Source organism: Argentina anserina, chromosome 6 (assembly GCF_933775445.1).
Source record: "Argentina anserina chromosome 6, drPotAnse1.1, whole genome shotgun sequence".
In the NCBI taxonomy this organism is placed as follows: domain Eukaryota; kingdom Viridiplantae; phylum Streptophyta; class Magnoliopsida; order Rosales; family Rosaceae; genus Argentina; species Argentina anserina.
Genome location: NC_065877.1, coordinates 22,049,560 through 22,112,054, shown reverse-complemented (window position 1 = coordinate 22,112,054; position 62,495 = coordinate 22,049,560). Strand labels below are relative to the sequence as shown.

At 36.6% G+C, this 62,495-nt stretch overlaps 6 protein-coding genes across 8 annotated transcripts; 2 read left to right on the top strand and 4 right to left on the bottom strand.

Moving 5' to 3' along the window:
- Positions 1–3,314: 3,314 nt before the first annotated feature.
- LOC126799200 (ATPase 9, plasma membrane-type) lies at positions 3,315–7,575 on the bottom strand. Of its 2 annotated transcripts, XM_050526350.1 has the most exons (15): positions 7,519–7,575; positions 7,273–7,392; positions 7,026–7,124; positions 6,804–6,941; positions 6,400–6,714; positions 5,973–6,299; positions 5,770–5,889; positions 5,569–5,691; positions 5,372–5,476; positions 4,966–5,275; positions 4,370–4,884; positions 4,070–4,243; positions 3,793–3,975; positions 3,519–3,700; positions 3,315–3,411 (listed from the first exon to the last, which is right to left on the bottom strand). In XM_050526350.1, exons 1-15 carry the CDS (start codon positions 7,573–7,575, stop codon positions 3,315–3,317), a joined length of 2,865 nt encoding a protein of 954 aa, XP_050382307.1. The 2 variants fall into 2 exon arrangements, with proteins under 2 accessions (XP_050382307.1, XP_050382308.1); XM_050526351.1 differs by lacking the exon at positions 7,519–7,575 and having other exon boundaries at positions 6,418–6,714; positions 7,273–7,380.
- A 7,162-nt stretch (positions 7,576–14,737) lies between these two features.
- On the bottom strand, positions 14,738–15,818 carry LOC126799572 (ethylene-responsive transcription factor ERF003-like). The gene is made up of 2 exons (XM_050526800.1): positions 15,671–15,818; positions 14,738–15,517 (listed from the first exon to the last, which is right to left on the bottom strand). The coding sequence occupies exons 1-2, from the start codon at positions 15,751–15,753 to the stop codon at positions 14,998–15,000; spliced, it is 603 nt and encodes a 200-aa protein (XP_050382757.1). The 5' UTR covers positions 15,754–15,818; the 3' UTR covers positions 14,738–14,997.
- A 6,462-nt stretch (positions 15,819–22,280) lies between these two features.
- Positions 22,281–27,556, top strand: LOC126797819 (uncharacterized). Of its 2 annotated transcripts, none has more exons than XM_050524549.1 (10): positions 22,281–22,448; positions 24,009–24,090; positions 24,737–24,811; positions 24,889–24,925; positions 25,846–25,929; positions 26,051–26,111; positions 26,215–26,321; positions 26,514–26,579; positions 27,027–27,176; positions 27,271–27,556. In XM_050524549.1, exons 1-9 carry the CDS (start codon positions 22,406–22,408, stop codon positions 27,120–27,122), a joined length of 651 nt encoding a protein of 216 aa, XP_050380506.1. In that variant the 5' UTR covers positions 22,281–22,405; the 3' UTR covers positions 27,123–27,176; positions 27,271–27,556. The 2 variants fall into 2 exon arrangements, with proteins under 2 accessions (XP_050380506.1, XP_050380505.1); XM_050524548.1 differs by having other exon boundaries at positions 27,252–27,556.
- A 989-nt stretch (positions 27,557–28,545) lies between these two features.
- LOC126798809 (deSI-like protein At4g17486) lies at positions 28,546–30,319 on the bottom strand. Its single transcript, XM_050525871.1, has 3 exons — positions 29,916–30,319; positions 29,198–29,485; positions 28,546–28,882 (listed from the first exon to the last, which is right to left on the bottom strand). The coding sequence occupies exons 1-3, from the start codon at positions 30,046–30,048 to the stop codon at positions 28,635–28,637; spliced, it is 669 nt and encodes a 222-aa protein (XP_050381828.1). The 5' UTR covers positions 30,049–30,319; the 3' UTR covers positions 28,546–28,634.
- Positions 30,320–51,475: 21,156 nt separating this feature from the next.
- LOC126799877 (uncharacterized protein At2g39795, mitochondrial-like) lies at positions 51,476–53,628 on the top strand. The gene is made up of 3 exons (XM_050527141.1): positions 51,476–51,724; positions 52,717–53,066; positions 53,216–53,628. The coding sequence occupies exons 1-3, from the start codon at positions 51,485–51,487 to the stop codon at positions 53,385–53,387; spliced, it is 762 nt and encodes a 253-aa protein (XP_050383098.1). The 5' UTR covers positions 51,476–51,484; the 3' UTR covers positions 53,388–53,628.
- Positions 53,629–58,201: 4,573 nt separating this feature from the next.
- On the bottom strand, positions 58,202–59,403 carry LOC126799303 (zinc finger protein 1-like). The gene has a single exon (XM_050526476.1). The coding sequence runs from the start codon at positions 59,206–59,208 to the stop codon at positions 58,444–58,446; it is 765 nt and encodes a 254-aa protein (XP_050382433.1). The 5' UTR covers positions 59,209–59,403; the 3' UTR covers positions 58,202–58,443.
- Between the last annotated feature and the right edge of the window lie 3,092 nt (positions 59,404–62,495).

The following is a 62,495-nucleotide window of genomic DNA, read 5'->3' as shown; positions in this document are numbered from 1 at the left end:
TTTTTCATTAATAAAAATTCTCCCAAGCTACCATATGCTTGTTTGGGACATTCCAACGGTGACGAAAATAATGTTCACAAAAATGAGGAGGGGTGTTTTCAGAACAATTGTTGCTTTGTTTGCTTGCTTATGGGGTCCAAGAATGATGGTGAAGATTTAAAAGAGGAAGCAAAATCATCACCGAACACTAGTTCATCAGAAACAAAGGGACTGAGAAGGAAAAGCGTCGGCAGAGATTTTACAAGAATTGGGGTAAAAGGAACTCCTAAGAGACTTGCAACTCTTAATGATTGGCACCCAGATCTGGAGAGCATCACTGAAGAATGAAGTACAAGTTACTACTACAGAAATAATTTGCTGTTTTTAAGATTCATGTTACTTATAATCAGTTATAAGCTAGATTTATTGTGATTCATTCCTTCTAAGTTTTAATTAACGGTTGTAATTATGGTTCTACAAAAGTACTGTGATCTTAGTTCATGTTACATATTTCCTTTCACATGTTGAACTGCTCAATTTTGTACTATAGTGAAAATCTGATTCACTATTGCAGTTGCATGTTTTAAACACAAGTTCTGTACAACTGACTTCAAGGAGATTTACACTAATGCATGAAGTTACATTATGATCTTCTCTATCATTTGCCATAGTATATCCAACATCATATAAGGTGTACTTCAAAATACAGAACATATTGAACACTCCCAGACAGTCATAAACCGTTCAAGATAGTTTTGTACGTACGAATATATATGTAGCCTTCTGAAACGCATTGCAATCTTGCTGAGGAGTCATCTGGGAGAGAACCATGAAAAGTGAAAACTAATGCAAGAAAGGTCGCTTAGGTAGGCAATGCAAAAGTCTGTGTCTCCAACAACAGTGACAATTCAGAATGAATGCAATAGTTCTACGGAAAACCAGAATCCTGTCCAGGTGCGGATCTGGGGGTTTGTGGGGGGACTCAAGTGAGTCAAGTCCCTCCAAGAATTTAGGAAGTAATTAACTAAGTATATGTCCTAAGTTTATATGGTGTAGTTTTGTATGTTTGGTTTTGAAGTTTTGTTATCAAGCCCACCAAGATCATTTCCCAACAAATGTAAAATTTTGTGTCTATTTTTTCATTTACTTCCAATCTTTCTTGATTTCTTCAACATGTAATTAATCTATTTTGTTTTCATTGGGCATTAATTTTGATTAAGCTCTTTGATAAATTCCAAAAATTCCTTTTTGCAATCGACTAAACTTATGGTAATTTTAAATGGATTGCTTTTCACATCAAGGTATACATCTAATATATTATAATTAAATATTTTTTGAGCTATAAATTTATATCACTTTGGTACTTAAGGAAAAAAATTCAAGTCCCCCTTAATTGTAAATCCTGGATCTGCCACTGATCCTGTCTATGGTGAAATGAAAATAAGAAGGAACCAAAGTTTATGGAAATATAAAGTGCTGAAACCTTAAATTGAATCTTCTTTGATTAAGAAATTGATTTATTTCTTATTATACCTAATCACTCACTCTGAAGAACATAGGAAAAAATAATACAAAATCAAAGCCTCTAAAGTTTTGTAACTGAAAGGATAACTTACATTCTTACAACTTAGACATGTAGGTCTTTCATATGCTCAATTTACTGTATACACTGTTAGAACCAAGGACTAAAATTTTAGCAAGAATGAAAATATCGAGGATCCAAAAATTAGAAATTTCGATGGAAATTTTGAGGAAATTTTGATTTAAAAATAATAATAAAGTAAATTGATGGATATTTATATAAAACATAGAAATTTTGAATGAAACTTGGGGAAATGTTTATTTGATCAATCATCTACTAAATGTCATAAGAAATTATTATATAACTATTAGTTTATAGTGAGTTATAGTAATTTGAGGTGAAATAATCGTCAAACATTATTAAAAATCTACTTAAAATATATATATTTACCCAAATGGAGGCTAACTCATCATGCCTTATTTACATATGATACATTAAACATGAAATTACATAAGTGATTTAGAACCACATAAAAGATCTATGAGCTACAAAATTTTCACTATCTTCATCATGTCTTTGATTAAAATCCTGAGTATATTGCGAAAAATAGTCATTAAATGATACCTCCCATATATGGGTCGTGGGTGATTGACTGTGGGTTGTAGTACTGGTAATTCATGTTTGGATTAAGCATTTCTCAACGTTGACCATAACCATAGTTTTGTGAAGATTGTGCATCAGAGTGTGTTCATATGTTTTTTCACTTGATTGTATCTCATTAGAGAATAAATATGGTGGATAAGGCATGTTGAATTTTTCCCATAAGGGTAAGGTTCATCATTGCTTCCTCCTAGACCAAAAGGGTCGATTCCCCTCAACAACTAGTTTGGTTTTTTTTTTCAATTTTAGGTGAAGTTGAAACATGAAATGCAATATATAATAAAAAGAGCCATATATAACAATAAGTTGGTGTAGTATAGTTGACTATTACTTTGTGCTTGTAAAAGGATGGATCAGAGATTTGATTCTCCTAACTAGTATTTTTTATTTTATTTGAAATTGGTTTGACACGTGGCGATATTATGAAAATATCTAAAATTTTCAAAAATTTACATCGAAAAATGTTTGATATGTAACAGATATATCCATATGCCGAAAAATGGAAACTTTCGCAAAAATATCAAGGAAATTATGGATATTCCAGTCCTCGGTTAGAACAAGTGATCTCGATTAAAGGAGTACAAGATCATATACTATTTAGCATTACTGTCTGATTTCTGTGCAGGACCGTAAATCATGAAAAACTGCATAAATTTTTGAAAACTTGTACCAAGGATTACAAATCTAGAGATGGAATTTGGCAACGAGAGAATTTGGTTAAAGGATTTTGCCATATGTAGAATCAGCAGTTCAGCACCTTTGGCTTTGAGAATTGCATCAGTTTTCATTTTTCAACATACTGAATAAAATAGTCAAGTACATTTGAAAGGGAAAGACTCTTGTCTCTCGGCCAAGGAATTTGAGTTAAACAGCACAAGCCACAAGCCCACAAGGTAATACGACAGAAGCCAGAAATAAGGAATTATCATTTCAAAATAATAGTTCATACAACAGAATAGGATTTCTATGTCCAACCTTGGATTGTCTATGACAAATCACCCGTTGGATTATTTAACCCTTACATGCTCCTATAAATCAAACAAAGAGACATTTTTCTAAGGGAAATGAAGAAAAAGTGATGAACAACTATATTCTCATGTCATGCGCTAGGTTTATCCCTCTCTAGCCTCACTTTGCCAAAACTTCCTATCACTCAGACAGTGTAGTGTTGCTGAATGGTGTCAATGTCAAGTCCTTTGAGTTTGACAACCGATTCAACGTGCCCCTTGAGTGTGTGAAGCTCCCTCAACCTGGAATCTCCCAACAAGCATAACAAAAATTAGGATCCATGGAAATGTACTGCAGGTTTCTATTACAGAAATACTATACTAGCTTCTAGTAGTCTAGTATCACTTACCTAGCAACTTCAGCTCGCCTCTTGGCCTGTTCGGCAATCTCAGACAACTCCCGGTAGTTGTTCTTGTCATTGAAGAGTTCAGATGTTTCAGGAGGCTGCAGACCATGCAAGGTACGCTGAGCAGTCGCCCATTGTGCCTCCCTCTCTCCCTTTCCATAATCCTTCTTTGTTGTGAAGGCGGTCTGCATTTGAAAATTAGCAATCAAACCTCGAAGAAGATACCTATGGAAATTGAATGTCATCACATATTAAGCAGAAGGTTTCGATCTTTTACCTTATTCTCAAGTACAGTATCCCATGCCTTGCCACTCAATGCATATCGAATCATGAACTTGAGTATATCCAAAGGAATGTAGGTGACGAGGGTGTAGAGCCAGATAACACCTGCCCATCCCCATCCCATACCTTTGATTCTTGCAAAGCCCCAGTTTGCATAAACAGCGAGAATTGTAGCAAGCTTAAAACACAAACATGAAAACCAAAATTAGCTTATGGTTCTAGCAAAATAAAATACATCCATGCATTATCAGATATTTTGTCTTGCAACTCACTAGCTGTGCTATAAGAAAGGCAATCATCAGCATGACACCCGGGCGTTCCACAAATGACCAGCTTCGGGATCGAGTGACAAAGATAAGTGCCTGACTGATAACACTAACTTGAAGGTAAACAGCTGCCGTAAGCTCCCTATCACTGCCTCTGATAGATCTTACGCCAAACTTCTCCTGCATGCATTCAACAAAACTATATTATTTAGAATAAGATTGAAAGACAAGACTGTTATAGCATCAAGATTAGTTAGTAGGGGTTGTTACTCATGCTAAATGTTTGGACTATAAATATTTTCTTACCGTGAAAAAGTCGGAATCATTAGCAAGCCAGAAGAAAACAACAGTCATGACAGCCATGTACGTGCCAAGGACAACGCCGGTGGCGAAGATCTCTTTTAACTTCCATGAGTCTGGAAGAGGAGATGGCTTCACCCTATCCTTTGAAATTGTCATGATTGTTCCATCATTGAGTATGGCAATAATGAGAACCATGAAAGGTGAGAAGTCAAACTTCCAGATAAGAGCAAGGAGCAAAAACCCAAGCACAACACGAATTGTGATGGAAACTGCATAGATGGTATAGTTCTTCATCCTCTGGAAAATGGCTCTGCTTGTCAAGACAGCACTGATGATCACAGACAATCCTGGCTCGGTTAGGACAATGTCAGAGGCGCTCCGGGCAGCATCTGTTGCGTCATCGACTGCAATACCAATGTCTGCTCTCTTTAGGGCTGGGGCATCATTCACACCATCTCCAGTCATCCCACAAATATGCTTCCTCTCTTGCAGCCTCTTCACAATCTCATATTTGTGCTCTGCATGTTTCCTAGTTAATTAGTTTTTATTTTCCAAACATATTAAGAGATTTAAATTCGGATATGGTTAATTAGAAGTACCTGGGAAGACACCAGCAAATCCATCAGCCTTTTCAATAAGTTCATCAATAGGGAGGGAAGCAACTGACTCATCCTTGTGTTCACCAAGGAGGGAAGAAGAAGGATACATGTTGGTTCCCATGCCGAGTCTGCGGCCAGTTTCCTTACCAATGGCAAGTTGGTCACCAGTGATCATCTTAACATTGACACCAAGATGAAGAGCACGTCGAATAGTCTCTGCACTGTCGTGCCTCGGAGGATCAAAGAGAGGCAAGAGTCCCACAAACTGCCACGGTGTTCCGGCACTCTCTTTGTCTTTCTCTGGCACAGTCTGGAAGCAAACAATTCATGAATACAGCAAGTTCAATTACAGAAAAGAAAAAGAGTTTCATTATGCTCTAGAATGAAGGAATGAAAATAAAGAAACCTGTCTAGCAACAGCAAGGGAACGAAGACCGCGATCTGCAAACTTGTCAATAATGGCATGTGCTTTCTTCCTTGCATCGTCCTTAAGCTCACAGAGGTCAATGATCTGGTGAAAAGAGTACGTACCATGTCACAAAATTAGAAGGTCTCAAATTAGAGAAATGAGCATTAGTAATAGCTGCAAGGGTGACATATAACCTGCTCCGGTGCACCTTTGCTAACTCGGTGCCAATTGCCATCATTATCGATATATGTTATGGCTGTACGCTTTTCCACTGGATTAAAAGGCAGAAAATGGATCTCCTTGATACCTTCCCTGGCCTGCAGCCATTGTTACATAGTTACATTAGGCTTCCATATCGTGAAAGGCTTGCATAGTTATATAAACAAGACAAATACCTCCTTTGGGTCACCCAACATTCCAACAATACATGTATCAATAGCATCCTGATTCTCAACCCTTGAAGCCCTTGCGCCGAGCAAAATGAGACCATCCTTGTCGACATCTTTAACAAAAACCTGTAAATCAAAAGAGCAACTATCAATGTCGTTTCCTCGACAATGAAAATAGTTTATCCAAAGAATTACTTTGTTTCATGTACCTCGACCATGGTCTTGTCTACTGTAAGTTTATTGAGAGTCAGGGTCCCAGTCTTATCACTGCATAGGACATCCATTCCGGCCATCTCCTCAATGGCTGTCATTCTCTTTGTGATAGCGCCTTGCGTGGATAGGCGGTGAGAGCCAATAGCCATGGTAACTGACAATACTGTTGGCATAGCAATCGGAATCCCTCCGATGAGAAGGACCAAGAGATTGTCAATCCCATCCCTGTACCTCCTACGCTGTATTGGATACATAACCACTATTTCTATTATCATACCAATGGCAATAGAGCATATGCAAAAGTTTCCAATGGCAGTCAAAACCTGAATACCGCAGCAAGATTCAGTGATTCACATTAGTAACAAATACATAGAAATGCAACATATACAATGAAAAACTCTAATGCTCATACATTTTAATTACCTTTTGGAAGTGGCCTACTTGGTTGGTACTGTCAACCAAGTGAGCAGCCTTACCAAAGAAGGTGTGAACCCCTGTGGCAATGACTACTGCCTCTATTTCTCCTTGTTTAACAGTGGATCCCGAAAACACTTCTTGGCCGGGGTGCCTTGTCACTGGCAAAGACTCACCGGTGAGGGCAGACTGATCAATTTTGAGGGGATCTCCGTCCAAGAGACGCGCATCGGCTGGGACAATGTCCCCCAACTTGATGCTGACTACATCTCCTGGTACTAAGATTGCAGCCTCTAACTCAGACCACCTTCCATCTCTTAGAACCTAAAACATTACATTCAAACGACCATTAAGCAACCTAGCTCATTTCATTTATAACGTGGTACACAAGTTTTTAAAACTAATCATATAACCTTCGTTTTTGGGGCAAGGCCAGCCATAAGAGCTGCTGCAGCATTGCCTGCATTGTTTTCTTCGATAAAGCTGATGGTAGAGTTGATAAATAACAGTGCAGTAATTCCCACAAAGTCTTGCCAGTCCGGTGGTCTTCCCTGCATGCATTGCAAAATTCATCAGAATCCTCATAAAACTATCCCTGAGAGAAAGATATGAAGATAGAAAGGTGGTTTGGTTACCCCTCCATTTGCCAAGGCAATTGCCATGATAGCTGCAATTTCCATAACCCATGATAGGGGATTCCACATAAAACCCAAGAACTTCAGAAACTTGTTTTCCTGTTCCAAAAATTATATCTACACATCAATTTTTTTTCATTTCAAAAAAGAAAAAGAAAAAAAGATGACAGTCTATACTAAATAATCACATGCCAAAATGCATCAGAAGTCGAGTATTAGGAAGAATGTGTCTTAAAGATTAAAATACCTTTTTCTCCTCAAGCTTGTTAGGGCCAAAGACTTGAAGCCTCTTCTGCCCTTCATCACTTGACAGCCCCTCTTTTGTGCATTGCAATTGCTCAAACACTTCCTGAACTGGAATTCGCTCCTATGATCCCACATAGCAACACATTGTTAATGCATAGAAGCAGTTCAGATCACTGAATTGCATCGAGAATTTATCCCGGAAATAAGATTGAAACTTGTTGTAGATACAATACAAACAAAAGCTTACAAGATCAACATTCTCTTTCTTGATTTCTTCCAAGCTAATCGCTTTCCCTTCTGCCATTAGATCTCTAGCTCTTTCTTTTTTGTTTTCACAAAGCACACCAGATCAGAAACCCAGATTGTTTACATAAATTACACGCCTAGGTATATATGAACACAACTCACAGACTTTTTATAGCAAGTGAGCGCTAGTATACAAGAATATAACTCCCAAGGAGAACCTCTTGTTACAGTAAATTGTTCTTCAGAAGCTCGTTTATTCCTCTTGAGAATCAATAATCACATAGTGTGCATGCAAGAATAATATTATTTGGGCACTGAGAGACTAAAGCATGCATGAGCTTCTCTTATAACAATGGAATCGGTCTTTTTATGGTAAACACAGATTGAGCGAACGAGCGGGAGTTTTGCTGCGCTCATTCGACATTTGCCCCGGTCATTCGGCCACTTAGAAGAAGCATCTAATTGTTGTGTAACGTTCTTTACGTTCACTGCGCTTTGTCATTCTTACATGTTTCAACTATATGGACCAAATCAACTTTTTGTTGTGTTTTTTTAGTTTTTCTTCATTTGTTTTCATTTTGTTGAGAGAAGGACGTCTAGCCAGATGTTAATCAAATTGAGGTAATTTTTTTTGTGAGAATCGACGCTAGCTCATCAATATATTAATAGGAGAAAATGTACGAAACAACTTATTCACAATGCTATTAGGTGTTTCTTTTGTTAAAAATATCAAAAATAAATTATCGATTTTCAATGATTTGTAAGCGAATTGCAAAGTTTTTTTTTGTTAACACTGTATAAACAACTCAAATGTCTGCAACTAGTATTTTGTGAGCCAAACTCTATTACGAAGAGAGACTATATCACTAAAACAAATGGTACTAGGCATTTTCTCTTTGATCAAAAGTAAAATTGTAAAGTTGAATGGTGTTACTCTTAAATTTACGATAGAACTACATATATTTGTGTATAATCATCCAACTTATACAGCGGTCTAGAGCTAATCATCCTTTAAACTAAGTTTTCATCACACACACATATATATAATCGTTCAGTTGTAGTAGATTTCTGTTCTTAGCCAAATTGACTATTATTTGGGTACAAAACAACATGTGGCGAGTAGTCCCAAAGTTTTGGGACGATCCCTACATTTTCTTGGATTTAGGGTTTCACTTGATGTGTTTTGACTAAAAGGTACACTGCTAGGTTTAAGGCCTGATAATTTCGCATGAAGTCATTTTCCTTGATTTGTAGGTTAATGTTTTTTATTTTTGTTTTACTAGGACTCAAATTTTACTTGTTTTATTTTGGTTTTTTCCTTTGTAGCTCTGATTAATAATGAGCTTATTCTTTGAAGTGGAGCTTGCTCCTGCATGACCTAGCATTATTTGGTCGTGATTGGCTTGATGCCTACATTTTCTTGGATTTAGGGTTTCACTTGATGTGTTTTGACTAAAAGGTACACTGCTAGGTTTAAGGCCTGATAATTTCGCATGAAGTCATTTTCCTTGATTTGTAGGTAATGTTTTTTGTTTTTTTATTTTTGTTTTACTAGGACTCAAATTTTACTTGTTTTATTTTGGTTTTTTCCTTTGTAGCTCTGATTAATAATGAGCTTATTCTTTGAAGTGGAGCTTGCTCCTGCATGACCTAGCATTATTTGGTCGCGATTGGCTTGATGCCTAACGAATTTATTCATTATTCTTAAAAAAAAAATAAAAAAAATCTTGACTAGCTACTTTCAAGTAATGTCAGTATGAGGTGGTTCAAATACTCCTTGCCGAACAATGGAGTACTGATATTAACTGAAGCAACAAATAACAGACACGTGTCTTTTTACTTGCTGTGACCAGAGGGAATAATTTTCGGTCTACCTAGCATGTGAGATAATCATAATAGAAAAACAAAAGTCTAGTAAGTATGAAAGGTCTAAATACCAAATTTGGACCTACAACTAAAATCACCCTGATCAATCTAATAAATATCAAAGGGCAACAAGTCATATAGCTTAAATATCATCCACATAACTTAGTGTAGATTACGATACCTGCATAGGCTACAAAGCGCCAAATACACCCACATGCACTAGGATATAGCTCATGTGGACGAGCAGCTAAAAGCAGCCTAATGCCATGTAACAATTATATATGCACACTCTGAGACAAATCATTTGGATAAAATGGTTTTGTCGATCATGTGAACTTTTGTGTCCGACAATTTGAAGGAATTGAACTGCGAAGGGGGTCAAAGTACCAGGTTAATGCAAGTGCATACAACAGTAGTATAGCTAGAGGGAGAAGGAGATGATGTACCGTTTGGACCATAAACCCCACATCATATTAAAGGAGAATAGCCAAAACCATGTGCGTGTGCTTCTAATTCTAAGACCATATATGAATATTCATGGAGACACTCATCTACTTGAGGGTAACATGGCTATCCATGTGAAGGGGAATGGAGGAAGATGATCAAGGAGGGGGGAACTCACATTACATGCATGCATGCCCATGTTGAGAGAGTGAGAGAGAGAGAGAGAGAGAGAGAGAGAGAGAGAGAGAGAGATTGGTTTGGTTTGGTTTGGCTGTACATGTTGTCCTCAAAATGCATTAAAATTGTGATTGAAGATGCATGTGTTTTGGGAGTAGTCTGCTCACCAACCTGCACTGCAAACAAAAAGGCTTTAGATCGATCGACTCACTAATTGATTCCTGCGTATCTTAATCCAATAATGATAACATCCAAATATTGAGATATGGTTTTTTTTGTCGAAATAAAATTTGTATACATTCAAATTATATAAAATATATAGGGAATAATAATGTCATAATATGTGATGGTTTTCTCCTACCTTATGATTAATTTGGCCTCTGCTTAGAAAAATTAACTATATGAAAGAAAATTTGGGAACACGCCCCTACAAGCTAGGTTCTGGAGAAAAAATTCTCTCAGTCGGTGGTGTCCGGCTGTGCGACAACGTCGACGCTAGCCTAACCTTGCTGGCATGCGGCCTATGCGGTCAAATGGGATGTGGGTCTCGTCCTCCGACCTCGTAATTGGAGATCAGGGTGGAGTGGGTTTGAGGATTGACCAAAAGTTACGGCGGCGATTTCACGGGATGTGGGTGTGTGGTGGCATAGGTGCTTCGACCTTGCGACGGCGGCAACATTTCTTGTCCCTGTAGCAGTGGGAAAGGAGATCGATAATAGCTGTGGGGAAAGGGACCATATGTGTCTTATCTTTGGTGGATCTTGTTCTCCAAGATCTGGGCACATGGGTCTTAAGGGTTCGGTGGTAGAGCGTGAAGGTTGCCGGTTATATGTCGGCAACCTCTTTCCGATGGCGGGTAGGGACCAAGTGCGATGGCAGCATAAGGGGCTGGGTGATGGAGTGGTGGTAGCTTCTGTGCAACGACAGTGCAACACTAGGTCCAATCTTTGGGCCTTCTTTGCTCCCCTTTGGTTGTGGGCCTGGAGGCTTTTGTTGGACCTTGCTTGCCTTGGTAATAAGGGTTGGGCTCCCTTTATGAGCCATAACCAGCTTGTTTATTTTTTTTAGTTTTTTTAATTAATTATTTTGTTTAATAATTCCATACATTAATCGTAAGGGGAGTCGAGTTTCGTGTCTGTGTGTGTACTTTTTGTACTTTGTCTCTTTTAGGTAGGCAGCGAGTTATGGTCGTTGCCGTCTAGTGGCAGGGTGAGACTAAGTGTCATCGGATTAAACGTTTGGCAGCAACATAGTTAGAGAGTTATTGTATTAGATATTAGGATAAGTAACGGATGCTTTATTGTTGTTAAGGTCTCATATTTATTGTCATCTCCATTATGTCACTGTTGTTTCAAAGCAACTAGAGTCTTCATTAGAGTAGTACTCTTTGCTAATTGGTGCTTTGTTAAGTACTTATTTATAGAGATCTTTGATATTATATCAGGTCTTTGTAATCAAGAGTTTAGGCTTCACATCCTCCTTGTATTCGACAGTTTCATTAATAAAGATTTTAAGATAGTCACACTAGCTCTCACATAAAAAATGACTAATTTGGCTTACTGGACGTACAAATGATATTCAAGTACCAGAGTGGGAAAAATGGAACATGTTGGAACCTTGACAACACTATTGGAATGAAATAGTTGGTTTACTACCGCAAAATGGAGCATGCGTGCTTTCGAAGCAGAAGAAGCTTAACCATGGGAATGATCGGAAACAAATTTGTCGCTCATCCTTGGTATGTCCCATTTTGTGCCCACTTTCTATCTCGATGTCACATGTCCATTTATTTTCTATTCACTAACCATGGTTACTTGTTTTATATTTTAACTTAGCAATTTTATTTTCCTTTTTTTTCTAATTAAATAATTAACTCAAAGGATTGAGGTGAAGTGTTGATTCCAAACCAAAAGCTGCATATAGACGAGATCAATATGACCATGGCTTCAACAATAGATTACAATGATCATTCACATGTAAAAATTAATTATATCTGGATAAACTAACCACTATATATCAAACACAATATACACAATTAAAATTCAGACCATGTAATTTGAAAAAAAAAATTACACAATAAAATCTGGTGCTTTGAGTTATATTGTGAATTTGATATTATTATTATTTTTTAATGAGTTAATTATTTAATCAGGAAAAAAATAACAAAGGTAAGATATAAAACTATTAACCATGGTTAGTAAATAAAAACATGTGGCATCAAGATAGGAGGTGGATACAAGATTGACATACTAAAAGTGGGCGACAAATTTGCTTCCGGAATAATAGGGTTAAGGAGGGAATTTACACCTACTTCAATTAGGACTAATTAAAGTATTAAACAGATAAATTAGAGCTTTGAATGTAATTTATAATCTAAATACATGCATGCATGTAAGCGCAATCGAACTTGCTAGGAACTATAACCTACCAAGTAAATAAAGACTGGAATTGAATTTGCTATCCACTTTCAAGAATCAAGATGTGCAAACAGTGCAATAAGTGTCGGAAGGAGTGAATTGACCTTCAATTTACTCGTAAAAATCATCATTCATAATACCAAACAGTCGGATGTAGAACTATCAATGAGTCTTGATCCTATTCGTCAGATATTTCCATTCATAGGTTCTTAAATAACAACCAAACGACCGGGATCATTCAACAGATTCTAAATAATCCACTAAATCCGAAGTGATTGCCTATTAACCACTAAATATTTGGAATATATTTTCCTCATTACATTGCCTAAGAATTTGTTGAGGACATATGGACCCATGTTGTTGGAAGCAGCATGAGTGCATAACCTTGTTGATTAGCAAGAAAAAGATCCACAAGCACACTCCAATAGTATCGGGCAAAAATCAATTTCTACCTTGACCGTCTCAAACCACTTTTCTTCATCTGAACAGTGAACACTTCCGAGTAGTGTAAGTTCTACATCAGAATCTGTCAAGGCATTACTATCATCAGTATCTTGCCAAGGGAAATTAATACTCAGTACCCACCAATTTCTAGTGCATGACTATCACGGTACTACTTCTCGATCGATCAATACGTTTCTCTTGAGTTGAAACCTACAATGACCGACTTGCATGCATGCAAAGAATAGACGCTTTTACTGGTCTTAATCGATTTATGTGTTAAATAACGACAAACGTGGTCCGTGGACTAAATGTACTGATATTGTCTCAACTTAGTTACCTTACATGTGTTGAGTTTTAATCACAAAATGTCTGAGTACAATTAGGTATTATCCTCCCACTTATAAGCTTTATTTTATTTGTCACTTCTTATATAAGATATTTCTCCTCTCTAACATGCCACTTCACGTGCAACATAATTTTAGGTCTGCATGTGACATATTAACATACCATACACTTGGACGAAATAAACCAAGGTCCAGTAATCAACGACACTTGGTGACCATCCAATCAGAAACCATCCGATGACATTATAATAGAACCCAACTCGGGGCATGACAAAGTGACACTCAACTCGGGCCCGCGACAGATTGGAGGCACGACTAGAGAGGGACATGTTATGATATCATGTTAAACATCGACAAACGTGACTCGTAGACCAACTGTACCGATATTGTCCAAACTTAGTCACCTTACAAGTGTTGAGTTTTAATCACAAAATGTCTTGGTATAATTGAGTATTATTCACCCCCTTATAAGCTTTATTTTATTTGTCACATCTTAAATGTGAGATTTCACATCTCTAATAGTAAGTAATCAACTACGTATTGCTCTAATTTCAATCATAAAATGGGAGACGATATATACAAAGAGTGTGATCAAGCGAGAGAGATGAAGAGGAACCATGACTACATTGTTAACGTTTTGGGGTAGCTCTTTTTGCAACTTTGGTCAAAAGGCCTCTCCTTTAAGCTAGGGATGAGTGGGTCTACGGTGGAAGGATAACAAAGCTGTCTAATCTACATATCTTCTGGAAAAAAGCAAGTGAGAAAACAATGAGAATGTTTCTGAACAAGGGAGGAAAATCAATCATCAAAATCCCTTCATATTTGGCTCTATCTGATCGATCAGTGCGCGAGCAATGGCATGGGTCTTGACTACATAATTGAACATTTGAACCACAGCATTATTGTACTGTGTTGCCTTGTACTGCTAGTTTCTACCCCAACAACAGTTGACTGAACTGCTTGCCTGGTAGAAGAATTTTCGGTTTCATATATGAATTCGATCCTCAGAAAAGGAAAATAAGGAACAGGATAAAAATAAAACCGAAATAATGTCAAGTTTGGGACAGTACAGTATTCAATTAATCACATTACGTACAACCATTTTTACAATTAGCATTTAGCAGAGAGGCCGGCTTGCTAGTTTACCAGTTTAAAACCTGTTATGTCTTGCGAAATGCTAAACACGCAAAGTTCCATATCATGTTTCACACTCTCGTATGTTTGTCGTCATCCTTTAGTTGTTTTCTAATCTTTCTGGTCTTTTTCCTTCTGTTGTCCATATCAGGGAATTCTGTGCTGTGCTTTATGGACTAATTTTCAGACAAAAAGAAACAAGAACGAATTTTAAAAGATATTAAGGTTCACCACTCAAGATTAATTGTTTAATTAATCTCTACTGGTTCTTCAAGAATCAATCAAGATAGCAAATAAAAGTATCCAGTGTCTATTTATTAGCCCAAAACAGAAACTAAACAAAAGCATGAAGCTCTATTTCACGAAATCAACTTACATACGAGCTTTTGCCTTGGGGATGTGTCGGGGTAATGCTCGCTACAAGTATGAGCTATACGAGTACCCACTTACATTCTCTATCCCACAATGACATCATAGTGTGTGAAGCAGCTGCATATTTCATTCTACCCTCTCGATCGCTAGCTAATTCTTCCACAAGTACGTTTTGATACATACTACAACTCACCAAATGTATTTACTTGATTTAACATAGCTAACCCCAAAAAGTCTGCATTTTTCCATGTAGAAGATGCTAGAGTTTAGCACTGCCTATACTTAAACTCCAGGACAAAGCTCAATGTACCCATAATCAAGCAACTCCTCTATCATTTCCTCAATGTGATCCTCCTCAAGCGGCTGAAAGAACTCCTGATGGTGATCATGGTGCTCAACTTTAATAGCCGTGTCATCATCAACCCATTTCCCCCCACTACATTGAACTCCACCGTACTCCCTCTTCTCCGACCAGCCGAACCCGGAAAAGTCACTGTTATCGACAATGCAGCTAGCACTAGAAGTGACGGATGGCATTACTTCATGCACTGGCTCCTCCTTTGGAGCTGGTTTTTCTCTCATTTGAAGATTTTCTCTCATTTGAAGAGAGACCATGTTGCATTTGTGAAGCTTTGCTATCAAAGCTGAAGAGAGAAGCTTGGATGAATGAGACGTGTGGTCGTTGGGATTGAATGGGAAATTGGTACGTGCTTTGGTACCGCACATGAGTCTCGCCGCTTCGTCGTAGGCTCGCGCTGCGTCCTCCGCCGTTTCAAACGTGCCTAGCCAAATTCTTGTCTTCCTGTAAATGCAAACATACGCGTTTCTTGTTTAGTACAACAAAGATATGAAACAACGTGAAAAAAAAAAAGAAAAAGACTTGCTCTTGGTGAAAACAATCATCATCTGGTGGAGAATAGGTCAATAGGATATAAACTGATCAGTGCGAACTTACAGTAAGGGGTGGCGAATTTCAGAGACCCAAGAACCCCAATGCCTTTGTCGGACGCCACGATAACGTTGTTGGGACCTAGCCATGATAGGAGTGGTGGTAGCGGTGGTGGTGAAAAATGAAACGGTCCCAAAGTTTGAAGGGCCTCGAATGTGTTCTGCTTTGGGCAAGCGAGTAGAAACACAAGAGATGACTGTAGGGGGAAGGCGAAGGCTAGGGGGTTTATATAGGCATGAGGAGGCCTACCCTTTTCTATCATTTTCTTCTTTTGGTTTTCCACTTTTCCTTAAGCATGCAATTGTGTAAATATTTCAATCTAATAAGTATAATGTTGCCTCTTGCTTTATTGATTATGAACTAGTAATGAGTGTGTAGGTTTTCAGTTGTCCTGAAGACAAACACATCTAGAGGAAATAGACACGTTAAAGAGCTTCTATAATCATTGGGGTTTACAGGTTGAGTTTTGGCCACTTTGTTTTTATATATACTTACATTTGAGTCATGCATGAAATAAGATAGTATGATTTCAAAATTATCATAAGATTGATGAAATGATTTTCTAATTAAAATAATTAATAATGACCGTTTTGTGTTATGTATCATCATACAACTAAGAATATGCATATCATTCAACAATTGTCTAAGTACTTGATTTGATTACCGATTCAGGATTTTCATTGTTTTTTATATGATGTGATGACTATCTGTATATCATATCAATTTAATCGGTAGAATATTATCCAATGCACGTGTACCATATATTGTCAATTTTATTGAAATTTTATTTTTAATATTAAGAAATAATCAAAACCATAGCCTCTCACTATTCTTGTCCATTGCCTATTTATCTTTGCTTGTGTTCTTATTAAAAGAAAATATAACCCAATTGCTAAGAGCATCTCCAACAGTTCTTACATAAATTCTCTATAATAGCGAAGAAAATCACAAAATCTCTGTAATAAAAAAATCACCAACTCCAATAGCTTTTCTATAATATTTGACAAAATTAAATGCATTCATGCATAATTTAATGATTTATAAAATTATGAATTAATTTCAATTTATCCCCCCCCCTAAATTTTACACCCAAAATTAGTTCACATCTGAAAGTTTTATATTAATCAGTTCACCTCCTATACTTTCAAATGACATCAAAGAATGACAAAATTCATATTTTCTTGGTTAAAATCTGATCAAAATCTATCAGAAAAAGGCTTCAATGCATATCATATATGCAAGACTAAAATAAAATTCCTAATAATTGTACAACAACACTGAATGTTTAAAATTAGGTCTCGTAGCATAATTATCGATATAATCCATATAAAAATTTGAACTTTGTCCTTCTTTAATGTCTTTTTAAAGTATATGGGGTGAATTGACTAAAATAAAAGTTTAAAGGGTAAACTGATTTTGGGTGTAAAATTTAAAGGGTAAACTGAAATTAATTCTAAAATTATTATATAATTGTTCAAAATATATAAAAAATTATTTAACTTTTTCCTTTTATAAGAAAGAGAGAGTGAATTCTAAGGGAAAGTATTATAGTTTACAGAATTTTCAATAAATTTTACTAGTTTTGATAATTCTATAAATCTAGATATTTTCATTATCTCTTTTCCCATTTTCTTTATAATAAACTATGTTTTACATGAGCTGTTAGAACAAAAATATATTATTTTTTCTCTAAAATAGAGATTATTATAATTTTACTAGAATTGCCGGAAATACTCTTAAGAAATATGTAATGCTCGGTAAATAGGATATGAAAATCATCCATGTGTGTAGAGCGTGGGGGGTACGTGGGTTCTTTTTTGTACTCGTTCTAGTGGTTAGTGAACATGAGTACGTGGCTTACATCACAATTTCTAAACATATAGGAGACCTACCCATATGCTTGAATGCAAGATGGACACAAACCCATGTTTGTTGTAATCCCCTCCCACCATTCTCTCTCTCGGCTTTGTTGCCTAGCTACCATGCTCGCTAGTAGCTTCTTTTTTGACCCTTGATTGTCAGCTTGTGGCAATAATATCCATCACAAATTCTATGCTCTTAAATCTTAAGGATCTAATGCATTAAAGAATAAGAATTGGGTCATTCCCTCCCATTTCATAAAGGCCATGCTAATTTGTTAGAATTCTAGTGTAATATCCCACATCGGCCAACGGAGAAGGGGTAATGTGTCTTATATATACATGCCCACCTCCATCTAATACGAGGCATTTTGGGGATTTAATGGCTTCGGAGGGGATGGAAACTCCGAACTTAAACTTGTTCGAGGTAGAGCAATCACAGGTTGGGTGACCTACTGAGAAGTTGCTCGTGAGCTCCCAAAAACAAAACAGTGAGGGCTACGCCCAAAGCGGAAAATATCGTGTTACAGCGGAGTCGGTCCCGGGATGTGACAATTTTGTATTAGAGCCACTCTGACGTGTGGTGCGAGTGTGCCGACGAGGACGTCAAACTCCCAAGGGGGTGGATTGTAATATCTCACATCGGCCAACAGAGAAGGGGTGATGTGTCTTATATGTACATGCCCACCTCCATCTAACACGAGACATTTTGGGGGCTTAATGGCTTTGGAGTGGATGAGAACTCTGAAGTTAAGCTTGCTCGAGCTAGAGCAATCCCAGGATGGGTGACCCACTGGGAAGTTACTTCTGAGCTCCCAGAAACAAAACCGTGAAGGCTACGCCTAAAGCAGACAATATCGTGTTACGGCGGAGCCGGTCCCGGGATTTGACAATTATAATATCCCACATCGGCCAACGGAGAAGGGTGATGTGTTTTATGTGTATATGCCTACCTCCATCAAACACGAGGCTTTTTGGGGGAACAATAGCTTCGGTGGGGAGGGGCACTCCGAAGTTAAGCTTCTCGGGCTAAAGCAATCTCATGATGGGTGACATACTAGGAAGTTGCTCGTGAGCTTCCAGAAACAAAATCGTGAGAGCTATGCCCAAAGAGGACAATATCGTGTTATGGCTGAGCTGGTCCCGGGATGTGACAATTTGGTATCAGAGTTACTATACCGTGTGTCGATGAGGACGTCGGACTCCTAAGAGGGGTGGATTGTACATGCCCACCTCCAACTAACACGAGGCCTTTTTGGGGATCAATGGCTTCGGAGGGGATAGAAACTCCGAAATTAAGCTTGCTCGGGCTAGAGCAATCCCAGGATAGGTGACCCACTGGGAAGTTGTTTCTGAGCTCCCAGAAACAAAACCGTGAGGGCTATGTTCAAAGTGGACAATATCGTGTTACGGCTGAGCGTTCCCGGGATGTGATAGCTTGTGTTAATTTTTCGGAATAAATGGCAGTGTTAATAATGTACCAACAGTCCAACATAAGGCCAAAGTAATTCATTCATCGAAATTAAAGAATAATTTTATAATAGAATGTCAAAGCAAAAAGAGGTTTTTATTGGCTCAATATCATTTGGTCAAGTGACATTATCTTTTCTAGTAAAGAGAGAGGTTGTGATTGAGGTCAACTCACAATCAAACTCATTATAACGTTTTAGTTACACCTTCTGTTTCCTATTTTTAGCTATTTAGGCTATTTATAATACATCATTTTTTGGCTGCGGAGGTCTGCACCAATGTTTTAGTGCGGATTTCCATTTTTTCACCATTTTTCAATAGAATTTCCTCATATCCACCGTCTGGTATCTAGAAAATATTGTGTAGATCATCTATGCCAAATTTCAACCAATTTGGTAATCATAAGGCCTTCAAAATTGCGTTTTCCGGTTAAAAATATTAACGGTTCATTTTTGACATAATTCAGTCTGTCCATTTTTTTTCGATTTTAAGGGTCTTAACGATCACTAAATTGGCTGAAATTTTGCAGAGATGATCTACACAATATTATCTAGATACTAGACGGTGGAAATGAGGAAATTCGATCGAAAAGTGATGAAAAAATGGAAATCTGCACCCAAACTATTGGTGCAGACCTCTTTAATTGAGAAATTCTAATTTATAATTGAGTAATTTTAAGCGTTTGAAATCATATAATGAACCTCCATGTGAAGTCTCCGGTTCTAGTTGCTTAGTCGACCAACTTGACATTCGTGCATGCATATATGAGAACTGATCTGGCATTTGTAGTAAGCCGGCCAAATTATATTTCATCAATAAACAAGTATCTTTGAGTATCTTTCACAAATTCTGTGTATATACACCTGAATTTATAAGGGCCATGATGATATTGTCAATGCATGTAACTTTTGCGTTGAGATCAGGATTGAGATACTAAATGGCTACAAAAATTATCATGCTTTCAATAATTTGAAGGTGTAGGTGACTCAAAAAAATTACTATGGGATTAGGAGGTATTAATAATGTGGTGAGGAAGCCTCTAGGTAATATAGCTAGAGTGACCTTGTGAGTCCAAACTCTAGGTTATGTTGTTCCTATGAGATCGATATAGGAAGCCTTGTTGGGGTTTGGAATTTCCAACAAGTAACAAGCAAACATGGCAAATAACAAAAAGTTACTTTCAATTTAAGCCTCATCATTTAGACCGCGAAGGTCCGCAAACCCGATGGGATTTTACTCAGTCCAGCCCACAAGAAAACCCGCTTCCGTGGGTAGAGGGTCGGGTTTAGTTTAGAGGTGTGAAACCCAGCCCGACCCGTAAAAGCCCGCTAAGAAATAAAATATTATACATGCATATAATATATTATACATATATCAATTATATGTCTTTTTTGGTAATAATTAAATATAAAATATTATATATGTTAATAATACTATATTTAAAATTTTATATTTCTTTATATCATAACTTTATACTAGATTTAAAATAAATTATAGCATTATGAAGCAACTATATGAAGTATATGAAGTAAACTTCTTGGGATTAATCGACACTAACTGATGTTATATATATTAATATTTAGAGACCCAGTTAAAACTTCATCTAATTCGGACATCGTCTGACCGTCAGAATTTCCGGTAAACCGAAAACACCACTAATATGCCCTAAGGGATGATTCATTACCAGTATGCAAACGTCGAAAGCCGTTTGCATATATGAAATCATCTAATTTTTGTCACCGATTGTGCACGGTTACACCGAGGAAAATCATTTGGTAAAGCCCCGGTAAATGGGGTTTTAATATGTCAAAATGCCTCTTTTTTGTTGTTGACCGTATGTACGAACGGTCAAACTATGTCCAAAACGGACGAAATTCTAACGGGGTCCCTAAATATATATATATGTGTCGATCAACCGTATTTAGAACCGGAGTTGTCGATCGCCGAAGTGTCCACTAATGTATTATAACTTTTATACTATGTTTAAAATAAAACTATCACATTATAAAAGTGACTATTACAGAGTGAAGTTCCAATTTTGGCACACTTTTCGGTCAAATTTTTCACCATAAGTGATTCAATATTTAGGTATGCTATTCAAGATCATCTCTACAAAGTTTCATCCAATTTGACAATGGTTTGAGCTTTCAAAATTGAGATTTACACGAACGGTTCACGTTGAACAGTTTTAATTCATTCATTGATTTAATCTAATTTCAATATCTTAACGATATCCGAATTAGATGAAATTTTGTAGAGATGATCTTGAATAACATACCTAAATATTGAATCGCTTATGGTGAAAAAATTTGACCGAAAAGTGTGCTAAAATTAGAACTTCACTCTGTAATTTCAGAGTGAAGCTTCACTCTGGATATGGACTATATATATATATATATATATATATATATATATATATATATATATATATATATATATATGATCCAAGTTCAACAACACAAAAGTTCATTTTCCTCCAAATTGAAGACAATTTTGTTTGGCACTAATTTACGTTCCTTTCTTCACAAAGACTCAAACAACCGAGACATTGTGATTCACCTTAGTTTCAGTATTCCTCCATCGATCTCCATGCACACTGCCTTATACGCCTAGCTAACGATATCTGCCGGACCAACCCAAAATCTAAGCTGTTGACTTGGTGGTTTGAGATGAGGTCTTAGACCAGTTGTGTGAACACTGATCGACCATGCGACATACATATACAACCATAATTAATCAATACAAAAATTACCCTTTTCGTGGTTAATTACGGGTGTGTACGAATTTGCTGATGAAGGGTTAGTCAATCGCCAACTCGCCATATCAGGACTCTAAAAAAAAACCCAAACCAAACACAAATGGTGATGACTTGTGGAGTTTCCATATGAAAGAATGGTTTCTGGAATCTGGAATAATAACTGGACTGAAGTCATTCTGATGGATCAGAATCATCAGATTGTGTTGTGTTCAGTTTTCAGTTTTCACACACAATATTCGAGTTCAGGTTTCTGTCCGTCTCAAACTGAGCCACTGGGGGGTCATGTCATAAATACTTGACCTCATCATAACTCACCCTAGAATCTAACTTTAACCTGACCCAAATTTAACTTCTCCAACACGAACCGTAAAAAAAACCCAAACTCGCTGGGACCCCTTCAAGTCATCCTACGCCGCCCACCATATTAGTAAAAATAAACCACCAATCATACACCGCCACGTCTCCACCCGGCGCCCTTGAAACTCGGGGGAAGTAAAAATAGAGAGAGAAACCCCAATATATGAATCCACCTCTTTTTCTTCTTCTTCTTCTTCTCTGAAAGACGACAAGACAAATCCACAAAGACAAGAGCTCTTGAGCGACCGAGGCTTCTGGGACTCGCTTGCTCTCGACTCTCTCTTTCTCTCTCTGTTTATGCCGGTGTCTTTTTCCGTTGCCGCCAGGATGAGACGCTCCGGTTTATCACCATCCCGATTCTTTTTTATTTATTTATTTATTTTAATTTGGCTTCAATTCTTGAGTTTTTGAGATGTTTTGATCATTGGTTGTGTTCTAGTGAGTATTGATTTTTTTTTTATTCAAGCATGGTTTTTTGTTTTTGTTGTTTTTGAATAATCACAATGATGAGTATAGGAGTTTTAGATCAGGAGCTTCATGCAAAGCATAGAATTGCTTGATTCGAACTAAATTCAAGGTTTGTGGAATGAAGGGAGGAAGTGAAAGATCGGCAGAATGGGGTGGATGGTTGACAATAGTGAGCTGTTTGACCAGAAATCTATGATTGCTTTATTTATGGTGGTTTGGTCATCTTTCCTGTTTTGTGTTTTCTGAATTGAAGAGAAGAGAAGAGAAGAGAGAAATATAAGACCAAAAAATATAGAGATAACATTATCATAAGCCTACTTGAATATCTTGTTCTCTTTTTTGGATGATCTGAGATTTAGGTCCATGCCCATTTCTGAGTGATTTTCAATGCAAACACCACAATTATGAAATGCAGCAAATGCTCTCAATTGAAGCCTCTCTGGTCATTTAGTAGGGTTTAACTATGGCAATTTTGAAGGTCATATTATTGACGATGTAATTTCTCTAGTTTAGTCTTTTCCGTTTTGTATTTGATGTGTCATCCCTTATTATGTTTAGAGTCGGGGCCTTCATGGCTCCATTAGTCTGTCAATATGGATCTCCATTGTGATTGATTAACTCTATGTTGACGTGCTATTACCGGTATTGACTCACAACCCATTGTAATCACTTCTTCCTAAATGAAGCTCCTCTTTCATTTAAATGTGTGTATTGTCAACTAGAAACATTCACCTGGTCCTTTAACTTGTATTTAAGATCTAACCAGAACATCAACTTCCCTGGGAGAATCAGAGTTGTGTCTAACATGCAGAGTACTTGACCTAAATTTTATCGGATGGTGTCAATCCCAGTGGATTCAGAATGAACAGATAATATTCCTTCTGAATGGCTCTATTTTGCATTTAAAATCAGGAGACTTGGAATTTTTAATCTGTTTTCATTCAACCATGAATTATTAGGAGACCTGATAATTACTGTATCATTCTAATCCAAGGTCCATCACCTGTGTTGATGGCTCCATAGGATTAGATCCTCGTCTGTTGTGAAGATATTTTAGGATAGATCTTTCATCTACTATTATTGTAAAGCACTTTCTTCAGCCATGTAGTTGGCATTGGTGGTGCTGGTCTCTGTAACCGTGACGAAGATGTTGATAAGCACAGAGGAATTGGCCAGTGTTTTCATTTGATCCCCGTTTAGCATTGGTGGAAGAGAAATACTTAGGGTCCTCGGAGTCTCAGTCACTGTGGTCTCCCTTCTGATTATTATATACTTTGGAAGCACATTACTTCATGTATACTTGTTTTACATTGAAGATATGTCTTTTTGACGAATTCACCTATCTGTTTTTTATATTATATACTGAGTATTTATTGATTGTGCCTTTCCATATTTTCTTTAAATATAACTAATCCCATTTTGAACTGTTCAGCCATTAAAGCAGCTTCTAAAGAGTTGGAACGGATTGATAATGTGTTCTATACCTATGCAAATACGACTTCTGGTGTCATTGAGTAAGTCTACAACATCAAACTACTTGTGGATTCATGAATTTGGTGTTTGCTGTTTTCGAACAGATTGTTGGAAAGTTGTAATTTCTTTCAAGGAAAAGGTTTAGAGCTTAGTAACAGAATAAATTTAGCAACTGCTTTGTGGCAGTTAAGTTCTTGTTACATCTTCGAGTATCAAGGAGCCTCAGGATTTTGAACACTACAATCAATTATATATTGCTCTTGAACAGTGCCAGCTCTTAATTATAGGAATCTTCTTCAGGAACCCAAGCAATAGTTGCATGGAAATCACTTTTTTTTTTTTTATAAATCAACTCAGCAAGTCATTATGATTTTTACACGTAGTACTAGAAAGGGTGTTTATGCTATTTATCGTAACTTGAGGGAATATTATTCTATCTTGCAGATGTACATAATGTAGTGCTCCCACAAACTATAATATTCTAAAAAAGAAACATCAGTTTACAAATTTGAAGTTAGAATTGGACAATTGCATGTCATAGACATGTTTTATATTAATCCCACGATCTGATAACATTTGTATTTATTCAATTTATAATAGTTTCAAATTTGAGAAATAATGCTTTCATTGATATATGTTTATGGCATGCTCTTATAGCTTATTACTTTTCATTTGCTTTGTGAACAGTCCAGAAGGAATCGAGCGTCTTTGTGCAGATATGGAAGTTGACCCTACAGATGTAAGGGTCTTGATGCTTGCCTGGTAAGTTCTATATACTGTCATTTGACCTCACTTATTAAACTTGGAGTCATTCTAATGTGGTAAAACTGACTGACCAGGAAAATGAAAGCCGAAAAACAGGGATACTTTACCCTGGTAAGCAACACTTTTCTAGTATGCTGACTTAAATTGATAAGCAAGTATCATTATATATATATATATATATATAGATGCTCTTGTGTATCTTTTGTATTATTGTTTTTTCTCAGCTTATTACTTGAAGAGTTGTCTTTGCTTTCTTCTATATTTTAGGGAGACTTACATGGGGTTTTTACTATTTTCACTATTACGGCCTAATTCAACGTGTTCAGCGATTGATCTTTTAGAATCCTATGCCAGAATTGGGTCTACAAAAAACAACTAAATCCGCAATCATCTGGTCATTAAGATTGTGTAAAGAGATGTGGCCTGTTAGCTAAAATTAAAACGACCACGGTGGTAATCAAATGATTAATGTTTCTGTAATGGCTAATGTTGTGTAGGAGTTATGTGTATATGTAACTACTGAATGGATGGATAGTTACATTTGAACAACCATTTTAATCATCATTAAGATATGCTATTCTTATAACAATAGTATCTGCATGAAATGTGTCATATTGTTAGCAAGTTCAGCCAAATCTAGCTTACATATTGAAAGAAACATTGTATTTGGTTTCAGTCCCTTCTGTATATTTGTTTCTTATGAATGATACTTCTAATAGTATCTGCATGAAATGTGTCATATTGTTAGCAAGTTCAGCCAAATCTAGCTTACATATTGAAAGAAACATTGTATTTGGTTTCAGTCCCTTCTGTATATTTGTTTCTTATGAATGATACTTCTAATAGTATCTGCATGAAATGTGTCATATTGTTAGCAAGTTCAGCCAAATCTAGCTTACATATTGAAAGAAACATTGTATCTGGTTTCAGTCCCTTCTGTATATTTGTTTCTTATGAATGATAGTTCTAATAGTCTGTAGTTTCTTTCTCCCCAAGTGTTGGAATTGATAAACCAATATCATGTTTGACAGGAAGAGTGGCGAGTTGCACTTAAAGCATTAAGGGCAGATAGTTTAAGTAAATTAAAAAAGGCACTTCCAGAGCTAGAGAAAGAGGTATAATATTTTAGTTTTGCATCCTTCTATAACATTGTGATAATTTAATAGATTCCCACATATAAGATGGTGGTTGTAGAAAATCTGAATTTCCCTCTCTGTTTAATTGTATCACTTAAAGGTCAGGAGGCCATCAAACTTTGTGGATTTCTATTCCTATGGATTCAGATATTGCTTAACAGGTAAGCTTTTTTCTTTTTTTCTTTTTTAAACATAGCTGTGTCTGGTTTTTTATTGCTCATACATGCGTGCTAATGTCAAGTTTGTGTTATTTTTTTTTTTCAGAGGAGAAACAGAAGAGCATAGATATAGAGAGTATATGCCAATTATTACATATTATATTAGGATCTCAGTACCAAGAGCAGGTTGACTCATTTGTAGAGTACTTAAAGGTAAGTCACTGCAATGTGCTGTTCTGCAGTCATTGTATGTATATGGATATTCCGATGGCTAAAGTCATACTCAACACCTACTTTCCCGGAATATATATTCATATATATATATATATGTATGTATTTATATCTACATATATTTATATATATCTATAAGAAATGAACTTGAAAGTGTTTCTCTACTATATGCAGACTCAGAGTGATTACAAAGTCATAAACATGGATCAATGGATGGGCTTTTACCGATTTTGTGATGAGGTAAACATAAACTTTGAGTGCTGATTTTAAAGTTGCTGCTTTTGTTTCATCCTGTTCAGTTTTCCAGCTTATATTTCCAATTGACTATTTTTGTGCCACATATAATATTGGTGTATAATAGAAATGGTATGTTATTATTGTATCAGATGTGATATGTACATGCTAATGCTATCTTGGCTTTTACCCATGAAACTTTTGTACTGATTATGTATGTTCAACCCCAAAAGACTTCAGTTTGAGCATTCACCCACTTTTGGTAAACGTAAATGGCTACCTCATTTTCTATAATCATTGATGCTTAAAGCATTTGAGTCACTCTAAATTTACTAAGCTGAGCACATTTAAATATCCCCTGCTCCAAAAAAACATGCATACCTGCAGTATATTGTTTTGCATATGGCTGGTGCCCATGGCCTTGATGCTTACCTTTTACAATCTTTTGCACAGATAAGTTATCCAGACCTTAGCAACTATGATCCTGAACTTGCATGGCCTTTGATCCTTGACAATTTTGTTGAATGGGTGCGAGAAAAGCAGAGCTAGAACTGATGATTCGTGGTCAACTTCAGTCTGCTGAAAACAACAATTCCTCCAGAAGTACTGTTTCCTCCTTTTTCCGGTTTGACTTAATAAGCTGTGGCTGCGTTGACGTACTTACCCACGTTTGTATAGTGAATTGGCCTTTTTGCAGGACATTGGATGGCCCCAGGAATTTATTTCGGTTCTGTTCTGCTATGAAAAGCTTCCTCAAAGTGCTTGGCTTTGGTAATTGTATGTTTGTGTTATGATAGTACCTTGGAAAGCCTTGTTAAATGTCACAGCGGCTTCCATAATTGTTTCTGTTGAATATTCAATTAAATTGCTCTCAAGTTACTTGAGAAAATGGTGTGAATGCCGCGGACCTATGCTATTTTAGTGTGAAGTGATTGTATCATGATGTGTTTGATAGAATAAAAATCACTCTTGAATTTCCTGCCCGTCTGAATCTCGAAGAATGTGTTGATTTGGGTGAACTTCCCTGGTATCATATTACAATCCGTGAAATTTTGGACAGAAATGTAGACTGCTTGACAGCAGATATTGGTAAGAAATAGCTAGAAAACTATGACCTCATTTTCTGCCATCGTTCTCCTGCTGAACTTGGGAATAGCTATTGACAACTAGTCGTTCGTGAGATCATATTGTCGTTGGTATTTGATCTTCATGTAGAAATGGACGCAACTGTATCAATTTGAGCCTATAGATTTTTGTAAGGTTCCCTGTGCCTTTGGTTCATGTGCAACTCTGTTGGATTATAGAGTTTGGTGCATGTGCGACACTCTTGGACCAAAGAGACACAAACGTGCCTTAATTCTTCTGACAAGTCAAACAGGTGGTTCAATAGTTGATCACCCACCCTACTTGAAAGACGAGGAAAAGAAGAACGACAAGGTGACTAAAGTGACCGGCATGAGAGATTTCTGATAAAGAAAGGGACTTGATTTTCGATTCGAATGACATATGATATAGTGAAAGAACGTGAAGGCACATTGTGTAGGGCATTCTGCTCTCCTTTCAAAGCCTTTGCTTCAAACTGGAACAGTCCAATGATCTTGCAAAGTTCATGGTGGCATAGCTTTCCAGCCTTTCTTTGTACCAAGTGCCAACAGAGAAAACATTGATAGGAAATAGAACTACGCTTTTCCCTATTCTGATCTTTATATGTGGCTTGCTATATCTTTTACTTGGTTAAAGCGACACTTTCAAACAAATGTGTATTCTTTTGAGTAGGTTTATCACTTTCACAGCTGCTTTGTGTATAAAATTCCAGTCAAGTAATCAGAGTTATGCGCCATTTAACATCCTGGGAAAATTAAACTAGATGGATCAGCTTTCATTTCATTGTTATGCAGAGAGATCAACAGTTGCTTAATGTACATGTGCAAATGCGATGGCAATTTCAAGCTAAAGAATGAAGGAAATAATAGAAACGGAAACATGAATTTTTTTTCTCTGCCTCTTTCCATTTAAGCAATTGTCAATAGAATGGAAATTAGTGCTGCAAACAACCCATGATCAGGATGAAGAATCAACAATCAAAGGCGACGATGGAGGAAGAGGACGTCTTGTTCGGCTTCTACCCCTGCGCGTTGTGGTGTATGCTGGAGAGGATGATGCAGAAGAACAAGAAGTCGAAGATATGGGCACATTGTCTGCTTGGCATGTTAGCTTCTTCTCATCTCCTTCTGCCTTATCGTCAATTCTGTGATGACGAACTTTTGTTGAATTTAAAGTTACAGGAAGTACACAATTGCATAAGAAGCCTGCAATTTACAAAATAGATTCCAGTTGTTATAACAAGAACGGCAACACAATCAAACCAGAGTAGTAGTTTTTAAATACTTAATAAGAAGATATTCATCTGTGTTGTCAGAATTGTTTCATTAAAGAAAAATAATTGAAATTGCAGTGTTTCTTTGATTTGAACAATGCAATGGACAAAAACATCTCCCAACTATTTCAGGACGAGCTCTAACTTAAAAACTACAAAGTGCATCCATGTCTAAAGCTTGTTTAATAATTTTCCATTTACCATACAGAAAAAATTGGAATAAAGATGTAAGTTAGATCAATCTTACCGATTCTTGCAAGCCGATTAACCCAATTTGGAATTGGGTTTCCGGTCAGTCTGATGCAAGCATCATTGCAGAAGTGGTTGCAATTTTTGGTGATCAAGTTGTATGCATTCCCTCTATATTGCTCTGCAAGCGATTCCATCACTGCTCTCACCTCTAAAGGCCCAACATCTGTTTTCCCAATCAAAATTGATTTTCTAAATGTAAATCCATCACACTTTTTTGGCTCCCCTTCAAAAATCCCAGTTGTGGGATACTCATGAGCTCCAAACGCATACTCAATCCCATGAACTGCATAATCAAATCCAATCAAAACCACCACAAAAACAGAACAATGACATACAAGAACAAAGCCAAATTGATAACTCCAGTCACTATCAGAAAAATCCCACAAAAATAGGAAAAGCAAATCAGTAACATAAAAGTTTATGTATAATTTCTATCAAAGCTGCAAAAAAACATTAAACTTTCAATTGCGACTCATTTAAAATCCTGATTTTTTATGCTCATCAGCCAAAGAATAGAGATTCTAGATTCAATCTACCAATCTGCGCTGAACCAGAACCACCAACCAACTACGAAGATTGAGTAAGAGACCCACATTAAGGAAATCTTATTTCTAATAGATGATAGATCGACTTCACAGTTTAAAAGTTACAAAATAACAAATCCCAGAAAGATTATATACAAGACTAAGAGGACAAGCCGAAGTAATTCAAACCTTGTACACCAGAATGGTAAACTCCAAGACCAAGCCAATAAGCGTAGCCATTATAAGGTGTCAGATCATAAACGTTCAAGTACACAGGCACCGATCCACTATTGTCAGTGCAGACACTCTTTCTGCACATCATCCTTATCCTCTTGCTGCTGCAGTTGCTGCATTTAGAGACTGATGCTAAATACGAGCACTATCATTTTCACACAAAGCACCCACTTCCCATTATGAACTAGAAGAAGGAGAAGAAGAAGAATGTACTCGATTGCATTAGAATTCCAGGTCACTTTTTTTAGGGTTTTTAAATTGTGGGTTCTTGGTTTTGAGTTGAGTTTTGGAGATAGAGAGAGAGAATGGAGGAGAATCTTGTTGATGGGTTCCACCGTGAAAGGTGGTGGTGGCTGTCGTTTTAAAAATAACAGAGAGAGAGAGAGAGAGAGAGAGAGAGAGAGAGAGAGACTATGGTTGTTGTGGGTGGTGCTGTGTTTGTCGTTGTATAAATCTTGCATCACTGAACAACTGGGCTCCAATTTGACTGGAATTACAGCAGAAAGCCTACTTATCTGAAATAAAGAATTTGAATTTTTGGGAGAAAGTAACGTAAACTATTATGCTACGAAGTGGGGGGGGGGGGTCATATTATAAACAAGCATCGTGATTAGGGTTTGTTTTACAATTCAATTACGTGGAAAGGAATGATATTGGAGCATTCTTTATCCGGGACAACTATTAGGGGTGGAATTCGGTTCAAACGGTTCAGTTTTGGGCTCAAACCAGAAACCGAATTAAAATTGAACTTTGATTTAGTTCGGTTTGATTTTTTTATTTTTTCAATTTTTTTAACCGGATTGAATCTAATGCTACGAAGTGGGGGGGTCATATTATAAACAAGCATCGTGATTAGGGTTTGTTTTACAATTCAATTACGTGGAAAGGAATGATATTGGAGCATTCTTTATCCGGGACAACTATTAGGGGTGGAATTCGGTTCAAACGGTTCAGTTTTGGGCTCAAACCAGAAACCGAATTAAAATTGAACTTTGATTTAGTTCAGTTTGATTTTTTTATTTTTTCAATTTTTTTAACCGGATTGAATCTAATGCTCTTCAACGGGCCTTGTGGGCATATATAGGAAAAAATATATATAATACTCTAATGTAAGGTTTTAAACATTAAAAAATTATTATAAAACATTCTAAAAAAAGTCACAAAGAAATTATAGTTTCGAAATATTGTCGATCGACACCAATAGATGTGATCGATATATATATTTAGGGACCATGTAAAATTTCATCTATTTTGAACATAGTTTGACCGTCCGTATCAACGGTCAACAAAAAAAGAGGCGTTTTCACATAATAAAACCTCATTAACCGGGACTTTGCCAACTGAGTTTCCTTGTTACGACCATGCACGATCGATGACAAAAATTATGTGATTTCAAATATGTAAACAATTTTCCTCATTCGCATCTTGGTAATGGTTCTCTCCTTATGGCATAGTAGTGTTTTTTTGGTTTACCGGAAATTTCGACGGTCAAACGAGATCGAAGTAGATGAAATTTTAAAATGATCACTAAATATATATACTGATCACATCGGATGGTGTCGATCAATTCCGAGAAATTTCCTTCATATAGTCGCTTCATAGTGTGATAGTTTTATTATAAACCTAATATTAAGGTTATGATACATAAGTGGACACTTCGGCGATCGACAACTCTAGTCAAAAATATGGTCGATCGACACCAGTGGATGTGATCGGTATATATATTTAGGGAACTCGTAAAAATTTTGTCCGTTTCGAACATGGTTTGACCGTCCGTACCAACGGTTAACCAAAAAACATGTGTTTTCACATAATAAAACTCCATTGACCGGGGCTTTGCCAAATGAGTTTCATCGTTGCGACCACGCACGATAGGTAAAAAAAAATTAGGTGATTTCAAATATGCAAATGGATTTGATGTTCGCATATTTGTAATAGGTCATTCCTTATGGTATATTAGTGGTATTTTCGATTTACTAAAAATTCCGACGGTCAAACGAGATCCGAATTGGATGAAATTTTTAGAGGGTTACTAAATATACATATACCGATCAGATCGGTTGGTGTCGATCGATCCTGAGAAGTTTCATTCATATAACCGCTTCATAATGGGATAGTTTTATTTTAAACTTAATATAAAGGTTACGATACATTAGTTGACACTTAGGCGATCGCCAACTCTAGTTCGAAATATGGTCGATCAACACCAGCAGATGTGATCGGTATATATATTTAGGGACCCCGTCAAAATTTCATCTATTTTGGACATGGTTTGACCGTTCGTACCAACGGTCAACTAAAAAAGAGGCGTTTTAACATATTAAAATCCTCATTGACCGGGGCTTTGCCAAATGAGTTTCCTTGGTATGACCGCACATAATTGGTGACAAAAATTAGGTGATTTCAGATATGCAACCGGCTTTTGGTGTTCGCATTTTAGTAATGGGTCTTCCCTTATGAGTTATGACATTAGTATTTTTTTCGGTTTACCGGAAATTTCGACGGTTAAATGAGGTCTGAATTTGATGAAATTTTTATAGGGTCACTATATATATATTAATCATATCGACTGATATCGATCGATCCCGAGAAGTTTCCTTCATATAGTTGCTTCATATTGAGGCGGATTTAGTAATTACGCATCCGCTTATATATATATATATGTTTGTTTTAGCAAACTTATTTGAAACATACATATATGGGCATACATATATATGCATATATAACACTATAAAAGATAAACATATAATTATATATGATGTAAATCTAAAATCACATTAATCAAATCAAATATTCGGTAAGATAAACGTAAAACGACATTGTTTTATGAATAGTTCGGTTTTTCGGTTCGGTTTCTTATGTGCCCAAACCGGAAACCAAACCGATTAATTCGGTTCTGTTTGGTTTTCTAAATTTTGGTTAGGTTAGGTTTTCTAAATTTCGGTTTGGTTTGTGTTTGGTTCGGTTTTTTTTCGGTTTCGGTTCGATTTTTTCGGTTCGGTTTTTCGGTTTTTCAGTCTTAAGTGCCACCCCTAACAACTACTATAATTTTGGCTTTTGGGAGCATATAAAGAAAAGAAACTACCATTCTAATAATAGTTTGACATATAAGATTTAATTAAATCTTAGAAATATAATATTTAAGCTATTTTGTTAAAGACTATTTTTGTTTTCTTTCTAAAACTCTACACCTTAAACCCTAAATTCTAAATCCGAAATAATAATTTAAAATCATTAATACCCATAAATGTCATTTTCACAAATAATAAAAATATATTAAATTATAATTTTGGTGTAATAAATTCATGTGTCGAAATATAACAGGTAAGAAAGACTACTAGGCATTGTCACATGATATTACCATAGCATATAAAAAAATTTCCAAAAGAACGGCAAAGGACCCAAAGGCCAAAGCCAAACCATGAGTGTGTGATTAATTAGTATGAGGCTGATTATCAGTGGGGAATTTATTGGTTTAATTCTGATGCCTAGGTGAGACGTTGGCCTTTTTTTATAATTATTTCTAAAGTATCTAAATTTAGTATTGCTAAGTCAAGTAAAAGTAAGCCAAAGTACATGTCTGAAAACTAATCTTTGTTTTATTAATCAAATGTCAATTCATTTGTATATTAGCAAGCAAAATTAAGATAACACAACCGAATACCGACAATAAAAGTTATCTCTTCTGACTTAAATAACTAGTTATTCTTAAGCAAAACTAGCCAACAAAGATAAGATTCACCCACATTTTCATGGTCATGAAGCACATAACTAATAACATACAAGTGATGTTGAAAACATGAATAAAATTAACAATCACATCATTGTATAACTGCGATGTGACTCAAATTATGTCTTTTTGGCATAAGCAATAAACACTCGATCTACTCTGTTGACTTTCCAACCGAACTAAACTCCAGTAGCTTCAAAATCAACTCTCCCTTCTCCAAAGCCCAACAAAGCTAAGCAACATATTGCACACGAAAAAAAAATCTCTCTTTATCTCTACACAAAATCTTGCTCATCCGGTGACCCTCCGAAGCAACGTAAGCTTGGGCCTCATCGATGAAAGGCTGGTGCAGCCGAATGGGTCCTAGTTGGGGTTGGTATTTGCTTTTTTCATGGAAAGCATATAATTTTTTCGATGTAAACCAAGCGGAAGGGGAAGCAATCAGTTTGAGATCGAAGGGAGGTGGAAAGGTTCATGGCGGTGGCGGCTTCGTGGGGCTGTGAGGATATCACCCTCTATCTCGTTTAGGGCTTCACGAGTTGGATGCTCCAAGTTTCTATTAGAGTTAGGGTGGGGGTTTCTGATCTATTTCGATCAGACTCTGCCGTTCTTCGGGGCTCCAAGATCCAACCCTTGCAAGGAGGGTGCTACTACCACCGGTAGGGGTGGTTACTACATTCCCCTTAGATCTAGGCTCCCAAGGATCGATGCTTGGTTTTTGTTGGAGGACTTCTGTGTGTGCTTTTAGTTATTTATCTTTTTTTTGTATTACATAGTAGTTAATAATAGTCGGCATAGCAGCCACCATATTGGGTTATTCTGGCGCAGATTCTGGTTGGCGGTGGCGGTGGCGGCTTCGTGGGACTGTGAGGATATCACCCTCTATCTCGTTTAGGGCTTCACGAGTTGGATGCTCCAAGTTTCTATTAGAGTTAGGGTGGGGGTTTCTGATCTATTTCGATCACTGCCGTTCTTCGGGGCTCCAAGATCCAACCCTTGCAAGGAGGGTGCTACTACCACCGGTAGGGGTGGTTACTACATTCCCCTTAGATCTAGGCTCCCAAGGATCGATGCTTGGTTTTTGTTGGAGGACTTCTGTGTGTGCTTTTAGTTGTTTATCTTTTTTTTGTATCACATAGTAGTTGATAATAGTCGGCATAGCAGCCACCATATTGGGTTATTCTGGCGCAGATTCTGGTTGGTGGCAGCTGGAGTTCGTTTGCAAATAATTTGAGTTTGGATCGCATTCCAAGTTCTCTTATTTATGTTTACTGCAATTTACTTTTTATTGGTTTAATATTTCAATTTGTTGAGAAATATGGGTAAGCATAGTCTCAGATTGAGTATTTTTGGTGCCATGTTTGTCTTGGGATGGCGGCGAGTACCTTGCATTGTTAATTGGTCACTACTTTCTAATGACAAAATTGTCGAATTTTATGTTCAGTGGCAACATATTGGGAAAACTATTCGTATTAGCATCTTATGGCTCAGTTTGAGCAATATCTTCCTTGTATGTCGGCAAAATTGTAAAGCAAATAAAGGTGTAAACGTTGCACTCTTGGCTAATTGGGGTCTAATAGAATACACCAGTTGTTTAGATGAGATTGCTAATATGATTTCATAGTTTTCTCTGTTAAATTGTTATAATTTGGGGCTAAGGCTCTATGAACGTCAAAAGGACGTTGAAATATGTACTGGGACTACCTCACCTCAACCTTTAAGATTTGGACCAAAAATACATATGGGTTCACCGTCATCAGCTAAAGAAGCAAGGCGCAGGACACCCTTCCACCACTAAGAATTAGAAGTGTATCCACCAGCAAGATGTAAGAAAAGCTTTGACCTTGGATCGAAGAATCTACCTTCATTCATCAACACCCGAGTTCGATCAACAACACTGGCTTTAAGTCCAAACCCAAACGACGCGACGCATAAATCAAAAGAAAGAACCAAGAAGACATGAAGGTAAACCAGAGGAAACCCAGATTGTCGAGATCGCATTCGCTAGATAAAGAGAGAGCATAGAACTTTTGCCTCCTAGACGGAGGTTCATCAGCATAAGGGTATTTTTGTTTTGGTTGGAAATAGACATGTCTACATCTCGACCATTCAACTTTTGGATGACAATATCGATTGCTTCACGAAATTCACAGACATTTCAGACCTGCCTCCCAAGTGCAATCGTCTTAGTGGGGTTGTGAATGTATTGTCTCAGGCAGTTTGAAGGCAAATGCAGCTACTGGTAATGGTGTCACCGTCGGTGATGGTCTTGATTCCTTACTTAAGAGGTACCTTCCGATATTTTCGTTAGTAGGAATTGGATCTGTCGGGGCTTATTGGGAGGTGTGAAAAATGAACTCGAGGAAAGAAATATTAGGCTCAAGGAGAACATATTTGATTTTGAGGAGAAGTTTGAAGTGGTAAAGAGGAAGGCTAAGCTAGAGCTGGCAATTCTGGAATGAAATGTCTATCAAATGAAGACAGAAAGTGTCACACCGATAAGACTATTGGGTATATCATCGGAGACAATTTCAGATGTTCTCTTTGCTGCTGCTGCTATGAAGGTGGGCAAAGCTAATGTCCTTATTGTGGAGCATGATGCTTTAGGGGTTTCTCGTCGTAGTTGGTGTCTTTCCCTTTCGTATGAAAAAAAAATTAGGTATGTATGAATGTATTAGCTTTGTAAATGTTTTAGGAAAAGAAAATGCTTTTGACCCCAAAGTCGTATACAAAAATTTGATACCAAATGATGTGGAATATACTACATCATCATTTTGATTTTGCAATCTCTATGACATGAATTTATTTGTAAATATAAAAAAAGAAATAATTACGTACGATGAAACTTTTTTCCTAACGATTTAATTGCTAATAAATGTTTCTAAGATTGAAAAGGAATCTATCTCAAAAATATTAAGGATTGAAAAGGAATATGAATTTCTTTCCTATCAACAATTACAGCCAAAGCACCATCATTTTGAATTTTCCCCCAAGTTTAATAATTCTTCTCCCAAGTTTAAGAATTCATTTGTGGTGTGTTTGGATGAAAAAATTATGAAATCCATAGGACTTTTATAAATGATGAAATCTTAAACTCCATCAATATGAAATTTGTTATGTTGTTTAGTTATATTTATATGGAATTTGAATTGTGTAATAGTTTATGAAAGTTGTATTAAGACATATTAAAAAATTAAAATTTTAAAAGCCTTATTTTGGAAAGATAATTGAACATACAAAGAAATTTATAAATAACACTTATTTTATGGTGATTTCAATTGAGGAATATAAACAACGAATTTTTTCATTTTTTTTATAATTCCCAATTTAATAATGCCAAACAAGAGAAATAACAGTTAGAAATTATGAAATGCTCACTTTTATTTAAATTTCCTCATGTTTTTTCTCATCCAAACACACCATTGGAGTATTTCTTTTCCCATTACATATTAAAATTATTTAATTGAAGGTGATGACATGTATATGTAAATTGGTTTTTTTTTTGTATAAGTTTTTGGTGCACGTAGCACTACTCTATGATAAATCATATTTACGTAATGAGTTTGACATATTACGGTTCAAATTCGACATATTACATAAATTGAAAATTTACATAAATATTATCCCTAAATTAAATAAATGGTTGAGATTCCAAATTGGTAAAGTATAATAAAAAAGTGAGTCTCGTCAACCATCAAATAAATAATCTTCAATTTTTCATCAATCCTTAATACCTTATGTGCTCATTTTAAAGACCAATCTCCATATTATCATGTGATACTAGGAAAATTCATCGTAATTAGATAAGTTAAAATTATAGTAGGATCATATAAGAGCCAAAACCATAACAAAATTAGAGGCTCAAACATGGAAGTCAAAGACAAGATGTCAGCCCAGTTGGATAAAAGATAAACCAATTTCAATATTCGTTGTGTGTTTGTACCTATGAAGCACAAATACGGGTGTTTGTACTTTGTACCCGTTTATGCTGAGTCAGACGAACCCTCCATACCTAATCAATACAATTGTGCATAACAACATCCACCATCGGCCTCGTTGCCCAAATTATATGCACAATTTCTTTCCTTAAAAAATAACAAAGGAATCAGATAAATTTAACATTGCTCGTATATAGTGCACCAAATGCTAAAAGAATTACCTGCTAAATAAAACAATTCACAATCAATAACAATCATCTCATAGAATCACAAAAACTTCTTAACTTTGCATCATATGATTTATAGCTGGTGAGCTTTCATACATAGACTCATATCTTTTGCACTCTGATTTGAAATGAAGACAAAATCTCATAAATCTCATATTCACCTGAAGAGGGGGAAGTTCTTATCTCTAATCCCTCTATTTCCAAGTCACTAGGACATTAGGTACAGCTCTTCATTGTTTACTGGTTTTAGTAAACACTTTTCGACCCTCTTTGTCCCATTGCTCCAACAGAAATAGTAACTGAGTTCTTAAAATTATAAATTTAATTTTACTACTTAAGTCACTAATTATTAGTCCTCAAAGTAGTCATTGAGTCGTCAAAGTAGTTGGAATTAGGGCTCGTCATGAGTAACGGGTTCGGGCCGGGTCTTAATAAATTTAAATAAGTGGCGGGCCGGGCCGGGCCGGGTATTTTCAAAAATTCGAAGATCCAAGCCCGCCCACCTAAGGCGGGCTATTGCGGGCCGGGCCGGGCCTTGCGGGCTTTTACCGGCCGGGCCTTACGAGCTTGTATTATAAAAACAATATAATACTCTAATTTAAGGGTTTGAAACAATAAAAGAATTGTTAGAAAACATTCTAAAACAAAAGTCACAAATAAATTCTTGTTTCGAAATATTGTCGATCGACACCAATAGATGTGATCGATATATATATTTAGAGACCGTGTAAAAATTTCATCCAATTCGGACCTCGTTTAACCGTCGGAATTTTCGGTCAACAAAAAAAAGTGGCGTTTTCACATAATAAAATCTCATTAACCGGGGCTTTGCCAAATAGATTTCTTCAGTTCAACCGCGCACGATAGGTAATAAAAATTAGGTGATTTCAAATATGTAAACAAATTTCCACATTCGCATCTTGGTAATTGGTCCCCCCTTAGGGCATATTAGTGTTGTTTTTGGTTTACCAGAAATTCCGACGGTTAAACGAGGTCCGAATTGCATGAAATTTTAAAATGATCATTAAATATATATATTGATCACATCGGATGTTGTCGATCGATTCCGAGAAGTTTCCTTCATATAGTCGCTTCATAATGTGATAGTTTTATTATAAACCTAATATAAGGTTATAATACATTAGTGGACACTTCGGCGATCGACAACTCAAATTCAAAATATGGTCGATCGACACCAGTAGATGTGATCGGTATATATATTTAGGGAACCCGTAAAAATTTCGTCCGTTTTGGACATGGTTTGACCGTTCGTACCAACGGTCAACTTAAAAAGAGGCGTTTTGACATATTTAAACCTCATTGACCGGGGCTTTGCCAAATAGATTTATTCAGTTCGACCGCGCACAATAGGTAACAAAAATTAGGTGATTTCATATATGCAAACGGCTTTCATCATTCACATATTTGTAATAGGTCCGCCCTTAGGGCATAATAGTGGTGTTTTCGATTTACCAAAAATTCTGACGGTCAAACGAAGTCCGAATTGGATGAAATTTTTATAGGGTCACTAAATATATATACCAATCACATCGGCTGGTGTCGATCGATCCCGACAAGTTTCTTTCATATAGTCACTTCATAATGCGTTAGTTTTAATATAAACCTAATATAAAGGGTATGATACATTAGTTGACGCTTCGACGATCAATAACTCTAGTTCGAAATATGGTCGATCGACACCAGTAGATGTGATCGGTATATATATTTAGGGAATCCGTAAAAATTTCGTCCGTTTTGGATATTGTTTCACCGTCCGTACCTACGGTTAACAAAGAAAAAGACGTTTTGAAATATAAAATCTTCTTTGACCGGGGCTTTGCCAAATTGGTTTCCTTGGTGCGACCACACACAATCGGTGACAAAAATTAGGTGATTTCAGATATGCAAACGACTTTTGGTGTTCGCATTTTGGTAATGGGTCTTCCCTTATGACATATTAGTGTTGTTTTCGGTTTACTAGAAATTCCGACGGTCAAACGAGTTCCGAATTTGATGAAATTTTTACAGGGTCACTAAATATATATACCGATCATATCTACTAGTGTCGATCGATCCCAAGAAGTTTCCTTAATATAGTTTGCTTCATAATGCAATAGTTTTATTCTAAACCTAATAAAATATGTATGTATAATATTTTATTATTTGGCGGGCTTTTACGGGCCGGGCCTTGTGGGCTTTTGGCGGGCCGGGCCGGGTTTCACACCTCTAATTTAAGCCCGGCCCTCTACCCACGGAAGCGGACTTTGGCGGGCTTTCTCGTGGGCCGGGCCGGGTAAAAGCCCGTCAGGCTTGCGGGCCTCCGCGGGCTTTTCGGGTCCGCGGGCTAAATGATGAGGCCTAGTTGGAATTACAACTTTAACGACAAAACTAATACTTTAATATTAATATTACTATTATAACAATGACATTTATAAAATTAAAAATTAAAAATTGTAACTTAATTACTTCTTTAAGGACAATATTACTACATTAATAACTAATTTTACAACTTTATGAGAGAGTTGGTGCACAGTATGCATCAGCGCACCCTGGCCTTACCCCACTAAAGAATTTAGTAAACTTAATGTGCCACAAGGTTAGGGAAATGATCCCTCAACTGTACTACTGAAGGTTCAATGTTGACAGCCAAGTTCTACTATGAGAGTCTGTTTCATCTTTCTCAGGTGCCTTTTTTCGATCTAAGTTGTCGAGCATCACAATATTGTGTTTTTTTAGTGGCTGCCTCCATGTTTTTCCTTTTGGAATTGATAGCCTCAAGCTGGGTATTCATTAAAGCCTAAAAATTTATTCATATATGACTTAACACATTGGAACTGTTGGTCCCTATGAAGCATGAACACGGCACCAGAGTCACGTATTGCGTGTCCGACACGAACACTGACATAGACACGTTCAAACATGAGGTAATACGATCGGACATGCGAACTGATATTCAGACACGGCTTGGACACACAAATTGGTATTTGGACACGATCGTGTCCTTAAAGGGACACATGAATTGGGTTCGGTGTTCTTGAATTCAAGCTACTGCTACCACACCGAAGTGTCTCTAAGTTGTCTACTACATTCCAAGCTCACCTCAGAATCTTCATTTAGCTACCACATTGTCTAGAAGACAATAATGGCTCGCTGCCCCTATGGTTTCATGCCCGAAAAACGAAACAGAGAAGGAAGGACATGGAAGATTAGAACCTGATTTGAAGGAATTAAAAGAAATTGAATTGGAAAAGGAGGAAACAGAGTTGGGCTCACCGCTAGTAATCTGAATATATCGTCAAAGCTAAGTACCTTCGCCTGGAAGTGAATCGTCGGCAGTGAAGCATGGCGGCGACGCGGTGATGATATAACCAAAAGAGAGGAAGGGAAGATTATGTACTATTTCCAAGAAATTAGAAAATGAATTGAGTAAATAGCTATAGAGGAGGACTAGGTTTACCAAACAGAGACCAAGGAGCTCGCTGGAGCTGGAGAAGTCGCTAGAGATTCCAAGCTTTTTTGTTGGCCTCTAATCCCAAGTTGTGGAATTCGAACTTTGATGGATGTTTTGAGACCATAGTTTTGAAGAGAATGAGGAGGCGATTCTGATGAAAGTGATGCATGCTCGAGTCTCGCCAGATCGACGACGGCATTGCAAGGTGAAGGAGAAGGTGTGGTGCGGTGCTTGTTGAAGAAGAAGACGAAAAAGAAGAAGAACAAGAAGAGGTGAGTTGTCGAGCAGAGAAGAAAATGAAGGGAAATATGTGAACTAAAGAAATGGGGCTTAAATTTTGGGTGAAGAAAAAGAAAGGATTGTAATTTCTGATATGAGCACTTTGTGTGACGTTGTTAACATGTTTTTACCTCAATTTATACTTTGCTTAGCCCTTATTGTTGTATTATTGAGTCATTGAGTCATAGTAAGAGTCTTGGGCGGTATTGGATGTATTTTTGTGCTTACATGAGTTAAAAACGCATAATTGGTTTAGAGTCCTACTTTGACTAGGAATCCTTAATAGGTTTCGAAACTAATAATCTCTTACTTATGATTTTATTTTTTTATTTTAAGATTGGATTGAAGAGATAATTAAAGAAAAAGAGATGGAGCCAAGTCATGCAAAAATTAAATAGAAGATGATCATTAAAGACATAAAACATGTCATGATTTAAGGGATTAAAGCATGACATTATAATAGGAAGAAAGAGTCAAGTTCAAATCAAGTCTACCCTCTCTCTTTTCTCTATATATACATGGTCAAATAACATGACTTCTCATTAGTATTCAAGAGCCAAAACTTTACCAAAACACCACCATAAACTTCCTCACAAATTAGTCAAGCCGTCCACCCCAAAACCATCATAATCTCCACCGAGTTTCACTTATTAAAACACCACCATAAACTTCCTCACAAATTAGTCAAGCCGTCCACCCCAAAACCATCATAATCTCTATCGAGTTTCACTTATTAAAACACCACCATAAACTTCCTCACAAATTAGTCAAGTCGTCCACCCCAAAACCATCATAATCTCCACTGAGTTTCACTTATTGCAGCCGTACCTCTAAGGTTCATACAACGTGTGATTCTCGCAACTCATTTCTCTGGCTTCGTCTATTTGTGTTAATCTACAATTCTTTGTCTATGAAGATTGTAAGTTGTTATTTATGTGGAAATATTGGTTTTGTATTTGTTTTAGAATTTTCAGATTGTATTTGATATGTTTTTGAGACTATGCCGAATCTATGTTCTTATAATTAATTGAAGTTTTATTTCTATTGTTGTGTTCTAATAATATTTCTCATACTTTTAGATAATTTTTAGATATGTGCATATGAATTTAGTGCTTGGATACAGTCCCTAAGATTGTGTTTGAGTGCTAGATTCATCAACCATATTGACACAAATCGAATCATGCCCTAAGTAGGTTCGGTTTGTATTGATTAAAAGTGGTAAAAATTCTGGAAATTTGCATGTGAAACCATGGTGTGTGATGCCATACATGAAACATGTCTCCAACAAAGATTTGGTGCTTAAATGTAATCTTGTTTGATTTCTACTCTAAGTGTTATTAAATTCGATTGCATGCAAATTTAGATTAGGCCCTAAGTCAATCTAAATGTTAATTGAAATCTTGCATGATTAGATGATCCCCTAAGGCTCTAATTGTATTGGTGTCTAAAAAGTATGTAATTGGTCGAATTAGAATGCATGATAGGTTCGAACTTGTAATTATGTGATGTAGTGGTAAATTTGGTTTAAGTTTGTTAAAGAGAAGTCGATCATGTAAATAGTAATTTAGATTTTATTTTAGTAGTTAATAATCAATCTCAAACCCCCAATTATTTGTTAACACTAAAAGCTTAGAGTCCCCTTCAATTCCCCAGAAAGAATGATCTCTGCTTATTCTATACTAACGATGATGTTTTACAGGGTTTATTATAGACGTTTTAACTAACGCTTTATCAATTTCTCAAACCTGGACCCAATAGCCCAAAATCTGCTATTTTAAAGTTTGATTCGACGAGGAAGATTTGACGTTGTTAGATCGGTGGTTACAGTTAAGTCGCGTAACACAAAATTAAGTAAAATATTTTTAAAATACAAGAGTGTTAGAAAGTGTCCTCCAATGGTATTTTCTATATAATATATGTATAAATCTATATTTAAAATAATATTTAATTAACGTGTCCACCACGTGTTTGTGTAAAAAAATGATATGTCATGTCAACGTATCAAATCATGTTCAATACAGACATTCGTGTCCATGTTTGTACATTATAGATTTGTCCGATTTGTTCGAGTTTATTTTTCCCTTTCAACCTAGTACATGCGAGACTTATGGTTCCTTTCGTCCTTGGCTTTGATAGCGTTCAATTGATGCCCATCTTTGCATAGATGAATTGAAAATGTTGTTACAATTGCTGATGAAGTTCAATAGTTATGATGGATCCCGGTAGTTATAGTATGCATTTGGGAGAAATTGGTTACAATAGCTGCAGCCAAGGTCTCCCCTTGGTCCTTCAAAGATGTTGTTGGTGTAAATCAAATTACATGATATGATTACAAAACCAAAGATCATATGCATAACAACTAATCGTTAACTTAGTGAATGAGATTAACTTACCATCTTCATGAACGACGACACCGTGATCCATTGTGCCTTAATCCGAAGTCATAAGGTGTTAGGCAAGGTCTTCTGTTAGTCACTACTCTCTGCTTTCTCAATGGACAGAAACTCACGCAAATAACTCGTAGTGATAACAGAGACGTTTACCATCTATATATAGAGAATCTTTAACCCTTAAGAGTCCTTCCATTAAAGACATCTTGTAAGTTAAGTCATCTTATTTAGATTCATGATTCAATACTGATTTGTAGTTTTGCTTCTAGACTTATATTAGGATTCCTTACCACAATGATATAATATACGAAATCATTAGGAACTAGATTTGATACTATCTTTGTTTCTATGTAGAAATAGATTATGACATTAAACATGATAATCATATAATATGTGATATGTCCAAAATTGATCTAACAATCTCCCACTTGGACAATCACTTCCGGTTTATGAAAATCAAGTTCCTGTAATGTCAAAAACTATACTACATACTGTAGTGCGCGCCAGAAACAATTGAATCAAAATCCCATCACAACATGGTCACCTTGCAGTTACTTATGCAGAACAAGAAACGAGTTACACTTTAACAAAAATGCAGAGTTTCTTTGCTACAACATAAGCTCCTGCAAAATACATATGTCCAAACCCTCAGTATTGAGATATATGTATAATGTGTATTAATAAATATAGAATACATATACATCAAGTCCTACCGTATGTTCTAAAACCAGAATTTCAAGCAATAAACTGGACACCAATGACTTTATAACTTGCTTGAACCATATCATCATGCTAGACATGATTAAAGTCATCTGATATGCAAGTATATATACAACTGTAACTTATTTGTGTAAGTTTTTCAGAAACTAATGTAAAGCTGCAGCATGACATAACAATTCTGAAATACTTCAAGACTTTATTTAAAACAAAGAAAACTGTTATCACAAAGATAATTAAAACAAGAACTCGAAACTTGTAAATTTTAGTTTGCTCCTACTGGACTTAGCTCCCACTGACCTCAAGCATCTAAGTTAGGCAAAATGCCTATGCTCTCTATGTGTTTCTTAAACACTTTAACTTTGTGAAAGGATCAGCTAGTTGTGAGTTTGTATCTATGCTTAGAACCACTAACTCACCCCATTTTAACCCTCTCCCTAACACTGTAATACTTTAAATATATATGCTTGGAATTGCTAGATCTCTTATTGTTCTTGCAGAAGTACACATCTGCCTCATTGTCACAAAAACTTCCAATTTGTCTTCCACAATGTGACTGAGTACTTGAGTTTGCTGTAGAAAATTTCTTATCCATACACCTTCACACACTGCTTCATATACTGCTATGTACTCAGCTTGCATGGTTGAGGTTGTGATCAATGCCTGCTTCATGGTTTTCCAAGCAATAGCTCATCCTGCTAGCATGTACACGTATCCATAAGTGGACTTCTTTGAATTAGGGTAATTCCCTGCAAAATTAGAATCTGAAAATCCAATAACCTTCAAATACTTGACTTGTCTGTAAACTAGCATGTGATTCTTTGTCTTCTGTAGATACCTCAACACCTTTTTCCCTGCAACCCAGTGTTCATAACCTGGATTAGATTGAAACCTTGATAACATCCTAACTACAAAAGCTAAGTCAGGTCTTGTGCAAACTTGAGCATACATGAGGCTTCCAACTAATCTTGCATAAGGCTTTGACTTCATGTTCTCCTTCTCAGTTTGTGGTTGTTGACCTTTTGTGAGCTTGTCACCTTTAGACATTGGAACTTCTCCTCCAGAGCACTGTTCCATACTAAATCTCTTCAGAACTTTAGAAATGTAATTTTCTTGGAACAATCCCAACAGTTTATGTGCTCTATCTCTTTTAATCTCAATCCCTAGTACATATGATGCTTCACCTAGATCTTTCATGTCAAAATTATCTGACAGAAAGCTTTTGGTATCTTTTAGCAGTTTTAGATTGCTGCTAGCCAAAAGTATATCATCAACATATAGTATTAATAAAATAAATTGATCTCCAACTGTTTTTAAATAAACACACTCATCAACTAGATTTTCAGTGAAGCCAAAAGAGGAAATCACTGAGTCAAATTTCTTGTACCACTGCCTGGAAGCTTGCTTGAGTCCATAAATTGATTTCTTCAGCTTGCAGACCAAATTCTCATTCCCTGCTTCAATAAATCCTTCTGGTTGTTTCATGTAGATCACTTCATCAAGCTCTCCATTTAAGAAGGTTGTCTTGACATCTATCTGGTGAAGCTCCATATCATAGTGTGCAACTAACGCCATAATAATCCTAAAAGAATCTTTACAAGAAACTGGAGAAAAAGTCTCAGTGTAGTCTATGCCTTCTTTCTGCGTAAATCCTTTTGCAACTAACCTTGCCTTGTGTCTTTCAGTGTTTCCTGTTGCATCTTTCTTGGTTTTGTAAACCCACTTGCAGCCAATTGCTTTTTGACTTGGATCAGCTTCAACTAATTCCCAAACTTCATTTTTCTCCATTGACTCAATTTCAGATTTCATAGCTTCTTGCCACTTCTCTGACTCAACACATTCTGTAGCTTGAACAAAATTTGTTGGATCATTGTCTTCTACACAATCTTCTACTACGTCTGCCTCAGTTAGATAACTGACAATGTAAGGACAATTCCCCCCCCCCCCCAAATTTTGCTTTTCTAGCTCTTTCGGATCTTCTAAGCATATGATTTTGAGGAAGAGCTAGAATTGGATTATTTTGAGGTTGTGGAGGTTGTGGAATTAGATTAGGTTCTGCTACAGGTGCCACTGCAGCAATGGGAGGATTCTGAACAACTATATTGTTTTCTGGATTGTCAATTTGCATTCCTTGATCAATTTCATGATCATCTGCATCTTGATTTTCTCTAATGATGTCATCTGCTAATTCATTATCATTATCAAAAGGTAATGTATTTGCTAAATCCTCATCCATCACAAGTTTTTCAAAATCTGAGGATAAATCCTCATAAATTGTATTGTGAATTTCTCAATTATGAATTTTACTTGATGAGTTTCAAAAATTATGGGTGAGTGTTTAGCAGAATATAACTTGTAACCTTTAGATTTATCTCGATAACCTATGAAATAGCAGCTAACAGACTTTTCATCAAGCTTACTCATTTTTGGATTATAAATCCGAGCTTCTGCTTGACAACCCCAAACATGGCAATGAAAAAGACTTGGTTTTCTATCACACCATAATTCAAAGGAAGTTTTCTCTATGGCTTTACTTGGTGTTCTGTTGCAAATATAATTTGCAGTTTTTAAAGCCTCTCCCCATAAGAATTTTGGCAACCCAGTGGTACACATCATACACCTAACCATATTTAGAAGGGTTATATTCTTTCTCTCTGCAACACCATTTTGTTGGGGGATTATATGGTGTTGTATATTGAGCTTTAATTCCATGCTCTTGCAGATACAAGGCAAAAAGACCCTTTTGTTGACCTTTTTCTGTATATTTTCCATAAAATTCCCCACCTCTATCTGATCTTACTGTTTTGATCTTTCTCTCTAGTTGATTCTCTACCTCAGCCTTATAGATTTGAAAGGCTTTAAGTGCCTGTGATTTTTCTGAGAGTAGAGAAACATAACAGTATATAGAGAAATCATCAAGGAATGTAATGAAATACACGTTTCCACAGATAGTTTGGTGTTTAAATGGACCACAGATATCAGTGTGTATGAGCTCCAACAACTCTTTACTTCTTACTGCAGTCTTTTTCCGTTTGTTTGTCATCTTACCCTTAAAACATTCAATACAATCATAAAGGTCTGAAAAGTCTAACTCGTTTAAAATGTTGTTCTTTACTAATAGTTTCAGTCTCTCTTTGGATACATGGCCTAATTTTCTATACCATAAATATGCAGATTTTTCATTGTTCCTGGTTCTCTTAACACCAGTTAAGGTGCTAGTACTTTTAGTGTTATATGTTTCAACAAAAGAAATATCTTGTTGAGATATTGAACAATTTAACTTTATATGATCATCCAATATCACACCAGAACCAATTTGCTCTTTATTTCGAAAAATAAGAATTCCTTTATTGTCAATCAAAAAACTACATCCAGATTTAACCAATTGAGAAACTGAAACTAAATTCCTTCTCATGGAAGGTACATAATAAACGTTATTCAAGACTAGAAATTTTCCAGATCCTAAATCAAGCCTAAGACATTCTGCAGCTTTTACTGCCACCTTCATCCCGTTTCCAACACGCAAGCTAACATCCTCACTTCTTGGAGTCCTGGTCTTTTTGAACCCCCTTTTTAGCTAGCCAAGCCTTATAGCTAGTACAATCCTTTTTCATGTGACCTACTTTCTTACAAAAGTAGCATTTGAATATGAATGGTTTGTTATCCTTTGGCCCTGTGGTTGTTGATGTCTTAGAGATGATCTTGTTAGGCTTAAGCCTGTTTTGTGGATGTGACTTCCTTTTCTTAGGCTTTTCAAGCAGGTAAATGGTTGGGGTTTGCTTCTTAATCCTCTCCTCCTCATCAGAACAGATGGCTATTAGTTCATCTAGAGTCCAGTTTTCCTTTTGAGCATTATAGCTAGTCCTGAGATAGTCAAAACTGCTTGGGAGTGTGTCCAGTGCATGATGCACCAACAAGGTGTCCTGTACTCCCACCATCATCTCTTTAAGCCTATTGTTGATATTAATCAACTTTAATAAATGCTCCCTGACTCCTCCAGTTCCTGAGTATTGCAGGCTATGATATTCCTTGTTTAGCCTAGCTATCTCAGCTTTCTCACTCTCCTTGAACTTAGCTTACACGGCCTCCAGAAAATCAGTAGCAAATTTCGGCTCAGCCACGCATCCTCTAATGCTTTTAGACATAGACTGCCTAATAACATTCTTAGCCATCATGTTTGAATGCATCCACTTCTTATAGTTAGCTTTGACTGTGGTTTTATCATCTTCTACTGGAGTTTCAGGTCTATCCTCTTGAAAACAATAGCATATCTTATCATTCATGGTGATATAGGTTTCTACAGAATCCTTCCAAGCTCTAAAGTTTGACCCAGTAAGCATTAAAACACTGTTGAAGGTGAGGTAGGTGCTACCTAAAGAGCAAAAGAAAATTTTATGAGTTCTTAGTTTTCAGTGTTTTCTGTTTTGTCATACAATGCCAATTAAGACAAGCATAAAACAAAAAATACCATAAAACAACACATTCATATACTTGCATGTAATTCAGTCCATAACTTTAATCAATATTAAGCAATACTTTTGAGCAATTACTTAACATTCTGTAATTCTTTTCAATAAGCCACACAAGATAAAAACATGTTATCCAAAGAATTAAATCAACATCTTTAGACAGAAGATTTAATTCCAAATATTCGAATTTATTTTCATCAAATATGCTTATTGTTGTCTGTATTCTAAAATCATATTTTAACCACTTCTTTGGAAGAATAAAATATGAATTTAAAAACACATAACACAACTTTTCAGTTTGTTATCTTGAAAATTCCCTACAGATATCAAAGAAGAATACTTTGTGCAATATGTTCAATTATACCAACAGGAAACCACAAACCAATTTTGAGCTTATAACTTTGTTTTCTACCCAGATAATCTTTATAAGAAAACTAAGCTCTGTGCCTTGTAAACCTTTTACAATGTATAAAATTGGGAGATTTTAATTTCTGCATACATTGTCCATTAATTACAGCACACACATAGAATGCAATCATTCAATTCATTCAATTCAACCATAGAGTATATATTTGCATAGAAAATTAAATTTCCCAGCCATACAGGAACCACACGTCAACCACAATCCAAGTCTCTAAGCTACTCTTATATGCACGCTGGGTGTGCTCTAGGGTTCTTATGTATATACATACATATATATATACTTCATATAATCTGCTTGAATTGAAATAGGAAAAACTTTAAGAAAAACTTGTTTTACTTTTTCCCCAAATTTGCTGCAGTTTTTGTAGCGGAAGCATATAACAAATTTTTGAATCAGCAGCAATTTCCTTTGGTCTTCGTAATCCGTAGCAATTTGGGTTATGAATCCCGTAAGAGACATAAAGGTCTCAATCGCTTCTGATCCAGTCGTCTTCCCAAATCCATAAGCTCAATGTTTTGAAAAACACAACGGCTAAAAATTTTCTTGAGTTGTTGTTCTTGAGTTCGGATTGGGTTGAGACCGGATCCGCGTGTTTGCAACCGGTTCGACCCGTAAAGCAAAATTCATCAATAGTAACGGTCGCGACCAGCAGTAACGCTCGCGACCAGCAGTCACGCTCGCGATCCTCAGTGACGCTCGCGACCATCAAGTAACGTTCGTGACCATCTCCTTTTTTTTTTTTAAATCTAAAACCGATTTTTAGTTATGCAAAACTGAAAATTTTTGTGCTCATAAGTGCTCTGATACCAAATGTAAATTAAATTACATGATATGAGTACAAAACCAAAGATCATATGCATAACAACTAATCGTTAACTTAGTGAATGAGATTAACTTACCATCTTCATGAACGACGACACCGTGATCCATTGTGCCTTAATCCGAAGTCACAAGGTGCTAGGCAATGTCTTCTGTTAGTCACTACTCTCTGCTTTTTCAATGGACAGAAACTCACGCAAATAACTCGTAGTGATAACATGGACGTTTACCATCTATATATAGAGAATCTTTAACCCTTAAGAGTCATTCCATTAAAGACATCTTGTAAGTTAAGTCATCTTATTTAGATTCCTGATTCAATACTGATTTGTAGTCTTGTTTCTAGACTTAAATTAGGATTCCTTACCATAATGATATAATACATAAAATCATTAGGAACTAGATTTGATACTATCTTTGTTTCCATGTAGAAATAGATTATGACATTAAACATGATAATCATATAATATGTGATATGTCCAAAATTGATCTAACAGTTGGGACATTCAGATCAGCCACAAATTTGATGGACATATCTCTGTATATAGTCGATCACAAAGCTCCTCTATATGAGGAGGTGAGAGTTGAGGTGCTTGCTCCCTTGCAATATTTATGATAATTTAGGATATAGTTATGTATACCAAAACGCTCTTGTGGTTCTTCCTCCGTCAAGTTACGACAGTCCTTTTGCCTAAGTTTCTCAAGTGTTTCAGACAGCTGAGATAGGGCGTACCGCAAATATATGTGCTCTAGATATTGGTTCATATGTGAAACACTTGTGATTTGTTTCACCACTGAGAGATGCAAATGGTCTCTGAATTCTTGGGCGTGCTAGTACTAGATGAACGATGTGTTTGTTGCTATGATCTTAATTTCTATCTTCAGCCAATGTGTATAGAGCAAGGAGTGATTCAAGTTTGAACTTGTTGGGTCACTCGAAATAGGAGTGTGACCATGTCATAAATAAAAATAGATACAAGACAACTGGTTTGGGTTTCAACTTTCAAGGCTTATAGCTGCCCCTTCCTACAACTTGTTTTAACTTGTTCACTAGAGACCTTAAACCCTAAACCTCACTCCATGGCTCGCCTAATCCGACCTCTAAGAAACTCCATCTCTTGCTCCTCTTCTTCTTGTAGAATCCTAATTCCAGAGATGCCCAGTTGGCATCTTGCACCAGAAAAACAAGTCTCCCTCTTAAACCCTAAGCTTGTCAGAAACTACATCTCTGAAAAGCGCAAATCGGCTTTCGAAGGCAACATGCTCAAACTCCTACGCAGTGAAATCCAATACGAACTCGATCGCTCCCCTCCTAATCAGGTACCCACATTCTCCATTCCCTCTCTGTCTTTGGACTTCACAGTTCTTATGAGAATGATGAACTTGGGTAGTATTGGGTAGCTTAGAATCTGAGTGAAATGAAGAATGTTGATGTGTGAAAAAGCAACATGAATTGTTATCGAAAGACCCTGAATATCTTGAACTTGAAGAGCCATTGAGTTATTATAGAAGGACCTTGAACTTTCAAGTCATGACTGTTACTTGGTGATTATAATTTATAAACGATCCATAGATATTCTGATTTTAATAGTTTATCATAATGCAACAATGCTCTAGTTACTGCTTATTAACTTTCAAGCCTTGACTGTAGCCGTTTCGGTGTTTTTAGGCGGCTCTCGTTGACCTTCCATCAATTAGTGCTTAGTGATTTATTGTTCTGTATACATATTGTGTAATGCGGCATATAATTTTTCTATTTTGTGGACTCTGGCATGGTGAGAATCTGTTTTGCAACCAATGTCGGGGTTCATGGATATACAGTTTTTATGGAAGAATGCTTCAGAGCTTGTAAACAACTATGTTAAGCTATTCCAGATTTTTAATATGCATCTTAGACTCTGTGTTTTGTCGAATAGGTTCTTATCCCAAAAGGTGCCTCATAGTGCTTTCGATTGTTATATTGATTATGCAATGTTTTCGCAAGATTTCTTAAATGAGAGTGAGGGCTGAATCGGAGAATACGATTTGGATGGTGAGGAATTATTGATGGCATTGTTATTGCAATCTTTTAAGGCCAGATAATGGGGTGCATTCAAGATTTTGTGATATCCTTTGTTTTTCAGCTGGAACATAGGGTTAATGCTTTATGTTATCAACTTTTTCTCCTAGAGAACTGACTCTTAATTAACAATTATTAGTTGGGGTCAACAGCTATATTAGGAAGCCGAAGTACTCTAAATATTCTCATCTTAATTTCCATAGAGAAATTTGTTGTTATACTTCATTGATCGGGGTAATTTTTTTTTGTCCAGCCAGTTTCACAATTCAACTCATTTACAGTTGACAACCGGTCTGGCGAACAATGGATAAGCATGAAGAGAAAATTTGGACATAATGAAGACATAAAGATTGAAGCCACCATGTATGATGGATATGTTCCTGTTACAAAATCTGGAGGTGGCGGTGGTGGTGGTGGTGGTGAAGGCCTTGGACCAGATGTGCAACTTCACATTTCTATGGTTGTCAATATCTCCAGGGAGAAGGGTGGCAGTGCATTGGAGATTATGTGCTCAGTTTGGCCAGATACCATAGAGATCGACAAGCTGTTTGTAAGAAAACCTGAGAATATGCCAGCTCAGCCATATACGGGTCCTGAATTCAAGTACGAGCATTATGAAACTTTGTACTAATTAACTAGGGAACTATAACACTTTAAGAGTATCTAAATAAACAGAAGAGTTATTTCTAAACGTAAAGTTTTCATCTTTTCAAATTATTAATTTTTATTTGTTTTTGTTGGGTTTTGTGCAGGGAACTTGATGATGATTTACAAGACTCGCTCTACGAATTCTTAGAAACGAGGGGTATAAATGATGATCTTGCTGTTTTCTTGCACTCATATATGAAGAACAAAGATAAAACTGAGTTCATTAGATGGATGGGAACTGTAAAATCATACTTTGAAAAGAAGAAGAGTTATTGATACCTCAACAATTTGAACAAATCTTATGCCGAATGACACTTTCTCTTGGGTAATGAAAACTCAGCCTAGATGCCATTTTGGCGTTGCATTTGGTCTTATGCAGTTATCTTTGGTTCAGAGAAGAAACTGGCATGATTCTGTAATTAAAGTAATGCATTTACATAGTTGATGGAATCATTTCTTTTGTTTTGAACTTTCAGTCATATATGGAAGTGTGTCCATGACCTCTGTGGGCGGACTGCATAATAGAGAAAGAGCCCCAAAATTTGGTATATGACATCTCTTTTGGCTTAGAATTTCCAAATAAATGGTCTGTTTTTTCTGTGGTCACCAGAATTTATACATATGTGGTAGGATTTTACAGTTTTGCTTATGGGTAGAATTGCTCAGCCCATTATTGAGAAAATATCTTATCCTGCCATATTTTGGTTAAGTCTGCTCTGCTCATGTAATCTTCATATCCCGTGGGCAGTAAGCTTTGTATGTGATATTTCAAAAGTTTTTCTTCATACATGAAATTTTATATCCTAGCTAGGAAACTGCTGAGAGCTTATGGCAACAAGTATCAGCCTCTGCTTTATGCCGATGGTTTATGAGTTCATGGTGAAGTAGGGTTACCAGTGATATTATGCCTGATACTAGATATTAAGCTTGTCTTGGGGCATAGATGTATGATCTTGTAAGCCTTGTTCTGGAAATGTAAATCATTTGCATGTAGTGGACAAAATTAACTTTACTCTCCTGCTTCACTCTATGTTCATTGGTTCTGGCTTTGCATTTATCTGCTCAATCACCGAATACACCCAGATGGTCTTTTACTGTAAAAGTTTGTTAAGTTAGACTGTCTTTTGTCCTATACTGCTTACATGAATTAGACATTATTTCAAGTAATAAATATGCTTCTACTATTTAAAAATTAAAAAAAAAACATAACATCAATTATTGAATTTTGATGTAGCCCCATAAACTTTCATCATCCAATTTTGGATAAGATCTGATCTCAGAAAGTTGAAATGAGCTCATGCAGGTCAAAATCAGATTTGAGACTACGTATGGAGTTGTGGTGGTGCTTAGGTTAGATTCTGCTCCTTAAATCATACTTTTTTTGAAGTTGTGGACTGAATTCCATTCGCATGTGATGTCTGCATCTACTTTTACATCTTTTATAGCAGGTATCATTGCATGGTCTACCGTCATTCCTCTCTTCTGTTTAGTGTTAAGTTGTTAACTGTACACACTTTTCTGGGGATATTGATAGGCAACATAAGTTTGTATGATAATGTCTGCCTACCAAGTGAGCTAGATTGCAATTAAGCTGACACATAACAAGTTCTGGTATATGCTCCATTTTTTACTCAGCTACTGGTCCTAGACTACTTGCAACCTTTATGAAGATGCTTTACTGTGTTGCCTAAGGCTAGTGAACATCACATTCCACTATGATGTATGATCATGGCTTGACACCCATGTTTATGGTGTATATTGATCAAACATGGATAAGATGCAATTCTTATCTGCTTGAGTGGAATATGATCAGTTCAAATCTGATGTCATGTCGTTTTGGGTATCTTGGCTGGTCTGCACACTAAATTCCAGTTTAGCAGTAGGGGTACACATTGTTCTCAGCAAGGATGATGACGACACTGATTAAGACACTTCCAGGCACAGGTCATGTTTCTAATTGCTTGCGGTCGAAAGTTAAGTTCACGTAAAAGGAAAAGATAAATTAGAGTGTTGTGATCATGTTTGTCTTGCTATGCGTTAGTTTACCCTGAACTATAAAGTATAAACCATATATTAGTCCTAAACTATGTTTCCAAAGGTTTTATTCTTCCGTCAAGCTTTATGATCTGCTGCATATAGGAAATAACCAGCACTGTTGCGGTCAGAGTTTAAAATCTCATTAGCATAATGTGATAATTGGGTTTAAAGTTGTTGTTTCCCCTTGCCGAAAAAGTTTGATTTTCAATCAAGGATGCAGGTAAATGGATGCTAACATACTGTTGACCTTAAATAAAAAAGAAACTATCTGATATTTCTGTATTTTGTTTGTTGAGAAGAAGAAATGATCTGGTTTTTGTCCTGTGAATTTGAATTGTAACCAGGTCTTATATTCCTTGCTCATCACCCTCGAGTGACCGGATATGATTTCTTGATCTCAATCACACAGAATGTTGATTTTCTCCCTCTTAAATTTGCGTAACTAACTGATGATATGAATGATCATGATATAACAGGGTTGTTTTCCATTTCTTTTATATCTTTTTGTTAATCAAACCTGTCCGCACCTAAGCTTCTCCATTCTCTACCCTTCTCACCATTTGGTATAGAGTTGCCTTTGTTAAGCAACCACCTGTGCCAAACATCATGACACCAAACCATGCCCATATTCTCCACCTTCCCATGATATTAATGTTGCACCTCTTACAAGCAAGGCTCTAATACTAATTTAAACACTGCGTATATCTAAGCTGTAAACGTAGTCTCATTGGTGTACAGGGTCATATAAGAGCATAACTGTTTTATGAGCGGGCTCGTAGCATTCTAATACACAACAGTGATTATGCTAAGTTTGGCGAAACAAATTTAGTACGACCAATCCAGGGTCATATAAGGTCCTATATATTTACTCTCCCACCATTTTAAATTACTTTTTTTCCTTTATTCAAATTTTTTTTTTTACATTGTTCCAGAGCGAGTCACTTGTAGTGCTCTTGTAATGGTCTCGCCAAAGCTCAAGAATCAAGACATATAAGGGAAAGTGGGGATGAAACGTAGCAAGGCTGTAACACTTCAAACGTAAACTCACTTTTGATGATTTGAGTAAATGGTGTATTCGTCAAAACTCAAAACCTAGGGACTAAGCTGTTGATAATATATTACACTAAAGGAAGCTGCTCTGGAGTATGGACACTCCAGAAAAGGCATTATACGTCTGGGAGAATGTTAAGTATTCTCTAGATTCACCCTAAAGAATTTACTCGAGGAAAGGAGAAAAGTTTCTGAACTTTCCTACAATTGTCACCACATTCGATCTATGCATTTGGACGCTTTAATTTCGCATGCACCTAAACACAATTTTCAGATTAGGTGAAGTCTGCTAATTACCAAGTAATTCAAAGAGAATGATAGGAGGAGATCGGTGGTAAGGTACAATCAAACTAAGATTGAAGATAATTTCCATATAAGGACAAATGATCCAAATAGTATTAGAGAGAAGAACCTATTTTTGGTTTAATTAATCGTTTCTGCACCTAATTTGAGCAACAAGATAGCTCCATATCGACATGCACTTTCCTGTTTTCTCTAGTGTTAATTCATTTGGAGGAATCTTTCTGTGTATTCTAATGGTGTAATGATAGAAGAATGAGGCGGTGTAACACAAAAGAATAGGACATCCCAACTGATTAGTCGCAATTTAAATCCCCAAATCTTGTGATCTCAATTTCTGGACTTAGTGTGACATTTTGTCTACCACCTATCAAAACCCTCTCTTAATCTGAAGTTTCAAACATGCTTAACGGTCACAAAGACATAATTGCAGGTACTTTTACACCTTAATTTGAGGATAATCATGGTTTATCATGACTAAGCTGATATAGTAACATCAGGTACATTTTGGACGCACTAGCATGAGAAGCTATTGTCACAGATTTTATAGCTAAGACATCAAGGCAATCAAGATTTTCCCATAATTTAAATTGATAGGTGAAGTGAGAGGGGAGGTTCATCATGATTATATATGTGGCTTTCACATGGCTTGCTTTTTGCTATAAACGCCAAACATTTTGATCCCAATAGAGATGGTCTATTACTCCAACTGCTGGTGGGTCAATGAATGGTGTCCTTTGGAAGATCATGGCCATCAAAAACTATATACCCTCTGCCAGTCTTGTCAATTCAAAGTAGGAAATGGCAATCACCAGATTCCAATCTTTGCACGTTTTGTGGACCAATACTTCCAAGGTATAACATAGATATGGACTCGCTGAGAAAGAGTTTGACATTAGAGAACACCTTTGATGCAATAAGTTTGGGGAGTGTTAAGGGTGAAGATTCATGCCAATTCAGTTTCGGTTGGTGCTATTCGAATTCGATCAGTAAATTAATCAGGTGAAGTGGTTCAGTTTGTGCCTCTTTCTGTCATGCACTTAATTGGTTGGTCAAGTTCACACAATAACTCTAATTCCATCTAATCACCATTTTGTTTACCTCAAGTCCTTTACAGCAAAGTGAAATGAAAACATAGAAACAGCCCTCTATTTTGCTTTTAGAATTTTACACCGAATCATTTTTATCTTCTATAAGTTGTCATGGAATACTTCTTAACGATAATAGTTCGTTGTCCTCAATATAAATCCAATTCAAGTTATTAGTTTCTTTTATCAATAATCTTGTTAGTTACTAATTAACATAGCTGTAATTGTCACTACATTTTGATATCATTGCAAACGTACGAATCATATGATAGGTGAAGAGAGTTCCAAGAGATTCACACACCAGTCTAAAAGAAAGAACTTGAGCTGAAGGAGAGTGATTAAATTGGTGAATGGTAAGAATATAGAGCATGTACTGATCATAAAACTGTACGTGAGTGTTGAGGCGCCAGTGATATAAGGTATACAAAGGTGAAAACGATATGTAGAATCAAATTCACCCGCAATATCATATTATGCGATTGCCATCTTGAATTATTGATATCCTAGCCCCTCCCAACAGGTTTTCAAGAAGTCTTCTGGCTTTATTAACTTCTCAATATAGTACATCAGCAAATTCGAAGATTGATCGATCATTGATTTATTACCAGTTCACCACGCAACTTCAAATAAAGTTCCAACCTAGCTAGCTAACCCACAATTAGAATTCCAGAACAACTCTGTGAAAATGTTGACAGCTATAGCTAAAATGAAGAATATTGTACAGACTACAGACGTTGCAACTTGATAGTCATCGATCATACCTGAAAACTAAATGACAGAACAAAACAAGGGGTGCTTGGATTCAAATTCAAAAAATGAAAACTATAAGATAAGTAACAGATTGGAAAAGTGCTTAGTTATAGCTTGAGGGATAAGTCAAGCTTCTGCAGCTCGTGATCTTGCGTAGTCTTCAAATGGCTAACACTACTATTCCACCAGAAACCTCCGATTCTTTCAGCCACAGGAGAAAACTTCCGAGCAGTACTACCCTCGAACCTTCCCACACCACCACTACTCGAAGAAGACGATGACATGGATCCAAAGGCAGGAAGCCGCGCAATTGCAGGTTGTTGATCGATGGGGGGTCTCAGAAAGTTGTTATCATGGCCATAAAGACTTGATTGGTTCCAGGAAGGCTTGTGAATGGTAGAATGCACTTGAATTCCGAGTGACCTAGTATTGAAAGAGCCATGCAAAGGGAGAGAAGACATGCTAGTGAATCTGTGTGAAAGAAGCCTAAAGTTATCTGAGGCTGCACCAATCTTGTTTGCCACTCCTTTCTTCTCAAGTGTTCTTTCTCTCTTGTGAGCATTTTGGTGACCTCCAAGTGCTTGTGAACTGTAGAACTTTCTTTGACAATAATTGCAGGAGAAAACTCTAGGCTCATGACTAGTACGCTCATGATTAGTACCTCTAGGATTATCAGTACTAGCCTCTGAACATATATTTGAATTAAAGCGCTCGATGAGATTGAGTCTGGCACTCAATTTCTGATCGGATTCTCTGTTGGACATGAGTCTTAGATCGAAGACAATATCAGGGTTTGGTGCTTGTTGTGGGAGTTGTTGATTAGTATCTTCCGGTACTTCTAGTATATGTGGATTCTTGTTTTGTACATCCATTATTGGGACTTTGAGGGTTGAGTTTTGAGAAAGAAATGACCAAAGGTACGGTGATCAGAACCATGTGGAGGAACAAAGAATTTTATGGCCTCCTGCTGGGTTATGAGGTAACAATATGGTTCTGATCATATGCTCTGGTAATAAACGATGTGTTCTATGTATAGAAGAATGCTAACACTGTTTTACAGTTAAAAGGTCTTAATATAGCAAGACTTAAGGAATAAGGGAGAGAGAGAGAGAGAGAGAGAGAGAGAGAGAGAAGTATGATTGAAACATATGAGAGGCATCCATCCATATATCTCATTTTATTGCATGGTGGTAAGTATACCCCCCACAGAAAGTTTAAAAACTTTTGTTTGTCTAATTCCCACTCTTGTCTGCTTACATTTCTTGTCTTTAGGGTTTAACCTTTTGTAGCAACACACACTATACACTCTTGGATGCTAGGCTGCATGGAATCGGGTGCGGGTACGTGGAAGTGAAGCGTTTGGAAACGCGGAAGCGTTTTTTTTCCAAAAATTAAGGAAGCGGGTGCGTTTTGAAAGCGTCAGAATAATATATATATATTATATAATATTTTTATATTTTATTTTTTAAATTATTTTATCTAGTATTAAAATAACTGGATAACTATTAATGACTTATTTTCTAACCCATGATTATCTTTAATTATAGCATTATTAAAACTTCATTTCAAAATTCAAACAAAAGAATGTACAACATAGTGTGAAGGTGTTGGACACGTGCAAGTCAAAGAGACATCACTTAGATGAAATTGATAATAAAAAAAAGGTTCGTCTTCCCTCTGTCTCTCTTTCTCATATGGATTTTTTTTCATATCTCTCCACAACTCTCTGTCTTCTCTCTATATCTCTCTCATCTAGATTTTCCTGATATCTCTCCCCCTTATTTATGACACATATTAGATTGATTGATGATGATCATCTTTAACCGTTTAACAGAATAAATAAGAAGATGAGACGACAAGAAGAGTCTCAAGACATTGATTGATGAAATAGAGGTAGAGAAGGAATCACACTTCTAATTTAGAAGTCAACGCTTCCGCCGCGCTTCCAATTTGGAAGCTAACGCTTCCATCAAGCTTCCAATTTAGAAACCAACGCTTCCGTCGCGCTTCCAATTTGGAAGCCAACGCTTCCGCCACGCTTCCAAACCCACCTTTTTCGGAATCGCGCTTCCGTCGCGCTTCCCCGCGCTTCCGAGCGCTTCCGCTCCCGTTTCCGCTTCCGAAGCGGGAATCGGTCGTCCAACCAAGCTTCCGTGCTATGTAGCTTGGATGTAACTTATGGCAGACTAGAACTCCCACTCCTCGTTTACTTTTTCAGGATTCCTAAATTGTATGCAACTGTGTAGCTACATGAACTCAATCCGTTGTAACACAGTACGTAAGTTTTCGTTTGATAAAATCCAAAGTTTTGGAGAATTACTCGATGAGAATTTTAAAATAAAAATATTAGGTGGCGTTCGGTAATGTTTTCATATCCATATAGGATGAAAACATGTTCGTTAAGATATTTCTTAAAACACATACATAAATCAGAAATTGAAAATATTTTCAATTTTTACAAAGGAAAAATGAAAACTTCAATAACCATCAACACTCTGGTTGTATCCCTTTAGAAAGAGAGAGGCAGCTCTGAGAGAAAAGTTGAGCGTTTGTCCTCCATCCGGCGGCGAGCCCTATTGCTGTCGTCGGACGGGAGTTGTTGTTGTTGTTGGTTTCGCGTGTGCCGATCGAGTTTGGTTCGGGATCATGCGTGGTGGTTGCGAGAGAGAGAGAGAGAGGATGACCAAGTCGGTCGGGATCTGGTTCATGGTCCTCTGGACATGTCGTCAGGAGAGGAGTGCGTGGCCGGTGCGAGAGTGGTCCAATGAGGTTGTTGTAGAGGTGTTGCAGTGTGGGTCAGATCGGCATATTGTTAATCTGATCCGGGCTGTTTTCTCTATATCGAATATGAGGAGCAATACGATTTCTTGGGGTGGTGCTTGGTGCTGGACCGACATTATTGGCACGGTGTTGTTGGTGGTGATCAGGTGAAGGTGGAGCGAGGGCGGTTTTGGTAGTCTTCTGGTGGTGGTCGACATGATGGTGGATCAGGGGTAGCCAGTGTTTTCATTCTCTCTCTTAATTAAGTTTTATTTTCTAGTTTTTTATTTATTTTTATTTAATAATTATGTTGCGTGTTTTTCGTGTAATAGACATTTTTTCAGGGTGTATCGAGCTACGTGTCCGTGTGTGCACTCATTGTGTCTTATCTGCTTTAGTTAGGCAGCGAGTTCTTTGCTTTGTCAAATGGTCGTGCCTCCTAGTGGCAATGTGAGACTAAGTGTTGTTGGATTAATTTTCCGGCGGCAACATAGTCGGAGAACTGCTTTATTAGACATTATGATATGTAATTGTTGCTTCATTATTGATAGGGTCTCATATATATCATCCTCCCCATCATGTCAGCGTTATTTCAAAGCAAATAGAGTCGTCTTTAGAGTATTACTTTTTGTTAATTGGTGTTTTGTTGAGTAATTGTTTGTAGAGATCTTTGATATTATATCAGGTCTTTGTAATCAGGAGTTTAGGCTTCACGTCCCCCTTGTATTTGACAGTTTCATTAATGAATGTTTGAGGGTGGTCACACTAGCCCTCCCATAAAAAATTGAAAACTTCAATTTGATGTTTTTATTTTTTTATTTTTAGTTTAAAAACTTATTTAAAAAAAAAACATTATCGAACAGGTTTCGACTTACATTTTCCCACAAGTTGGACTAGTTCGAACAAACTGTGTGGTGGTGGTATTATTAATTAAAAGCTGAAACTAAAAAATGAATTACCCTAACCAAACCTCCATGAACTGAAAAATTTCAGTTCTAGAAGTTCTGTCAAAAACTTAATGGATCACTCTATAACTTACATAGTAGCTTCCCGTAGCTTCACTGCTCATGGTGGCTACTGGTATATATAGCTAATGATCTAGATGACATGTAGTTGATCTAGTTGACATGTAGTTGAATTTGCTACTGGAAATGTTAGGTATAGGCACTTTTTCCTCCACATTGGTTGATATGAGCCCCCTCCACACACACACACACAACTCTTTTTCATCTTTTGCATTTGCCTTGAGAAAGAATTCTTCTACACAATACTTAACCACTCACTCACAAACATGAAGTAGGCGACAAATGGTGAAATGGATAAAAGAGATGGTTAAGAGTTATGCTGCAACATGAAGTAGGCGACAAGTGGCCGACAAATTGAGATGGAGAAGCTGATA

Bases quoted from the DNA above. Each gene is read 5' to 3' on its own strand.
- LOC126799572 (XM_050526800.1), bottom strand. From the start codon at position 15,753: ATGGCTAGGTCCCAACAACGTTATCGTGGCGTCCGACAAAGGCATTGG. The intron at 15,518-15,670 runs GTAAGTTCGCAC...TTGCATTTACAG, and splicing joins GAAATTCGCCACCCCTTACT to GAAGACAAGAATTTGGCTAG.
- LOC126799200 (XM_050526350.1), bottom strand. From the start codon at position 7,575: ATGGCAGAAGGGAAAGCGATTAGCTTGGAAGAAATCAAGAAAGAGAAT. The intron at 7,393-7,518 runs GTAAGCTTTTGT...GTGGGATCATAG, and splicing joins AGAAAGAGAATGTTGATCTT to GAGCGAATTCCAGTTCAGGA. The intron at 5,890-5,972 runs GTACATGAAACA...TTTGATTTACAG, and splicing joins TAGACAAGACCATGGTCGAG to GTTTTTGTTAAAGATGTCGA.
- LOC126798809 (XM_050525871.1), bottom strand. From the start codon at position 30,048: ATGATGTGCAGAAAGAGTGTCTGCACTGACAATAGTGGATCGGTGCCT. The intron at 29,486-29,915 runs GTTTGAATTACT...TTGATTATGCAG, and splicing joins TTACCATTCTGGTGTACAAG to TTCATGGGATTGAGTATGCG. The intron at 28,883-29,197 runs GTAAGATTGATC...TGTAAATTGCAG, and splicing joins TAATCGGCTTGCAAGAATCG to GCTTCTTATGCAATTGTGTA.
- LOC126799877 (XM_050527141.1), top strand. From the start codon at position 51,485: ATGGCTCGCCTAATCCGACCTCTAAGAAACTCCATCTCTTGCTCCTCT. The intron at 51,725-52,716 runs GTACCCACATTC...TTTTTTGTCCAG, and splicing joins ATCGCTCCCCTCCTAATCAG to CCAGTTTCACAATTCAACTC. The intron at 53,067-53,215 runs GTACGAGCATTA...GGTTTTGTGCAG, and splicing joins TATACGGGTCCTGAATTCAA to GGAACTTGATGATGATTTAC.
- LOC126797819 (XM_050524549.1), top strand. From the start codon at position 22,406: ATGCCGGTGTCTTTTTCCGTTGCCGCCAGGATGAGACGCTCCG. The intron at 26,112-26,214 runs GTAAGCTTTTTT...TTTTTTTTTCAG, and splicing joins ATTCAGATATTGCTTAACAG to AGGAGAAACAGAAGAGCATA. The intron at 26,322-26,513 runs GTAAGTCACTGC...TACTATATGCAG, and splicing joins CATTTGTAGAGTACTTAAAG to ACTCAGAGTGATTACAAAGT.
- LOC126799303 (XM_050526476.1), bottom strand. From the start codon at position 59,208: ATGGATGTACAAAACAAGAATCCACATATACTAGAAGTACCGGAAGAT.